General features: G+C 43.6%; 1 long non-coding RNA gene across 1 annotated transcript; it reads left to right on the top strand.

Annotated features, from left to right (window-relative positions):
* Positions 1 to 28,190: 28,190 nt before the first annotated feature.
* Positions 28,191 to 58,034, top strand: LOC310674230. The gene is made up of 4 exons (XR_014509455.1): positions 28,191 to 28,270; positions 44,346 to 44,441; positions 54,461 to 54,540; positions 57,023 to 58,034. It is a non-coding gene; the product is annotated as an uncharacterized lncRNA (long non-coding RNA).
* The last annotated feature ends 14,055 nt before the right edge of the window (positions 58,035 to 72,089 follow it).

Genomic DNA, 72,089 nt, shown 5'->3' with positions numbered 1-72,089 from the left:
GATTCTCATTTCCCCCCAATCTTAAATTCAGTTCTTCACACTGCTGCAGCAAATTGTGATTTAAAAAACAACATCTTTATGGGGAAAAACTTCCAGCATTTATTGGGAATTTCTCCTACTATGACCAATGCACATATTTCTGCAAGTAATTTATTTTAATATAATGCACCGCTGTACATAATTTTCACTAATATATTCATCCATGTTCCCTGGAGAACCACAACCACATCACAAAATCTGGTTGAGCGTGAATTTCGAAGACTGGCTGTGTTCGAGTTTGAATATTGTTTCAGAAAGTGCAAATTTGATAGATTTCATAGAATCATAGAGTTGGAAGAGACCACAAGGTCCATCGAGTCCAACCCCCTGCCAAGCAGGAAACACCATCAGAGCACTCCTGACATATGGTTGTCAAGCCTCTGCTTAAAGACCTCCGTGTCCGCTTCTCTGGAGCAGCGGAAAACAACCTTTCTCCCTCCTCTATGTGACATCCTTTTATATATATATATATATATATATATATATATATATATATATATATATATATAATTATATTTTATATATTTGAACATGGCTATCATATCACCCCTTTGCATTCAAACTGAATCAAATTTCTCCCCCCTTCTCTAGTTGGAGCCGTGATATGGCGTGTTTCCCTGACTGTATTCCACATCAGCGATGGAGAGGAGAACTCACAGCTTCCTAGGTGTTAAATTCCATTGGTTCTAGGAGTGGGGCACCATTATCAGCCTGAAGGCTGCATTACCTCATGGGCAATCTTCTGGGAGTTGTATGTCCATGGCCAGAGCAATATATGTGGGTCTTACATTTTGCCAGTAGGTAATGTTCCAGTCATGCTAAAGTCAGAGGTGCCTACACACACCTCTCTTCATGCAAGCAAGCAGCACTGTCACCATTCAAGGATCCTTCCAACCAGGCAAAAGCAGTCAAGGAGCTTATGGAGCAGGACTGATGAGGAGTGAGGTCTGGGAACAAGGGGCTAGATAGAAAAGCCTAGAGGGCCAACTCATTCACCGCCCTAAGACTCAAATGCTTCAAAGATCATTTCTCGGACCTTGCAATTTAACTAAGAGGCTTTATACCTCTGACACCTTTCAACGGATTTCAGTGACAAATCCAAACACAATGATCATTTAATTACTGTTTTCCTGTGCACCAGCACTTAAAAGTTATTATCGTTCTTGCAACATACTTGCCCAGTATCTGTTTATATGTATTAACTTCCTGCTCCAAATCACTATGTACAATTCCGCTTTGGTGCATCTGTAATTTCGCACCTCCTGGAGTTTGTGACTATCTGGCTATAATTGAGTCCAATCGCCGTTTAATTAATGGGAACAGTGGCTTCCACATGTCATGGGATGCTGCTTTCTTCTCTGTTTTTAAATGCATTCTTGTGGCTTTGCCCAAATCTGTGCCAAATAACCTGCAATAATTTGTGGTTTTGAAGTACTCTGGTCTGTGATGTGGAAAGTGCATTGTTCTTTTGGATTCTGCTGGTGTTTTTCTTTTTCCACAGGATGAGACATAACTGATCTTTAACAATAGCGCGTTGTGAACGTGGTCTCTGGGGTGAGTCAGCTGGGCACTGGATTTCTCCCAGGTGGGCAATAAAAAAGATCTTTTTGTTTTGTTTCGTTTTCCTGGAACACGCACTGTGTTTTTGTTTGTTTTTGTTTTTTACAGACACATTCATAGTACGTAAGAACATTTCAAACTGGGAAGACTGCCTTTTTCCTTATATTTGTGAAACCACCAGCATTCCTATTAACCTATTCCTGATGGTAGACAGAACGAGTTCCAGAGTAGAGGGTCTAAATTCCAGGAAGGTTGTGTGTGGGCATCTCTCGTTTTAAAAGACTAATGCACATACCCTCCAACATTTCTCCGCTGAAAATAGGCACGTCTCATTCCATCATGATAATTTTACTATTTATACCTCACACATCTTATTGGGTTGCCCCAATCACTCTGCGCAGCTTCCAACATATATAAAAATGTTTAAAACATTTTTAAAATCCCTATACAGGATTGCCTTCAGGTGGCTCAGGGGTCTGATAACTCCATACCCTCCAACATTTCTCCATTGAAAATAGGGACATCCTAAGGAAAAGTGGGACATTCCAGGATCAAATCAGAAACTGGGACAGCTTCTGTAAATCAAGGACCTGTCCCTGGAAAATACAGATACTTGGAGGGTCTGGATGCAGCGAGTCTTATTCTCTGGCGAACACTCATAGCCGAGTAAGAGTGTCTTCCATGAACACGGTCTTAACAGTGAGTCCGTAAGTGGCTGCGGAGGCCAATTCTGGATCCACACATCCTTCCACAGTGGGGACATAGGTTTCTGGTTGAGAGTTGATCTTGGGTTTGCCAAACGTACCTTCCTCTTAGCACTTTTCTCCCTTTCATTCTGAGTTTGGTAAAGGCTGTTCTTCAATTGGAGCACTTGCTCCAATTGTGTGTAAATCAGTGCACGCTGACCAACCAACGCACAGTCCTCACAAGAAAGGCTCTATTCTGATGGCATGTGTATCACGACAACTGGTAGATTCTTATCTGCTGCAACCTTCATCCGCCTTTGCAGCCACTGTAATATATCACTGGTTATCTTCCACCCGTTCTGCTGCTGAGGACATCTTGGATCATTCTTTGTCTAGCTCCTCCCTTTGGATCTTACCGCCTTGGGTGACCCTGCTGGGAGAATGAGACTCCCAATGGCTTCACTCACAAGGGTCAAAGGAACATGCAAACCCACTCACCACAACAATGTGATCATCCGGCGAGTGAGATGCAGCAAGTAGTTTTGGGATAACAACTGTGGGCCTTTGGTACAACAGGTACAGGGTTGATTATGATGCAGCTTGTCAGTATAACCTGAACAGCACTTTTTACTTGGACTCAGGTAGAAAGGTATGCTATAAGTTCAAAGGAACCTGCCATTTGAGAGTACTTCGGCCTGAAGTGAGATGAGTGTCACACCCCATAGTTGTCTTTGACTGGACTTAACCATCCAGGCGTCCTTTACCTTTACCTTTTTTACCAAGTGCCAAGTCCTCTATGTCAGTATATAGCAGTGTTTTTTTTTCAGATGGAAACTGGAGAAAACCTGTTGAATTTTGTAGCTTTTACAGGACTCCCAATTGTGTGGGAAAATCCTACTCAGTGCATGAGTAGAGGTGCTTCTCACTTTCAGACAAACCCACACAGGTGAGTTCCAGAGCCTGCTACCACACTGATAGTCCTACGCCATGCACATTCATCCCAACCTATAAAATTCTGCTTCTTTCTTTGGGGAAGGTCTCAGTGAGACAGCATTTGCTCTGCATGCAGAAGGTCTCAAGACAAGTCCCTGGCATCTCCAGGTAGGACTATGGGAGACCACGATATGAAGCCCTGGAAAACCACTGCCAATCAGTATGGACAATACTGAGCTTGATAGACCAGTGGTCTGTTGCAGTATAAGACAGCTTCTTATATTCCACTTTTAAAATATTTCTCTTGATGTTGTGTCTCAAAGGAGCAAGGTTGACTATTCAGTTCAAAGGGCTGGTCAACATACCTAGGGCAAACTCAAGACTGTGTGATACTATTCATACTATGAAAATAGGCATAGGCTGCCTATATAAGGTAAAGGGACCCCTAACCATTAGGTCCAATCATGGCCGAATCTGGGGTTGCAGCGCTCATCTCGCTTTATTGGCCGAGGGAGCCGGCGTACAGCTTCCGGGTCATGTGGCCAGCATGACTAAGCCTCTTCTGGTGAACCAGAACAGCGAATGGAAAGGCCGTTTACCTTCCCTCCGGAGTGGTACCTATTTATCTACTTGCACTTTGACATGCTTTCGAACTGCTAGGTTGGCAGGAGCAGGGACCGAGCAACAAGAGCTCACCCTGTTGCGGGGATTCGAACTGCCGACCTTCTGATCGGCAAGCCCTAGGCTCTGTGGTTTAACCCACAGCGCCACCCGTGTCCCTTGGCTGCCTATATACCTTGCATTTAAAGCACATAACTTTCTCCAAAGAGTCCTGGGAAGTGTGGTTTGTTAAGAGTGCTGGAAATCACATAGTTCTGGGAGGAGTAAACTACAATTCCCAGGATTCTTGGATGGGGGAGCCATGTGACTAACAGGTATGGTGTGCATGCTGCCATAATATGGGGAAGCGGTGTTGGTATATCATTAGCACTTTGCCAGGTCTCCATATTCCATTCAGTTCATGCCTTGAACAAGCCTAAACTAAGTCAGTGTATGCATAAAGAAAAGGATAGCTGACTATACAAAAAAAGGAAGAGTATCTTGTCTTCTTTGATCATGAGCGTATTTTTAAAGGAAATGTTGGTATCTCCAGGTTTCTGCCCAAGAGGCTTAGAACTGTGAGGTCAGCTTGCCTGTGCTCTTTTGAATTACAGATGGTGTGAAAGTTACCAAGTTTCAGGTTCAATTTAATTTGAGAATTGCTTCAAATTGGGGGGGGGGGGGATTGCTACAAGAGATCCTGTCGCCGATCTTCACACTCTGGTATCAATCGCAGCTGCGTTTCCTTTGGAATATACAGCCTACCATTCACCGCTTTTCAAAATTAACTGGCAAAACACTGCTATTATGTCAAACCATTTACCAAAAAATAAATACCCATAGGAAGTATCCATTTTACCAGAGTGAATACCATTCCTATATACTTGTCAATCCTTTGGCCAAACAGCCTTTACGCAGTCAGCAAGTTAAGATGTAAACGAAGAAGCCAATCAGGGCCTCTCCAGGTATTCCCTTTTCACAAACAATATACAATGCTTAATTTCCTCGCAGGAAATTATAGCCTCTGCTGAGATTTCAAAATCTGATTAGTTTCAGAGGCCTGGGGTTTTTAAAAACCTGTAATTCAAAATAAAGATATAAACATTACAACCACCACCCCCTGCCCTCAAGTCTAAAGAAACCTGCTTAGTGGATTCCCTCGAGGGGGAAAAGAACGGGACCCTCAAGATTCTTACTGATAAGGTATGAATAACATTCTCATAAAGCTCAAAGATTGCCCAGATAGACACATTTAAAATAATTACAGTGATTAAATAGAGTTGCAAGCGGCTATAGCTCCAGGCAACACCACCGAGGCCTAAAGAGAAAAACAACTTGGGCATATGTTTGTGATTTATGATCTTACGCATGCTTGTACAAGCAACACACCATTCATTGGCAAATAGCCACCTCTGACTTTGCGGTAGCGATGCTTTACGGTTATCAACTCGCTGTGTTGGCTTGACAAGCTGACTTTGCCCTAAAATGAAGGTTTACTTTTGAAAATACAGTTTTCAAAATTAGTATTCCCCCCATCCCGTGGAATATCAATGCAATGGCCTCGGTTTTTTTTTCTTTGTATAATTCATTTGATGCCATTCATTCCTTCTCGCTCCTTATTTCTTACACATTATTGAATTATAGGATTATAATCAAATAACTAATTTTTAAAAGGATTTGTGGAGATCCAAGTTATTCCCAGCTACATTTTTGGAAGAAAGCAGTGAAATGAGAGCTAAAATGAAGGAGTTGTCGCCTACACATTTTTTAGGAGTGGGGACAGGACAAAATGTAAAGCAGTGAAGAGGGAAGAAATATCAAAATTTTATGGGGATTTGGGGAGACTCACCAGTAGCAGTAGTGGCAACAATTTTTCCTAAAGGGCCACAAATGTCATTACCTTTCTTCACATGGTAGTTGCTGCAACCCCTTGATTATTTTGGTTGCCCTTTTCTGAACCTTTTCCAGCTTGACCCAGGAAAAGAAATTTGCAAAAGTGTGAAATTGCATTCAAAGGTGTGTCTAATAGGAAAACTTTGCACCAACATGTTGATGAATTGTTGAAGGGACTTAAAAATATTACATATGTGAAAATGCAGAGAACTGAACTGAAGGCTGCAAAAGTTGGGGGCTGAGAGAAACCAAAATTGACAGATTTGCACATTCCTAATAGTATCCAAGACTGGTCAACTTATTTTGTTACCTGAGACAGAAATCCCACAAGATCTCCTCCTCATTCCTGACAGTAAAAATACAGTCATAGTGTGAAAGTCCTTCCAGGATGGAATTATTATTATTATTATTATTATTATTATTATTATTTCTATACCGCTTTGTGCTTTTAAGAAAAAATCTCAAAGCGGTTTACAACCTACGTTGAAACTTCAGATAAAACAATCTGAAATAAAACATTACAGAAGAAAATCAAATATAAAGTATATATTCAAAGCTACATAGTTAACAGGAAACTAAAATATTATCTTCATCATTTCAAACTAAGACTTGACAAAGGAGGTCAAGAATACACATTTAATGCAACAAAGTTAACAAAAAAATCTTAAACATTTCAAAATTAAACATTGCTAAAGGAAGTCCGCTTTAAAATACACTTTTAGAACAGCATAATCAGCAAGTTAATAAAATATTATCTTAAACATAGAATATACCTGCTCTGTTTCTGCCACTGCTGCCAATGTATCTGTGTATATTATCTTTCAGCTGACGGAGTGCAATTCTGAATAGAAAAATTGACAGAAGGAAGGGTTAAGCACACCTCTGCTACCTATTCATCACTCTTAAGTTTTCAACCTCCTGCAGCTGCATTGCATTTTTTAAAAAAATCAGGATATTACCACATGCATGTGCCATATAATGTTGTCTTTTGGATTCCGTCCAATCCTATGAAATTGTCTTCCAAATAAGTCCCTCTTGGGCTGCAATCTTGGGCTGCAATCCTATACAGTGGTACCTCAGGTTAAGTACTTAATTCCTTCCAGAGGTCTGTTCTTAACCTGAAACTGTTCTTAACCTGAAACACCACTTTAGCTAGTGGGGGCCTCCTGCTGCCGCCGCGCCGCCGGAGCCCGATTTCTGTTCTCATCCTGAAGCAAAGTTCTTAACCTGAAGCACTATTCCTGGGTTAGCGGAGTCTGTAACCTGAAGCGCATGTAACCTGAAGTGTATGTAACCTGAGATACCACTGTACACACTAATCTGGGAGTTAGTCCCATTGAACTCAATGTGGATTGCTTCCACCCAGGAATGCACTGTACAATAGGACTTATTCCCAATTAAGCATTCCTAGAATTGTACCCACAGTATGATATGTTTTTATAGTGGTACATCATATATTTGATTAGGGTTGCCATACTTCAAAAAGTAAAAACCAGGACACCCTGGGTTGTTGTTTTTAGGAGGACCCCAAGATTGGCGAGGAGAACCCCAGAGTTGTTGAACTTTTTTTTATCAACAAAGCGCCACCTTTCAGAAATCCCCCCCCCACGTCAATTCTGCCTTATAAATTATCCACCTGAAATCTTTTAAACATTTTTTATCCCTCCTGAGTCATTGGGAGATAAAGAGCAACGAATATAAACACAGCAATGAATTGGGAGGGAGGTGTGTTTTATGAAATGATTTGGTGAGTGGTTCATCCACTGAAAAGATCAACGATTTGGGAGTTTTCTGTTGCTATGCTTTGCAGTGGAGCACCTTCATTCCTCATTCTAGCAAGCTGAAGCAAACCCAAAGGAAAGGTATTTCCCTCCCCTCCTGTCTCCGTGAGAGCAGGTGTTTGGCTCTGAGGGACTTGTGTCTTGATTGTTCTGTGTTGTGGTGGTGAGGGGTGTTAGTGTGTCCCCTAAAGCAAAGCACACAAACACAAATAGCACTTAGAATGCAGAACCTGTGAGACCCCCTGAAGTCAACTAGGTGTCCACCCTCTTGATCTGATTTATGACAACAGAGACAGAGCGGAGCAAGCCGAATTCAAGAATGGCTCAAAGGTGGAAAAGGCTTAGCGGAGCTTTTACCAGGCCTAGCCTGAGGGGTGTTGTCTTTTTGATAGAACTGATTGGGTGGAAGAAGGAAAATCTTGACGGAGTGAACTGTCACGTAGGCAGGTGGAAGGCCCAGTGACCCTTGGCTCCAATTTTAAAGATCTGGGGGGCAAAGCGGGAGCAATACATGAAACTCTGCCTCTCCTCCTAGGCTCCTCCGCTGGTGGAAATGCCGATTAATCTCGCAATAGGCAGAATTAAAGCCTGCGTTTTTAACCTGCTTTTTCAAACTCAAAAGTCTACACGATGGGTGGGCTATTAATATCTGTGAAATGTTTTAATCCACTCTTCAGGCGGGTCATATTTCTGTTGCGGAATGTATGTAGGGGGCTGGTAATGCATGCTGCTGAGAAATCCACTTTGAGCCTGTGCAAAGTTGCACCAATTTTGAGGGGGGGGGGGATAGACTAAATCAGGAGCATTTAATTTACATTGTTTAAAAAAAACTTGTGCCTTATGGCATCTCCATAAAGCTGTAGGGAGATGTTTTCTGAACATTGCCGGCGATACATAACACTGCTCTTTTACACCAACAAACTTTGGGGGTGCTGTGGAAATCCTGAATAAGTGTTTGAGGTTGTTTTCAGATACATAAGTCCAAGCAAGCTTAAACTTAACCCTGATTGAATTGAGGTGCTGTGTTATCTTGGATGTGTCTAATGCTGACATTATGCATCCATTCTGGTCCTGTATTAAAACAGCAAAAATTGGGGTTACTGTTATTGAGGAAATTGAAACTGTTATTGGAAATTTCTTACCAAATGACCCCCTAGTTCTTCTTTAGGGGTATATATATTTAAAAAAATAGTTCCAACAAGTGATAGGGATATGATTTTTTATTTGTTTGTTAAGTGCTGCTTGTATTACTATTGCCTATAAATGGGGAGAAACTCAAATCACCGAGCGTGAAAGACAGGCTGATTAAAGTTTGGGACACAGCTACTGTGGCGTTTCCTTGCACTCTGACACTCATCATTGTGTCTCATTGCACCAGAAGCAGTTTGATAATAATAATAATAAATAATAATAAATTTTTATTTATATCCTGCCCTCCCCAGCCGAAGCCGGGCTCAGGGCGGCTAACAACAATAAAACAGTACAACAGTACAAGAGTTTAGTCATGCTAACAGTACAACAGTTTAGTCATGCTGGCCGCATAACCTGGGAAAGCTGTCTGTGGTGAAATGCCAGCTTCCTTGGCCTGAAAGTGGAGATGAGCGACACAGCCCATAGTCAATTTCAACTGGACTTAACTGTCCAGGGCTCCTTTACCTTTTTACCTGTTGTTGTTTTTAATTACTTTTAGAAGTTAATGACTCCTTAACTTGTTTCTCTCGAGTTTCCTATTTCTCTGAGCATAATTTGGCTTGAAGCAACCACTTGGCACCCACAGAAAGGGAAATGTACCCTTTGACCTCAGGAATCCAAGGCTCAGATTCTCTGGTTTCATAAGGTGTGTGAACCTTCGCACAACTTTGATTGTCAGTGCCCTGGACAAGGAAGCTCTGCTTTCATGGAACTTGGCAGGTGCAACCATCTTGCAAAGTTGTTCCCAGTCACCTTTCCTCTCCCTTAAACCCAACTATTCAACCATCAAGGGAGCCTTTGGGGAGTAATTTCCAGACACACAAAGGGCTATGAGGAACTTGCCTTCTCCAAAAGGTCAACAGGCATCAAGTGCTTAACTCCAATTGGTGCTTTCTGAAACCCTTACTCAAAAGCTACGAAAATATCTGAAGACAATGAAACATAGCAATGGTTGGGAAAAACATTTCAATTGCACCGTACATTGCCAAGGGAGGGCAGGGAGTAGCTAATTTTCTTTTCTATTCAGGCCTAATCCTGCACAGATTACAGTGGCATGTGAGCAACTACAATTCCAACTAATCAAATACACTGAAGAGTTTCATTTCCAACATCTGATATTGCCACAAAAGGCAAGAGGTTTCGGTCCAATGTCCTCTCCGATGGTATCCCATTTATTTCAGTCATCTTCCTTCTTCTGACAAGTCAAAGTGAAATCTAAGCTTTAGTCAATCAGTTCATTGGGTTGCATTTAATTTATACAATTACACCCTGTTTTTAGCCCAAGGAGGTCACTTTGGAGTAACACCACAGGTGGTCTCCCATCCAAAGCACAGACCAGGCTGAGACCTGCTTAGCAATGTATTTTTGCTGTTGGACCACGTTCTATGTCCAGAGAAAAGGATTGTAGCGATGGAAGGAAGCAAAAGACCATGCAGTCCAAAGTTGGCAACGGATTGTCAACTTTTTTAGCTATGAAGATCTCTGTAATTCCAGCTACTGCATATGTATCCAGAGTTGCAAACAGGGCAAAAAAAAAAAATGTCCCAGTCTGGCCAGTTTCTTGGTTTGTTCTTTTGGTAGGCAGTTGCCAGAACAACAAATATTCTTTAAAAACTATATGATTTAGATAAGAAGTGGGGAACGGCCTAGTGGGATCCTTGCATCCCCCAGCCCCTATGAGTCAATTTTGACAGGTGGGCTAGTCTGCTTACCTTTAAGTCACCTGGTGATGACTTTCAATCATCAGGGGATGACTTCAAAGGTGCTCTCTCCTGAGCATCTTTGAAGATGTGCATATGTTAAAGAAGCTTTGTCTAAGGTGGAGATGCAATTCAGATGCTGAAGACACACCTCCTTTTGACACCTGTGTTTTTAGGACTCACCTATTTCTGTGATTGCAAGTTGTTTTATATTGGAGTCTTGCACTTCTTCCCCAAAGTCCTGCTCTGAATACATATCTTGGCATCATGGGAAAGTTGATTTGGCTTCTCTGCAAATCTTTTTTTTTTTTTAAGAAACTACTTTATGATAAAAGGATGATAAGCACATTAAAGTATGAATTGGCCTTAATACCAAGCCAGACCATTGGATGCATCTAGCGCAGTACTGTCCACACTGACAGTGGCTCTCCTGGGTTCCAGACATGACATTCTCAGCCCCACCTGACAATGCCGGTGATTGACATTGGGACCTTCTGCATGCAAAGCAGATGCTCTTGTTGCTGAGCCACAGCCTTTCCCCAAAATGAATAATAATAACCAAGAAATGACATGGGCTGGGCAATAATTGGTTTTCAATATTGCAATATATCACCAGCTAAACATCGCAATATATTGATAGATGAATTAAGGAAGGACTTACGCAGAGGCAAACAGGACAGTGTCCTGGCAACTGCTACCACTTAAGGGTCTAAGACTGATAATCACCTCATGGTCACTTTCAACAGCAGGCAAGCCAAAATGCATTCAAATGAGACTTTTGGTTTGAGACTTGGCTACCAAATGGTGGCATTCAGTACAATCCAAAGTATGGTGATGAGTCATAGTGAATACAAATAGTCTGGGACTGTCAGACTGCCAGCTGGCCTGCTAGGAGGCAGAAGCAGCAGCAACCTGGCAGCAGTGGTGCAATAGTCAGCAGCCTGAAAAGCCTTGCCATGGCAGGGAGCAGCGGCAACAGAAGCTGTGGCAGCCTGCAAGGCCTTGTTGTGGTGGCAGCAGGAGTGGTGGCCTGCCAGGCCTTGCGGCAGTGGCAAAGGCCGCGATGCCTGCAAGGCATTGACATGGTGGTTGCAGTAGTGGCGGCCTGTGAGCCCTTGCAGTGGCAGCAGGAGATGGTGACAGAAGCAGAGGTGGCCTGCAAGGCCTTGCTAAGGCAGGTTGCCACAACTTCTGCCACCGCCTCCCACTACTGCCACTTCTTGCCACCATGGCAAGGCCTCGCAAGCCCCACTGCTTGGGTCACCATGAGGCCTCGCAGGCTGCCACTACTATTGCCACCATCTCGTCGCCGCCACAAGGCCTTGCAGGATGCGGCTACTGCCGTCACCTTATGTCACTGCCGTGAGTCCCCACAGGCCTCTGCTGCGAGGACTCACAGACCACCACCGCTTCTGCTGCCAAATCCTGTTGCCATGGCAAGGCCTCACAGGCCAGTGCCGTTACTACTGCCATTCCCCCTCCCCCTTCCACTGCAGGAAACGGTAGCTGTAACAGCCTTGCAACGTTAGCTGGTGAAATTATGAGGTTTAGCTACGGGTAACATTGCAGTGTTTAGCTGGGAGTTATCGTGATGTTGAAAACCAGATATCGCCTAGCCCTTACACACATTGTGATCTGCGATATATTGCTAGCTACTGTGAAACAATTATCACAATGTGAACCCGTTTTTTACAATATATCAATATTTTACAATATATCAATATACAGTGGTACCTCTGGTTGCAAACAGGATCCATTCCAGAGGCCCGTTCGCAACATGAAAAGAACGCAACCCGCAGCGGCGCATCTGCGCATGCATGGGTTGCGATTTGCCACTTCTGCACATGTGCGTGACGTCATTTTGTACGTCTGCACATGCGTGAGCGGCGAAACCCAGAAGTAACCCTTTCCAGTACTTCCGAGTCGCCGCGGGACGCAACCTGAAAGAAACGTAACATGAACCAAACGTAACATGAGGTATGACTGTACCGCCAATCCCTAGCAATGCTTAATAACAGAACGCAGAATGGGAGCAGTTTGGCTATATTCATGAAGGCAGCTGTTATTTGCTTACAATACACAGTTAACTCTCTCACACACCCTGCTCTCTTGCAGGAAACCAGTTTTCTATAAAACAAAACCAGGGAGTGGGAGAGAAGGCCATTGCTTGCAGCCCCGGAAAGCTTATGGCACAAGTAATGTGCTAAATGTAGCATTATTGGTCAGGTCATGCAGGCCAACACTGTACTCGTTTTCCCACAATCTCAGCTCATTAACATCTAGTTTCCCCATTGTGAGGGGGTTTTTTTGGCTGAGTTCCACCAGAGAGAGAAAAGAAGAATGTTTATAATATGCAAACATGACAGGATTTCTTTAAAAAAAAAAAAAAAAAAGCTTTCCCAATAATAGGTCTTGGAAATTGGATGAAAATATGAAGGTTTCATAAATTAGAAGTTGATCATCAGGCAGGGTGAGGGGCAGGACTACAGCACCTGCTTTTAGGGGCTGTTTAAGTAAATGAACATACTGTATTTGAGTTAGCTCAGCTCAAAGAAGAACATCAAAACACATCTATGTTTGACCTTAATGTGGAAAGAAAGATAAATATGACTATATGTGAGAACTATTAGACAACTCTTTAGTCCTCAGGATTATGGAACCAAACTTCTAAATGCGGCAGGCGTTTGTAGCAAAGAGGCAAAATCAATAAGGATCAGCCTGTGCAAATATACTTATTTACTCTAATTCCCTTCCCACTTCACAGTTGTTATTCATCTGTACCATCCATACTTGTAGGTTACTAATTTTATTTCATAGATGGGAGAAAGAAACAGTGATTAGTTACAGAAAAAGAGAAGGGACCAGGATCAAGGCCCTACCTGGAATCTTTGCCCTCTGATCTCCACTATATTTTGGTGTGCTGTGGTTTGAGGAAGTGCCCTAGGTCAGTGGTTGAGCATTTCAGAGGACTCTGAAATCTTGTAGAGCTACTGCCATTTAGTGTAGACAGTATGGAGCTTGGTGGACCAATGCTCTGACTGAGAACAAGGTTGCTTCCCATGTTTCTATAGAGATGGATGAGGGTATTTAAATGGAAAGACTCAAAATGACTTACTCTGGATTACTGGTACAACAAGGTATGAGACATAGCCTTGGCAGAAAAGCTGAGTGACTCTGCCTAGCAAGAAGACAGATTTATTTTTATTTTGCTGCAGTTTAGTGAATATGATTGCCAGGTCCCATACCCTGAGATTTCAGAACCCAACCCTGAGACCTAGATGCAGTCACTGATGATGTCACAGGGGTTGGCCCCCAGTGATGTCGTTAAGCATGACACATTGATCAATAGCCACAGTTGCTGAGAGCACATTGTTCAGATTTTAAAAACCCAATTAAATTAAAACAGAAACCTTACCTACTGGGGGTGTTCCTTAGATGATATGAGAGGACCGTTCCTTCTCATCTGCTTAGGAAGCCTGGTAAAGAAGGCGTTCTCACTCACCTGGAGATTCGAGCCTCTCCCCTGCCACCAAAGCAAACCTGGAGACTTTAGGTCATCCGAGTGGTAAGACATTCCCAAAGTCTCCAGCTATGGCTTCCTTCCAGTAAAGATGACTTGAGACTCTGGTTTCTTTGTAATATGTGGTTTTATGGTCCCACATATGTGCAGTCTGAGCATTAGATGGGAGAACTTACAGCATTAATGCTCCAACAGATATGGCTCCCTCAGGGTTTTTATTATTTTATTTGGGGGGGGTGATAGCAAAGCCGTGGCACATGGACAGCAAAACCAGGCCTCTCTCTTTCTGACCTCAGTCCAAGGCAAGACTAGCTAGTCTTCTTCTTTCACACTTATCCCTAGCCAGAAAAGAAGTGGGAAACTGATTAACTGCTCTGCCAGAGCTGTCAAAGTTACTGCTGCAGCTTATTCCATTAGGCCGCTCTTGACCAAACCTCAGCCTTACAACCAAGAATCACAGGGCTATTTTTTTCACAACAGTGCTGGATAGTTGGCCATGCATATTTCTAGGGTGGGCAGATCTGTATATTTCCTGCCAAGTGGTAAGGAAGATCACTACTGCTTCTCCATATTTCTGATCAGGTGGCAAGAATCCCCTTAGCATTTGCTAGGACAATATGGACAATCAGCTTACCAGATGCTTTTATGAACTGTTGTAAGATAGCCCTTCTTAAATTATTGTATCTGGCCCACCAAGAGAAGAGCCAAGTCCTGCAAGTTTAGTAGCACAGTCAGTCTGGATCCACAGTAAACTCATTTGAAGGAGTCTTTGATCAATCCAGGAAAGAAGTTTGTTGAAGGGGCAGCAGGATGACTCTTCAGGATGACTCAAAGTGGGCTCAAGCAAAAATCCCATAAAGATGAGGCTGTGTGCTCCCGACCCAAACAGACACATGAGATTTCACATCAACCTGTTCCCATGGACCCAAAACGGCAGAACGACTGTTGCTCTGGATGTGAGTCATTGTATACTAAAGAAGGTAAAATTCAATCCCCCAGAGAAGGCCACTAACCTTTGGCAGACACTCTGAAATTCAAGTTGGTCCCTTTCTATAACAACTCACACTAAAACAAATTTGGGATAAAATGGATAAAAGGCGCAGGGGCTGTGTAATTACTTTTAGCATTTCAATGTCTGCGGCTTCCTGATTAGGACTAGGGGAGAGGGGGGGTGGGGACAAAGATCCATGCCAATGTATCTGCAATCATTGCCCTTAATTTAATATTAAACAACGGGCTTGTTAAGTAAAAGTCATTTTCATTATTCCTTGGTTGCTGGAGTCTAATTCGTTTAGGAGGAAAGACCAGGAAAGAGCACTTAAGTTGTAAAGCTGAAGAAAGCCGCTGTTTATGGTGCGTTTTCAATCTCCTTCCTTCAAAGCCCCATGCAATCAAACAACAATAGGGCCATTATGTCTAAAGCTGTCAGGATGTTCTTCTCAACCTCCCCGCCCCCACCCCTGCCCCGCAAATATAATTTGTCAACTGTTAGTTACTTCATACTGAAAATGCCAAAGCAGAAAAGAAAAAGAGCCTTTCAAGTATAGAGAGCTAGCACTTTTCAGATGCTAGAACTAGGCATAATGAATGCATGAGGATTGGTGGGGCAGGGAACGGGACTTAATGGTGGGCCTTACCCCTGACCTGACTTATTTGTGTCCCATTGGACAGACCCCAAACATCAGGCTAGGGGACCTTTGGTCTTCCGTATGTTGTTGGACTGCTACTCCCATTAACTCTAGACAACATGACCTGTTTCTGGGGTTTAATTATTATCAACGCTTTTTTCTGCAGGGATGCAGGGGTACGCATACCCCTAAACATTCTGTGAATCTAACGGAAGGAGAAACTATTTATTTTTTAAAAAAATAGTTTTTTCTCTAGCACGGTGAATCATCAGTTCCGTCGCTATGTTGATTTTCTTGAGTCAAAATGAGAGTACCCTAAACATTTTTTTTTAGTAAAAAAAGCACTGATTATTATTATTTATTAAATTCGTATACCACCCTTCATCTGTAGATCTCAGGATGGTTCACAACATAATAATACAATATAAGAAACCCACAAGTACATCATTAAAATAAGAACAAGTACATCATTAAAATAAGAACAAAAACAAACCAATAAAGTAGCTGAGCCACCGCTCCCTTTATATATCACAAGGATTCCAAATTTAAGTTTTGTCGGATAATGGTTTTCAATACAGCATTATTTTGAATGATGTAAAGCAGCCACTCAGATACGCAGATACCAGGCAAGGTCCAGCCAACTTTTCCCTTTTCTTGCGCGGAATCCTATTCAGAATAAGGGAATTTCCCTTTAAAAAAGGGGAAAGTTGACAGCTATGGACTAGATGACCCTTGGGGTGTCTTCCAACTCAAGTATTCTATCTGTTAAGAAGATGGAGTACAAGATCCATTGCCCCTCCTGTGGTTTCCATCATCATCAAACCTTTTATTGGCATCACATACAAACATCCAAAGCAAATTGTGGTTTCCAGCAACTAGCAGTCCTTGATTATGACTCATTAATTCTAAGTGAATGGCAACCATTGTAGTCTCTCGCCAACCTATTAACATAACAATGGGCATTTTGCTGACAATGCTTACAAGAAACAACTGTACTCAACAAACACATCCCTCCCTAGTAGGAGGAGACCTGCAAAAGTGTCCCTTTCACAGACTGATGAGTTTGCAGCTGTATAAGCCAGTTCTAACCACCCAGTAAGTATTCTTAAAGTTAGCATTTAATCTGCTTTAAGGCTACGAAAGGTAATTAATGAGATAGACAGGGAGGCATGGCTTAAATCTTTGCCTGACTAAACCCACCAAGCTGAAGAGGACACAAGTCCTGCCTGAGTATCCCTGCATTCGGAAACGTGACTTCTCCGTAGATTCTGTAGCAGCAAAGCCCCATTTTCCTGCACAGATTAATCTGGTGCGCTCGAACCAAACTGTTTAATGTTGTAGGAGACAGATTATTTGTACAGACCTGAGTGAGAGAGAGGAAAATAAGAATATAAATGATCATAATAATGAATGTGATACTTAACGGATAAGCTGTTTCAGGACACCAAATCCCTTGCTGATCTAATCGTACAGGTTGTTCGCTTTTTTTGTTTTAAAAAGGGGGGTTTGAGCTTTTTAAAGTTCTCCTCACAGGAGTGAAGGGACTGGAAACATCAGATGGATCATCTTTAACTTTCCACGCACTGGACTCAGGTAAAGTAGCATTTCAAACAGGGGGCAAGTCCTGCTAGATCAGAGTAAGAATCTACCTAATGCAGCACCCTGTTTTCTCAGAGGGGCCAGCTAGATGCCTCCAAGGAAGCCAGCAGGCAGGGCTTGAGGCAAACATGATGTCCATGCCATTGTCTATCCAACAACCACAACCCACCACCATAACCTAAAAATAAGGATAAGCTCTGCTGTCAAATGCCTTACAATAGTTAATGGGATTCACTCTCAGAAGATGCAGTGATGGCCACCAACTTCAGATGGCTTTGAAACCAGATTAGTCAAATTCATGGCAGTAAAGGCTATCAATCTCCCTCCATATAGCTGTTGGTGTGAGTCACAAGAGTGCTGTTGCACTAGGTTCTCCCAGAGGGGTTGGCCCATGTGAGAATCCTGGATCCTGTTCAGGGCTCTCCTTATGTTTTTAATGTATTAGTACTTGTGGCTGGCACAGTGGAGAACATTTGATCCTCCACCTACAAGCTTTCCAGGGGGGTGCTCCAGCAACAGATGGTTTGTGTAAACCACAGAGCCTAGGGCTTGCTGATCAGAAGGTCAGCGGTTCGAATCCCCACGACGGGGTTTGCTCCTGTTGCTCAGTCCCTGCTCTTGCCAACCTAGCAGTTCGAAAGCACATCAAAAAGCAGTGCAAGTAAATAGGTGTCGCTCCAGCGGGAAGGTAAACGGTGTTTCCGTGCACTGCTCTGGTTCGCCAGAAGCAGCTTAGTCATGCTGGCCACATGACCCAGAAGCTGTACGCCGGCTCCCTCAGCCAATAAAGCGAGATGAGTGCTGCAACCCCAGAGTTGTCCGCGACTGGACCTAATGGTCAGGGGTCCCTTTACCTTTTAAGCACATATAGCCTTCAATGTGTAAACTAACTGCTATGGGAAGCATTGAGCCTGAGGACATATGAACATTTTATCTGCAGTGTTTTATCTGAGATGGTTCATTCACATTGCACATTCTCTCTTGATGATGATGATGATGATGATGATGATATTGATCATCATGTTGTTGTTGCTGTTGTTCCTTCACCATAAAGTCCGAGGGCAAATAGGGTGTGTCCTAAAAGATCTCAAATACAGCCATCAAGTGAAGAACATGGAGGTGTGATCACTTTGTTGGAGAATGGTGTGGTTTTATTACATATATTAATAAACAAGAGGACAACATCTCTCTCCCATTCCATTATATAAGACTGTGAAAATTGCCTAAGTGGGGAGCACCCTCTTAAACACCTTTTAAATGCCCTCTCGGCTACTCTTTCTCTCCAATCCAGGTCAAAAATTCTGTATTCAAAAATATCCACAACTAGAATTGATGCTCTGGGGCTGGCAGGAGGCTGGAGGATGCATGGGAAAGAGGTGGCCACTGCTGTGATACCATGCACATCAGCTGTTAAGTAGGGAGGCTGAGGAGCCTAAACCAAGCCCCACTATGTCTCCAGTTTTTCTCCGCATTCACTGAAGTCCTTTTTGGGCTCCACGGAGGGTCTCCTCACAAGCCACGGGGACTCTCCAGCTCTTTCTCTGCATTTCCGGGTATGAATTAAATTATTTTCATGTACGCAGTCGTGTGCAAGTTGATCGTGCATGATTGGGGGGGGGGGCTGTGCCTGCATTCCGAAGTATTATTTTCTCCAGCTGTGGAAGCAGAGCAGAGCCATCATGGCTAGTGAGAACAGCAGCTACCCCTTGTTTTTAAGATGAGTGGCACATAAGTTAACTACTTTTCCTTGTCCTTAGACATTGAAAAGGGTAGGATGAACTAACAGGAAGATGTTTAAGCACCCCACAAGCAAATCAGGATGAGTGTCCATTGTCACATAACTGCCCTGGAAACATATCACAATGAAAGCTCAATATTAACCACCGCATAAGCTTTGTGCAAGGCGACTCAGGGTAAATGCCAAATAAAAATAAGTTTTTTAAAAAAAAGAAAGAAAGAAAAATACTTGTTCTCTCATTATTACATTTATTAGCTTTGTTGCCTTCCCATCATTAGCTCAACCCCAGCTAATCACCTTCTTTGCAAGGCCTTCATCTGGGGGAACAGTCCATTAATGATCAATGCAAAAGAAGGTGTTGGGAGTCAGCTATTTCCCCCCCCCCCTTTCATCATTTTATTACTTCCTCTTTTATGTTGCTTTAAGTGCAAAACTCCCCCATAAAGCCAGGAAGAATGCCCCTAATAACTGTACCAGCAAACATTTAACATTAAGTTGACAGGAACAATCCATTTTTAATAACAGCCTGCCTTGGTAACCTTGTATTCTGACCCAAGGTGAAAGGTGAAGATTATATCTCCTTCACCTTCTTCTGAATGCAGCTGCTCCGCACACAGGGATTTAATTGATGGGAGAGACCCAAGCTTTGTAACCCAAGCCCAGCCCCTGCCTGCAGCTCTGAAAACGTGCAATTCAAGGCTCAGTTTCAACTGATAGCTGGTCCCACTCAGCGGATGGCCTGGACAGGAGAATAAAGTCTTTGTCGTTATCTGTCCTCCATCAGGGTATACCTCCCCCCTTCCCTAATGCCTCTCGCATTCAGGGCAGCCTCTAATAATGGCCTCACCACAAGAAACATGATGAAGTGAAACGTAACTGAATTGGGAGGGGGGGCACACAGAGGAGATTAATCCACGGATAAACAAAGCTGGAGGAGCTGAGCAAAGATCCATCTTGTTTTAGCTGAATGGAATATTTGTTGTCATAGCATGTGTATGTGCAAAAGTAGGTAGGCACAATTCCTAAACAAAGTAAGTTTTCCTCAGCGCTCCCCCCCCCCCCCAAATACAGACACCCAGTTTCAGGACTCAAGCAATTCACCATTTGCTCTACTTCAGTTTTTACTCGGTTAGGATGTGGGATATTGGAGTTGTGCAGTACCAGGGCAATATTCCAGGTATCCTGCTTTGCTCCAAGTGTGGCCTTGCGACTAAATGGGGATGCTGATGGTCGAAAGTTGGGTTTGGTTTGCCATTTTTTAGCCCAGAGCAGAGGCTAATGTTCTTTCCAACTGGTCTGGCCCCTTTAGCCTTGCAGAATGATTTCCAGTCAGCCTGGAGACAATATTGGACTGCAAAGCTGCCGTGTTATGGATTTTCCATGTGTTACTTTATCTCTGTGGGATATGAATCCACCAGAGCAAAACTCAAGCAATGGATTGCAAAATGATCTCGGCTTAACCTCAGACAGCATGCTAATTGACAGAGCACTTCAGCCCTGTAAACCAGTGGACTATCTTTATGTGCTCTCTGTTCAAAAACATCACAAATGGCGTGTTCAAATGTTCCTTCATCAGCAGTTCTGGAGGGCAGGTTAAAAAAAAAAATCCCTACTGTCAATGTAAGTGTCACTGAGAATCTGAAGGCACAGAACTGATAATCAATGTTCTTATGTATTGTTCCTTTCCTCCTGATATTGAACCCACCTTACAGAAATTTCCAGGACAAGTCAGATGCATTTTATTAATCTTTTTACTCCTTTCAGACCAGAAAGCATCCACTTTTTCCAGGATGGCTAAATATTGTGCTGTTGCAGGCAAAAACTTGCCCAGTACTTATTTTTATCAAATTGTGCTTTCTGTGCCTGGTGGTCTATAGTATGATGCAGATACTATAAAGTCCATTGTTATGGTTCTCTCATTTGGTTTTGTTTGCTATTATTTTATATATTTGTCAGTTTTTTTCTGAATACTGGCCATCGACCATGATAAAGAAATTGATTGACTGACATATAGGTATTACAATAGTTAAAGTATTACAACTATTTAATGAATAATGATTAACAAACAGAGACAGGCTCAACAGGTAAAAGCAGAAATCACCACCTGAAAATGTTATTTGCCCAACAGGGCAAAAGGCCACTGGAATAAAACAGTCTTCACCAAACAGCTAATGATAGCAAGGGAAGGGGCTGGCCAAACTTCCTGAGGCAAACCATTCCATTACCTGTGTGATAATATGAACACATTTTGTTCACACACACAGACAGCCTTAAAATAAAGGTTTTTTGAAATATGATTCCCCCCCCCAAAAAAATCTGCATTGTTGTATCCTTTTCTTGGGACGTGGGTGGCGCTGTCGGTTAAACCACAGAGCCTAGGACTTGCTGATCAGAAGGTTGGCAGTCTGAATCCCCACGACGAGGTGAGCTCCTGTTTCTCTGTCCCAGCTCCTGCCAACCTAGCAGTTCAAAAGCATGTCAAAGTGCAAGTAGATAAATAGGTACCACTCCGGCGGGAAGGTAAATGGCGTTTCTGTGCGCTGCCCTGGTTTGCCAGAAGCGGCTTAGTCATGCTGGCCACATGACCCGGAAGCTGTATGCCGGCTCCCTTGGCCAGTAAAGCGAGATGAGCGCTGCAACCCCAGAGTCGGTCACGACTGGACCTAATGGTCAGGGGTTTCTTTACCTTTACCTTTTATCATTTTCTTAAAATGAAAAAAAACTTATCACAGAATTTTGAGAAGGGTGTAATTTGATTGTAACGTGCTTTCTGATTGGCATAAGGAAGTATGTGGGTTACAAATAAAGCTGGTTTGCTTTAAAACAAAGTCCAAACAAAATTCTCCACCATCCCTAAATGTCATCCCCATATGCACACATCCGAGGGCTGGACAGCTATTTGTGGCATCTACAAATAGCTCAAGAAGAGTTATGGGGCTAAGACATTGCTGCAGGCAAAGCTGACTCCACAGAGAAAAGTGTTGGAGACAAAGAATAAAGGTGACCCAAAAAATATCCTCTACTTTGCCCTTGCCATTTTTCTCATCGTCCCCATTTTGTTGTGGTTCCACACTTGTAATGGGAACTTCACCCACACAATGTGGTTTTTTTTAAAACTGAAAGGTAAAGTTACCTTTTGATCCAGAGGTTTGATATGTGCTCAGTGGATATCAAACTGTTCATTTATCTTTTTTTTAAAAGGCCCCAGAAAATAAAACACAATGAAGATTGACTGCTTTATGAAGAAACCATGAAACGTTGGCATGAAACCACATCTCTATAAGAGGATTAACAGAATTCCTTTCTTTTAATCACTGACTAGATGCACTTACTACTTGCTCTCCTTGGCAGGCACTATTATTTTATCAGTATAAAAACCTCCTCAGGAAATCTGATGAAACCAACCAAAGAAATGTATAAGCAATTCTCAAGATGCCAGAGCTTTCCTTCCACACTCCTGCCACAAAATGATGGAGCTGTCAAACTCTGTCTGCAGGGATATGTCGGATTACACAGCATAATTTCATGGAACTGGAACAAAAATACTCTGTGGCCAAGCTTAGACACTTACCTATGCCTTGGACCCTGTTTTGATGGTCTTGAGAATGTGTCCAACACATCCTTTCCTGCACCCAGCACAATGTAACATCTGACCCAACATGCAAGGCTCTTTTTTCAGGAGAAAGGATCGAGTCAATCAAAGCTGAGGTGGAGAACCTTTTTGCAACCTAAGGGCTACATTTCCTTCTGGGCAACCTCCTGAGGGCCATACGCAGTAGGGTTAAAGGCAATCAAGGACAGAGCTATGAATGTAAGTTTTATCTTTGTACTGTAGGCTACTTTCTACAAACACATACCCATAGATGCTGGCTCCTAGGGGCCAAGACACTTTGAGCCCCAAATGGTTTTTTTTAGGTGGCTGAGGTGTCAGGAGCTCGTCCTACACTTGAGTAGGACCCTGGTATAGACACATGCCTGACTGACATGCTTCCTCCCTCCTGGACGATCGTTCGAGAGCTTCAAAAGCTTTCTTCAGCCTGAACATCACAGCGACCGATGCCAACAGACATTGGCACACTTAGGGATCCACAGAGTCTTCGCAGCTTGTGTGACAGACCTCAGCAACTCAGCATTTTTGCTAATCTACTTTATTTACACATAAACACACACTGGACACTGCAACATGGCTCCCTCTCTCTCTAGCATCAGACAGCAAAGAGAAAGAACAAAGGACAATCGTCCCACTTCACGGAGCACAGTAACACAAACACCCTGTCTCCATCACTTCCCACTCTGTGGAGTCAAAACATACACCATCATGTGATAGACAACAATCCCATGACTGCAATCATGGAGCAGGAATTCCCGTATTTTTCAGAGAGCAAACGTGGAGCCTAGTGCAATACAGCTCAGTGGTTGGCAGCTCCTGTTGCTGCTGCCACCACCACCACTGGCTGTGGGTGGCTTCCCCCATCTTTCCCTTGTGTGGCAGACAGAGTAGGAGGATGGGGTCATTGGCCGCTGGGGCTCTGCTGCCACTGCAATCAGCTCCGCCCCCTGGCTCCATGCAACATTGCATGTGTGGCATCGGGATGTCATGTTGGGCCCCTGCAAGGTTTTTGAGAAGTTGGCATACACTCCTCCCTATCCTCCATCCAGGGAAGCAAGAGGCATGATCAGAGTCCAAAGACATGGACCAGTTAGATGAAAACACTCCAGGTATGACAAAAAGGTCAGTGAGGGGTGTGGCCTGGGGAGAGTCCAGGGGACCACAAAGAAAGACATGGAAGGCTGCATTCCTGGGGCTCTCCACCTCGGCTGCGCTTGCCCATTCATGAAGTTTCCACTTCCATTTAGCTTGCCCATACACACATCAAATGAACAGGTACAGGTGGGACTGCTGATAGGCTTCACAGCAACCTACATTCATTCATTGGAAGAGAGACTCCACCACCACCATGTAGAGCTCTGCATTTGGAGTGAGCTCTCGTCCTCTGTAGTGTACATGTAGTGACCCTCTTCAGGCTTTCAAAATGATTATTCAAAATGAGCATGCCATGCTCCTTTGCCCTCTCCATGCCTTCCTTTGAATGTCTGAAAAGGTTTGAGATACGTGGTGAAATCGAGGCATCTACCACTCCTCCGCCATGCAAGGTGGATTCCCAAACCAGGTGAGTTTATGAACCAGGACTACTTCTCAGTAGCTCTGAGGTTTCTTCATGGTTCTGACATCCTCCAGTCGTTCAGCCAAAGCTCTATATGATCTTCTCTCTGTGTGTGTTTTAACATGTACTAAAAAAAAAGACCTCTGTAACCTATCAAAGTAACCTAGTTAAACTCAAAGAGCTGCTTCTACATAATCACCACTACAGTCAGTGCTTTTTCCTGGGGGGACGCATACCCCTAAACATTTTGTGAATCGAAGTTTGGCATCATTGAGGGGCAGTATTTCAATATGAGTAGGAAAATGAGAGTAGCCCTAAACATTTTTTTTAGAAAAAAAGCACTGACTACAGTTCTATCCTACCTTTCCTCTAATGAATAATAAAAAAATAATAAATTGTCCAGTAGCACCTTAGAGACCAACTAAGTTTGTTCTGGGTATAAGCTTTCGTGTGTTTGCACACTTCTTCAGATACACTGAAACAGAAGTCACCAGACCCTTATATATAGTGGGAGGGTGGGGTTGGTTTCCCCCCTCTAATGAGATCAAGGAGGCATAAATGGTTCATGCCATATCATCTTATCCTCACCACAATCCTACAATATAGTTTCAGAGGAGAAATGGGCAGTGAGCTTCATGGTTGAGTGGGGATTTGAACCCTGGCCTCCCAGGTCCTAGTCCCACACTCCTAACAATTGCACCAAGCTGACTCTGGGTAGTCATGATGAAAATTGAAACAGGATTGTCAGACTTTTTTCTCTGGCTCCACCCATCATTGCCTTTGGCTCCGCCTACCACTAGCATGCGGCCTCAAGAGAATACACAACTTGCACCCCTAAGCTACAGTTATATTGGTAGGGTTAACAAAAAAAGGTGAGAAAAATCCTTATAGCAGGAATGTCCGGTTTCTGCCAGAATGTTTTCATTCCGGGGGAAATGAGAGTGGGGAGGGCTGGGGGCTACAGCTAAAAGGAAGGCATTACCTTGAAAAAAATCATGTAACAAAAACACATTTAAATCTCTTAGTATAGCACTTTGCCTCGCTGAAGCTATTGTTTTCACCCAACTGTAGATGGAGGAGATAGGTTTATCCACAGGTCTATTCAGGAATCAACAGAAAGCACTCAGGGTCTTCCTGACACAGGTGTTTAACATCGACAGGTGCATTTACCTGTTAAACTGTGAACCTCTCGAATTACAATGAGTTACATGGTGTCAGGTCACATCTTTACAAAGGTGAAGAAGGCGAGTAAACAGAAGAGATGTACTGAGCATTCACAAAAGATTTGGGCCTTTAACATGAGAAGCTTCAAGGGGTTTTGCTATTGTTTATCAGAGGGGGGGTGAAGTACTGCAGAATTTTCAGGTCTCCCCATTTGGAATAACAATCCTCTATTAAGGATATGGGTGGAACTCCTTATCAATGTAGAAACTGGAGAGCACTGCTTATGGGCATCCCATAGGCATTTGTTTGGCCACTGTGAGAGAAGGAAGCTGGACTAGGTGGGCCTAAAGCCTGACCTAGCAAGGCTCTTCTTATGTTCTTGCTCTGGTAGGCCTACATATGCATGATATTGGGGTGCCACTAGTGATGAGAAAATCCAGTTTCTCTGAGTTTCTCATTTTTCCAATCTTAAGTTCAGTTCTTCACATTTCCACATCCATTTGAGCAGGGCATTTTTTTAAAAAAAAAAGTTCTCGTGGAAAAGTGTCAGCTTTAGAGTGCAAATTTCACCTAATTGTGTTGGTATACAATTTTGCCTAACAGACAAAGGCCACTTTAATGATAAAGTACCATGAGAAGGGGACACAGGTGGCGCTGTGGGTTAAACCACAGAGCCTAGGACTTGCCAATCAGAAGGTCGGCGGTTCGAATCCCTGCAACGGAGTGAGCTCCCGTTGCTCAGTCCCAGCTCCTGCCAACCTAGCGGTTCGAAAGCACATCAAAGTGCAAGTAGATAAATAGGTACCATTCCAGCGGGAAGGTAAACGGCGTTTCCATGCGCTGGTTCGCCAGAAGCGGCTTAGTCATGCTGGCCGCATGACCCGGAAGCTGTATGCCGGCTCCCAAGGCCAGTAAAGCGAGATGAGTGCCGCAACCCCAGAGTCGGTCACGACTGGCCCTAATGGACAGTGGTCCCTTTACCTTTACCAAGAGAAGGGAGAAACTTCAGTTGCCCTTCAGCAGTTAGAGCCTGGACAAGAGACTGAGCAACACAGGGTACCTGGTCACAGTCTTCGCCAATATGGTGAAACGTACTGCATCTCTATATAAATTTTAGTAATTCTTTCTAAATGTGCATCTATACATATAAATTGCCATATGCAAAATTTTATTGCCATATGCCAAATTTTATGTAAAAAAGAGAGGATTGCTTCTTCTCTTGGTACGAAATACCACAGTGTTGCTTTCCCTTTCACTTCACGATCAGAAATGTTGCAGCAGTTGAATGTCTCACTGTTCCTCTGTTTTTGAAAGGCTACATCTTAAATGTGCTCACAACACAGTCACATATACAGTGGTACCTCAGGTTACATATGCTTCAGGTTACAGACGTTTCAGGTTACAGACTCCGCTAACCCAGAAATAGTACCTTGGGTTAAGAACGTTGCTTCAGGATGAGAACAGAAATCGTGCTCCAGTGGCGCGGCAGCAGCAGGAGGCCCCATTAGTTAAAGTGGTGCTTCAGGTTAAGAACAGTTTCAGGTTAAGGATGGACCTCCAGAAAGAATTAAGTACTTAACCCGAGGTACCACTGTATGCCATGTGTCTGTTGTTCTAACTCTGGTTTATAGCCACCATTTTAGCAGGGCTCCCATGCCTTTAATATCTTTCTGAGGGATAAATCAAGCTGCTGATATCCCTCAGTGCATCTCAAGCAGAATTTGAAATTCTAGGAGCGTTGAAGTGTTCCTATAGTTAAGGTGAGTAGCAAGAAGATTCTGTCCTTTTAAACAAAATTCTGTCTTTAAATTTGTTTAAAACTATATCTTTGGTAAAAGAAAATTTAAAGATGTGGATTGTTTTGATTTTTGACAGGGTCGAACAATAAATCTTAATACTTAACACATCTGCCTGTTGCCTTACGACTACTGTCAGAACCAAACACATTGTGTGTGTTCCCTCAAATACTGTCAAAATTCTGAAATCAATGTCAAAAACTGATACCCAACATTCTGAGAACATCCGGTGAATGCTCAATACCAGATTCCTAAAAAGGGAATCCTGAGGAGCAAACTCACTTCAGTTTGTGCCACTCGAAATTAAGGATGACTCCTCAGGAAGAGAATGAAGTTAATTGTAGACAATACAACGCATGCAATACGTGCTGCTCATCAAACGTTGTCACAATGTTTAAGAAACAGTGTGTAATTCCATATGGCTACACTGCTTGCTGACAATTTCTTGGCCAGGGAGCTCTAATGATGATTGGAGCAGCCTGCCTCAACCGTCAGGAACAAATAACATAGGAGCAGATGCCGCAGCATGTCTGATATGCTGAGAAAATGAGCAGGTGGGATGAAGGTCCGATTGGCTCAGCCTGAAGACCAAAACAAATGAAAAGCAACTCCAGATAGCTTGACGTGTGTAAAGGGCAAGAGGCTATATACTGTTGACATCTCCGCCAGAAGGTCTGACTAGACTGAGTGACGTTACACAGCCATAGTTGCCATATTGCTCAAATAAACACGTCCTCATTAAAATACTGCTGGTTGTTTTTGGGTTTTGTTTTTTTAGGGCAGAGGATGACTGATATGCACACCCAGGTCCACTGTTTAGTTTAGTACTGGAACAAGATAAACATTTGATGTAGTGTATGAGAGGCCTTATTTAGTGCTGAGCCAATAACACAACAGTTGCAGCTCTTTGGCTTGTCATAAGTGGCTATCCATTAAAATCCCATACGATACCCTACAAGGGTCACTGCCTCTTCCCTCTAAATAGAGGCCAAGGATGGGTCATTCTTGGGCAGTTTCCAGAGTCCAAGCACTCTGCCAGGGTCTACCAGCCTGATATCCCCCCCCCCCCCATCTTAAAAACAAACACGCACACACACAAAACAGCTGGGTGTGGGAGCAGGCGTTATATTCTGCCATGATCCCACCTAGCACTCTGGAACTCTCTGGGAGATTCAAACAGCAACTCCTAGTCTACCAGAACTGGTCAGAACAACACTGAAACCTGCTGCTGTTGCCCCTACTTCCACCATCAGTTGCACCCACTAGGCCTCATCAAAGTAGGAAAGGATCTACCATGTCTCTTCTGCAACCCAACTTGGGGCATCCAGTTGCCAACGGTGCCAAAGCTCACACTGAAAAGTTGTTCTTTGGTAACGTAAGAGAGGAGCTGGCTGTTGGCTTCCCTGTTGTAAGGAAAGAGGATCCACTGATTAGGTATAAATATTTGCTGAGATCAAATGGATCTGGACTACCAGTAGACTTGGGGACTGTAACTCAATGGTAGAACACCTGCTTTGAATGCAGAAGTGCCCAAGTTCATTCCCCTGCCATGTTTTGCTATCCATTTGCAGGCTTGCCATAAGCATCTGGTTGGCCACTTTAGGATTCTGGAGCAGATGGGCCTTTGACTCTTTTTATGTTCTTTGCTTCTCTAGGCAGGGCTGGGAACATCCCCTGCCCCCCAGCTGAGGAGACCAGCCATCAGTCCATGTCAACAATACTGAGCTGGATGGACCAATGTTCTGATTCAGTATAAGGGGGCTTCCGATATTCCTCTGAGCAATTGTGGGAGGGAAAGCTGCACTCTGCACTTCTTTTGCAGGGTTCAGGGCTGTAACGAAAGCGCATCGGCTAAAATATTTCAATGCTTTTGTGGGGTAGGGTTTACTTTCAGCTAGACCTGTGCCAAAGACTCTGCCCTGATTACTCACAAGTTCTTCCCCTGCAAAAGAGGCCTCAACATTTCTGCCTTTTTCTTGGGGCACTTTGAACTTTCTGAAATTGCACTTTGATGTCTGTGGGACAGCCTCCCCAGGTGTCTGCACTTCCTGGTCTGAAAAAGCCCCTGGGAGAAAGTTGCTTCATGACACCTTTCTGTCCGTTTAAGTGAAGCACAAGAAGCCACAAAGGCTGGCTTCCAAGTGCCTGAGATGAGTGCAGTCACAGATATTTTTCTTCTTTCCTTTTTGAAAAGAGAAGTCCTTTTCACATTTTTGATGATTTCTTAAGAAGTAAAAACACTTTAAAACAAACAACTGCCGAACACATGGTAGGCAGGACCCCCCTTCCCAAACTTACAGGAAGGACAAGCTGGGGAAGCCATTGTGTTTACAGGAAATGCAGGCAGTCAGAGTGCATATCTCTGGAGAGATACCCTCTCCTGGACTTTGATTGAATTGTGGGCACCTGGGAAGGCTGCACAGACCAGACAATGGTGAGATGATTTGTAGAATGAAATATGAAATACCCTTTCTCAATGACCTCAGAAGTAAGGTAAGTGCAACAAAACTCTGCACACAAGAATTTCAGTGATGTTTTCTCTCCCCTTTGATAACTTTTGGATGCGGTTTCTTTTCTTATAATTGGAGAATTGTCAGCAAAAAAAGAAAGGATAATTTCCAGCACTTTCAACAAATTTCTCAAGGATTTATGCCAGCTTTTGCCTACAGACATTGTATGCAGTTGACAGAACCCTGTGCTTGTTTGTAGGCCACAAAAGGTGATTTGGGAGGGGCCAGCTTCTTTCAAAGTATACTTTGCTCCACTAGAAAGGAAAACAAAGGCAAACCATACTTTTTAACTAGTAGCTTAAATTGTTATTATGGTTACATCCAAGCTGAAAGAAATCCAGTTATCCCTGTTGAGTTCTTTAAAAAAAGAGCAACATAATTATTATTGTCTTATTGCAACAAAACAGATAATTACGCCCTGCAATTCTGCCACTGGTAATTCTACATAATTTGTTCCAAATCTGCCTTTTGACATGTGTAAGAAAAGTGAAGAAGAGGGAGTTGTTTTCAGGGAACGTCCTGGGAACCACTATAAAGTAAATAAATGCTGGTGAATCCCCTGTTCCATACACTTTTGAAATACAGGAAGTAGGCAGTATGAAACCGTGTGTGTGTGTGTGTGTGTGTGTGTGTATTCAGCAGCCAAAAAAAAAAAAACAAAAAACAACCCTATAAAGTGCAGAGTTGAGGCTAGATCAATTTAAATGCCAAAAAAGAAAAAAGACTGCAAATGTTTTGCCTTCAGTGGTCACTGCAGCAATGGTAATTCTGGGCTGAAACATATGCCGTTCATTAATTGGACTTCACATGCATGCAAATTTCATAGGTGACTGGATAAAGGAAAGGCAGAAGATCTCAAGAAAGATTTCACTAAAGTTAACTTCTTCTAAAAAGGGACGTGGGTGGCGCTGTGGGTTAAACCACAGAGCCTAGGACTTGCCGCTCAGAAGGTTGGCGGTTCGAATCCCCGCAATGGGGTGAGCTCCCATTGCTCAGTCCCTGCTCCTGCCAACCTAGCAGTTCAAAAGCACGTCAAAGTGCAAGTAGATAAATAGGTATCGCTCCGGCGGGAAGGTAAACGGCGTTTCCATGCGCTGCTCTGGTTCGCCAGAAGTGGCTTAGTCATGCTGGCCATATGACCCGGAAGCTGTACGCTGGCTCCCTCAGCCAATAAAGCGAAATGAGCGCCACAACCCCAGAGTCGGCCACGACTGGACCTAATGGTCAGTGGTCCCGTTACCTTTACCTTTAACTTCTTCTAAGAGTCTTTTGCCACAATCTGTGCACACCGGCATTTAACACAGAGGCACATTCTTTTCTGCACCATGATGCTCACCCCAGCTCTGCTGAGCTGCCTGGAAGAGTCTTCCAGCAAACAACGCCGAGCGACTCTGCCTGGGCCACTTCATTGCTGGTTTGGGTTTTCATCAGTATGCAGATGATAAGCAGCTCAACCTCTCTTTCAAATCAGAACCAGTGAAGGCAGTGAAGGTCCTGTGTGAGTGTCTGGAAGTGGTAGGAGGATGGATGGTGGCTAACAGATTGAGGTTGAATCCTGACAGGATAGAAGTACTGTTTTTGGGGGACAGGAGGCGGGCACGTGTGGAGGACTCCCTGGTCCTGAATGGGGTAACTGTGCCCCTGAAGGACCAGGTGCGTAGCCTGGGAGTCATTTTGGACTCACAGCTGTCCATGGAGGCGCAGGTCAATTCTGTGTCCAGGGCAGCTGTTTACCAGCTCCATCTGATATGCAGGCTGAGGCCCTATCTGCTCACAGGCTGTCTCGCCAGAGTGGTGCATGCTCTAGTTATCTCTCGCTTGGATTACTGCAATGCGCTCTACGTGGGGCTACCTTTGGAAGTGACCTGGAAACTACAACTAATCCAGAATGTGGCAGCTAGACTGGTGACTGGGAGCAGCCGCCGAGACCACATAAAACCGGTCTTGAAAGATCTACATTGGTTCCCAGTACGTTTCCAAGCACAATTCAAAGTGTTGGGGCAGACCTTTAAAGCCCTAAATGGCCTCAGTGCAGTATACCTGAAGGAGCGTCTCCACCCCCATCATTTTGCCCAGACACTGAAGTCCAGTGCCGAGGTTCCCTCACTGCGAGAAGCCAAGTTACAGGGAACCAGGCAGAGGGCCTTCTCAATAGTGGCACCCGCCCTGTTGAACGCCCTCCCACCAGATGTCAAAGAGAACAACAACTATCAACTAACAGACTTTTAGAAGATATCTGAAAGCAGCCCTCTTTAAGGAAGCTTTTAATGTTTGACGGACCACTGTATTTTAATACTTTGTTGGAAGCCACCCAGAGTGGCTGGGGAAACAATAAATTATTATTATTATTATTATTATTATTATTATTATTATTATTATTATTATTACATGTACAATAGCTACATACGTACAACTACAGCTGGATCAAGGCCAGAGATTTCAATGGGAGGGTTGGTTGTGTGCCCAGCCTTTCCCAACTGAGCCGACGTTTACAGCCAGATCCTATGCATATTGACTTGGGAGTATATCCCTTTTTGAAAGAATTAACGAAATCCCAATAACTGCTAAGAATGTTACCGTCATAATCTGTGCCCCTTTTCATTTTTTATTCTCTTCAAGTCTCAAAAATATCCATTGTAGCTCATTTTAGCATGCTTCCCATATTTCCACATTTTTCATTCATTGTGCACCATTTTTATTTTCTTTTTGTCCATTTGACATGAGGAGGGAACCACCATAGTCAGATTTGGAGAATAGGGGATAGTGCCATTTAGTAGCTGATACTTCCAAGGGGCCTTTCATGTCTTTCTTGCTCTTTCTATTATAGATTACTGTATTTTTTCCTGTTTTCAGTATAGTTCTCTTGTGCAATACATTTATTCACAGTTAGTAAAATACTAAGCAGGCAGAGCCATCCAGCATGACCAAAGGCCAAGGATGAAGTTCACCTTTTAGTTATGGAGAACATTGTCAGGAATGTTCATTCTTGGAATTAGATTCAGTGTTCACTTTATGTGAATATAATTTTAGAAGCTCCATGACAGTTACTTAGCTGGGCAATATTTATGACGGAACCAGCAGTTCAAGTAATTCCAATCCCTTCTTCCCTCCCCCAAACACAACATTAGTAAACTCTTAAATACTCCCCAAAGATCTTCTTCTCTTTTCTTGGCAGGGACATGAAACTCTCATCAGTGTCAGCAAGGGTCGTGGTCATATATTAGGAGCTGAAGAACTCTAAATAAATTAATTGGATTCCTCACATCACTCACCCTCTTCAGTGAATGGGGGCTATTCAGATTCATGCATATTTTGATTTCAAAGCTAAGGCACCCAGTGTTGTTTCATGGAAGATGTAGGATGGATGGGCCACTAGCTTGGATGGTTTTGAAAGGCATTTCAACAAAGTCGTGGTGGATGAGCCTGTCGGTGGTTATTGTGCTGGGAAACACAAGTGGGCAGAAACTGTGATGTTTCTGGTTCCAGCAAACTATACCAAGGATGAGGAATACTTTTATGGAAGAAGCTGTATTCAGCGGTGCTTCAAATACCCCCTGCTAGAACTGAAAATCAAAGCCTAAGGGACTCTTTGCTCTCCTGCTTTTAAGACTCAAAGGGTTTTTCTAATGAAAGCATGTCAGCTGAGTGTTGCTCTGGCTCTCCCATGATTTTCCAACTTTCCCCCTCATCTGCCTTTGAGCTGCTACCTCCCTCAAACCCTTGTTGTTAAATCTAGACCTATAACTTCCGCTACCTGCTCTCACTCACTAAACCACCTCTCAGATATTTACTTGTCCTCCTAGCTCCTAACTGTTCCTGACTCAGCTTATTTTGCTACACTAACTCAACCTCCCCACAGACTCTATCCCCATTCACTCCCACTCCAACCAACCACCCAACTCCCAACGAACTCCCCCCTTTGCCCCTCCCAGAGCTGGTTTTATAGTCCCTCTGACTCCACCCCCCTGGGTCCTGATTGGGTAACCTGTTTAATTATCTCTCCTCCAGCACTCTCATATGTGAGGGGACGTGGGTGGCGCTGTGGGTAAAAGCCTCAGCGCCTAGGGCTTGCCGATCGAAAGGTCGGCGGTTCGAATCCCCGCGGCGGGGTGCGCTCCCGTTGTTCGGTCCCAGCGCCTGCCAACCTAGCAGTTCAAAAGCACCCTCAGGTGCAAGTAGATAAATAGGGACCGCTTACTAGCGGGAAGGTAAACGGCACTTCCCGCCAGAGCAGCGATGTCACGCTGGCCACGTGACCCGGAAGTGTCTCCGGACAGCGCTGGCCCCCAGCCTCTTAAGTGAGATGGGCGCACAACCCTAGAGTCTGTCAAGACTGGCCCGTACGGGCAGGGGCACCTTTACCTTTACCTTACTCTCATATGTACGTCACAGTCACCAGGGCATTCATGCTGCCTGCAGTGGGGGCCCCAGCACGAACAACCGTCTCTCCCATTTCTGCTAGCATTTGGGGGGCATGAGTGGCTGTGAGTTCCGGGGAGGGGGAAGCCAGGCAAGTCATCAAATCTGCTGAGCTCCCCTGGGTGTATAAAAGGTAAAGGTACACCTGCCCGTACGGGCCAGTCATGTCCGACTCTAAGGTTACGCGCTCATCTTGTTTAAGAGGCCGGGAGCCAGCGCTGTCCGAAGACACTTCCGGGTCATGTGGCCAGCGTGATGAAGCTGCTCTGGTGAGCCAGCACCAGCGCAGCACACGGAAACGCTGTTTACCTTCCTGCTATAAAGCGGTACCTATTTATCTACTTGCACTTAGGGGTGCTTTCGAACTGCTAGGTGGGCAGGAGCTGGGACCGAAAGACGGGAGCTCATCCCGCCGCGGGGATTGCAAATGCCCCAGTAGGCCAAGTGCAGATTCCAGGCCTGGTGTCCAGGGTATGGACAGAAGGCATGCTGAAGCTAAGCAGGCCCAGATCTAGTCAGTACCTTGATTGGGTGACCATCTTTGGACCACTTGTACAACACCTGGAGTCCGTAATTTATTTTTTTAAAAAGCAGGATATAAACCTAAGAGAATAAATAACTTAAACGCATATTAAATTAACATATACAATCGGTGCAGATTTTTGCACATTCCCTAAGGCAACTGATTCGTGAAGACAGGCTTGCAAAAACACAGGTACAAAGAAAGAGGGAGGGATATGTATGTCTGAGAGAGAAAGCGAGAGAGATTTAAAGATGATTTTGGATGTCATATTGGAACCGAAACCCTCCTTGAACTGGCTGTGGAGCTCTTTTAATCTCAGCTACTTGAGCGTTTTTCTGACCCGCTAGAGCAAATAGCTTCTAAGGTTACCCGAGGATCGGATTTTGTTTTGTTTCTTTTAAGTGGGAGAGCATTACAGGTCTTCTCCATGGTACAGTGATCATTGTTCTGCACAATCGAGGTTCACTGCTGTGAAAGCTAAGCTCCTGTTTCAAATCTACTGTGGTCTGAGAAAGCCACCACTTTAATAATGCCCTGGCTGTGATGCTAGCAAAACATTATCAATTTAGGCCTTAAATTTTGAAGTACCAGGAGGCTATATTGACAGAGGGGGGGGGGGAGTAGTCCTGTCTGTGATCTTATTTAAACAGTGAGCAACGGACTTGATGCCAAGGCCAGCTTCAGATTTCAGGGGTTATGATGCTGCCAGGGGGCACCCATTCGTCAGCTCACCCAATGCAACAACATCCTTTTCCTCTGTTGTTGCTGCCATTGGGGAGGCAGCAACACAAGTGCAGCTGGCTCCTCCAGCTTGACCAGCCATCGTGGAGATGAGTTTGGCTCTCATTCACAAGTAGCAGTGCCTGTTGGGATATTCCATTCCACCTTAAGGGACAGGCATGATTGTTGTGTGTCACATGTCTGTTTACACTCCAGCACAGCTCGCTGGGAACTTCCGTTTGTGTATAGCTTTTGCTTATGCTGCTTGCTTGAACACGAAGGAGAGAAGACATGTTTTCCTCTTGTCCCGATGTATGCTGAATAAACTGCTTGTAAATATGCTCAACACAGCCTCTCCCCACCACTTCTGTTGCGCAGCGCTATTTACTCTGCTGAGTTGTGTGCTCCAGTTTCTGAAGGTGTCTGAAGCTGGGGTCGCAGTTTCATGCTGATCCATGGACTGGAGATCGCCCGGCTCACCAGCCGGTGGGCTGGGGTCAGCTGGGGGCCTGCCAATTGCCCCCGATTCCTTGGCTGCATCCCAACAGTGCTGCCCGCCCACCACAATCTGAATATTATGTTTGACCTGGTTTATCATTAGTTCGACCTCGAGAGTGCCTGTCTCTCGAGTGTATATGAAAGTTTTTAATGTCTGATGATTCATTACGCTTTTATATTTCTTGAAGCTGCCCAGAGTGGCTGGGCAGAGTACAAATAAAAAAATCATCATCATCATCTGAGTGAGTTCAACATGGCCGGATAAACTTCATGCAAATATATGCAAATAATTTGTTGTATTCATGGAAATATATGCAAAATATTTATAAGTTACTTATATCCAGCTTGATAGCCTGAGAGCAGTTTTCAAAGCAGCTTACTCAAGATTTCCATAATATAATCATAGTCCATTGTAGTATCAGGAGTAGAAATAGTTTGGTCCACCTGGTAATGCCAGGAGCACTACCCAATTTAATTGTAATGCTTCAGGGACAGGGCGTCTTCTATCACCTCGGGGAAGAACCACAGTTTAGTGATTGAGCATCTGCCTTAGAAGCAAGAGGTCCCAGGTTCAAAGAGACCTGCCTGAAATCTTGGAGATTGGCTGCCAGTCAGTGTAGACAGTAGAGGAGACTTAGAGGAGATGTGACAGCCATTTTCAAATATTTCACATGGAGGATAGAGCAAGTTTGTTTTCTCCTGCTCTGGAGGGTAGGACTCAAACCAATGGCTTCAAGTTACAAGAAAGGTGATTCTGCCTAAACATCAGGAAGAACTTTCAGGTGGTAAGAGCTGTTCTCAGTGGAATGGTCTCCCTCGGGAAGTTGTGGACTCTCCTTCCATAGAGGTTTTTAAGCAGAGGTTACAGGGCTATCTGTCATGGATGTTTTAGTTGAGATTTCTGCATTATCCCTTGTGACTCCTTCCAACTCTACAGTTCTATGACTCGGTATAAGGCAGCATCCTACGTTACTCCCCACATTTGTGGAACTCCCAGCCAAGAAATATTAATACTTGATCCCATCTTTGTTAGTTTGATATGGCCCTTGAAGAGCTTTTCATTATCTCAGACCAGTCTTCCCCAAACTGGTTCTTTCCAGATGTTTCAGACCCCAACTCCCATCAGCCCCAATGGTAAAGAAGGATGTATGGCATTACTGGGATCTCAAAGGAGGAAATGACGTCTGGGGAATTTTTCCAAAAGGCAGCACTCTGTCCTGGATCTTAGGCAAAAAAAAAAAAAAAAAAAAAGCCCAACAAGTCTTTTCCCCCCGAAAAAGCTCAACATCTTCTTTTTTTCAGGGCAACCCTAAAGGATGGGAGTTGTAGTCCAAAACATCTGGATAGCACCAAGCTGCCATCAATTGAATCCTGGTGGGGATTTTTCACTTTTGTTTTTTTAGCCTTTGTTGTTTTAATCATGTCACTGCTGCTGTGAGGATCGTCACTTTATGAATTGCTGCTGTTTCAATGAATTGTTTGCAGAGACATCACCTTGCCAACAAAGGTCCATATAGTTAAAGCTATGGTTTTCCCAGTAGTGATATATGGAAGTGAGAACTGGACCATAAAGAAGGCTGATCACCGAAGAATTGATGCATTTGAATTATGGTGCTGGAGAAGACTCTTGAGAGTCCCATGGACTGGAAGGACCCATCCTGAAGCTGAGGCTCCCATACTTTAAACCTGATGAGAAGAGAAGACTCCCTGGAAAAGACCCTGATGTTGGGAAAGATTGAGGCCTCAAGGAGAAGGGGACGACTGAGGACGAAATGGTTGGACAGTGTTCTCAAAGCTACCAGTATGAGTTTGACCAAACTGCGGAAGGCAGTGGAAGACAGGAGTGCCTGGCGTGCTCTGGTCCAGGGGGTCACAAAGAGTCAGACACGACTAAATGACTAAACAACAACAACAACATCAGATTTTTCTTTTCTTGGCTTGTTATTTTAACATTGATGCTCTGCGGTTGTTATTTCTTCAATTTTTGTTTGTTGCTCTGGTTCTGCACCCTTTTATACATTGTATGATGTTTAAATCTGCAAACCATTGTGCATTCAGGTTGCTGCTGTTTCTAAGAAGGTGGAATAGAATTTATTTTGCAATAGTCTTAGTTGCTTCTATTGTTAGCCCTGAGAGTATGATATTGCAGAGAGTATCGTGTAAGTGTGTAAACAGATAAAGATCCTCACTCTTTTGCGTGAGGGATTCCAGTGCATAATGGAAATGGAGGGTTCTGCAATTAAAGTTTATTCAAGCGCTCTTTCACCCTGGTACAGCAAAGCCGATTATGTGTTTTTTAAAAATAAAAAATTACAGGCTTATTGCAGTTATAACAATGATGGGGCAATACACTGAAAAGCATGGGATGAATGAATGATTGGCAAGAAGATGCATGAACAGCCCGCAAGCAAACAGAGATGAATGTTTACTGCCATACAACCTCCACCAGACCACATAATAGTCTAACCTCCCTGCCGGTTTTCTGCAAGGGTGAAAGTTCAATAAACAGGTTGTCCGGAGGACTCTAAATAAATGAAAATGAAAGGCACAGGGGCAGACCAGCCTATTTCCTCCCCAGTTCAGCTGGCACTCTTGGTCCCTCTCTGCAAAGGTAACAGGAGAAGAGAGCCTTGGTGTTATTTCCATTTTAGCCCGCTAAATTGGGTTTCCCCTTTTTGAAATGCCCGCCTGCCCACAAAGCAACACAAATTCCACACAATGAGATAAGACACTGTGAAACCATTCAGCAAGTCGCTGGGGTCCGTGTGCCAATGGCAAAGTGTAGCTGAACAATGGCTTGCTAAACAGCAGCACAGTATTAATTGCTAATTATTTCACCAGCCTGTCTGAAATGCAACTCCCCTCCCCAGCCTCCTAAATCAATTTTTAATCCATTTAAACAGCCAAGGAATGCTCAATCACAAAACATGTAATTACAGGGGATTATATCACACCTCCAGCATTTTGGCAACGGGACTCGGTGGCAAAAGATAAAAAAAAGAAAAAGAAAGAAAGAAGGTAGCACCAGATTGTTTTATTCATGAATTTTTCTACTTAACAGCAAAATTGCTAGTTATCGCTACAATGCATTCTTTGTTCAGACTTTTGGCTCCCATTCTTCAGGTTTAGAAATAAGACTTTAAAGTAAATAGAGACATACAAAAAGGACCCCCGCCCATACCCTACTCATATCAGCACCATGATAGGGAAGCAAGTAAAGCTAATATTAATTCTAAAAAGGAATTGCAAACATTAGTAAAGTAAATTCCCCCAGGGTATGGCATGGTAGATAGCAATGCTACCTGTATTGCTATCATAGCATTTTTTTTCATGAATATGGTTTTTTAATGATGTGGTCTTTGCATAGAATTGAATGAGGTTTTTAAATATATTAAAGAATGAAACCAAGGGATGTAAGATTTATGGCTGATTTCTGCAACCTGTTACATTTTGGACTACAACTCCCATCATCCCCAGCCAGCAGTCTAAAACACCTGGAGGTGATAAGGTTGGAGAAGGCTGATTTAGGGAGTGGAGGTGTCCTGGGGTAATTGTGTTTGGTGTGGACCTCAACTTCCAAATTCATGGCCCCACTTGAAATAGTGGGGTGTTGGGGGAGTAGTAGTACCTTTGGAGGGGGACATGTTGTGCTCCATCTGGGGTAGTTTGTCCACCTTTGGTCCCCACCCTGCACTTGGCTCTCACCTGTGGCTCCTAGCTGTTGTCAGCATGCAACAGTGGCTACAGCCCAGGAAATGGCCTTGACTGGTCGACTAAACCAGGTGAGGTTAGGGACTAAGGGGCTTCCCCTGCATGCAAAGACAGACTCTAGTGGATTGAGCAGACAAGACCCATAGTGGTGTTGGGAATTCCATTCCTCCCGTGCAGCAGATGTGTGGGATTGTTACATGTCACATGTCTGTGCTTACATTCCAGCACTGATTGTTGGAGTCTTGTAAGCAGAAATTGAGATACAGTGGTACCTCGGGTTACAGACGCTTCAGGTTACAGATGCTTCAGGTTACAGACTCTGCTAACCCAGAAGTAGTACCTCGGGTTAAGAACTTTGTTTCAGAATGAGAACAGAAATTGTGTGGCGGCGGCGCTGCAGCAGCATGAGGAGGCCCCATTAACTAAAGTGGTACCTCAGGTTAAGAACAGCTTCAGGTTAAGAACGGACCCACAGAACGAATTAAGTTCTTAACCCGAGGCATCACTGTACGCTGTTCCGTTCTGTATAGCTATTGCTTTTGCAGTTCCTTTTCCAAGGAAGAAAGACAGAGAGAGAAGCCATGTTTTCTTTGTTCTGTTACATTTGATTTTGTGCACAATAATTTAGGCTTAGATGTTACACCTCAAGGTACAGCTTCCATTTGGACTCTGCTAGTCATGTGCTCATGTCCTTGGATATGAAAAAGAAGAGTTTGGATTTGATATCCCGCTTTATCACTACCCGAAGGAGTCTCAAAGAGGCTAACAGTCTCCTTTCCCTTCCTCCCCCACAACAAACACTCTGTGAGGTGAGTGGGGCTGGGAGACTTCAAAGAAGTGTGACTGGCCCAAGGTCACCCAGCAGCTGCATGTGGTGGAGTGGAGACGTGAACCCGGTTCACCAGATTACGAGTCTACCACCCTTAAGCACTACACCACACTGACTCTGAGTCACATCAGCGGGATGAGACACCGGAGTGATGCTGCATTAGGGTGGAAAGGCACCGGCCTCAGCATTATCACCCAACAAGTGGATCCAATGGTCAAGAGGGCACATGCTGTAGAGGGAAGTGAGGGGCAGATGGGGCTTGTCAACATAGGAAGGTAGCACATCTAGAAGAAGAAAAACTCCTAAACCTTCACTGCCTTGCTGGATATCTTCAGGAGAAGAAAAGGCTAAAGAGTAAACCCTACACAAATCTGTAGTCCCTAAGATGGCTGGATGGCACCTCTTACAGTTCCTTCTAGCAACTCCTGTAGCCAAGCTGGTGCCAAATGTCTTGCTCTGCTTTCCTTTGGACCACATCTTGTCCTTTGGACAAGACCCGAGAAGAATCATAGAATCATAGAATCATAGAGTTGGAAGAGACCACAAGGGCCATCGAGTCCAACCCCCTGCCAAGCAGGAAACACCATCAGAGCACTCCTGACATATGGTTGTCAAGCCTCTGCTTAAAGACCTCCAAAGAAGGAGACTCCACCACACTCCTTGGCAGCAAATTCCACTGTCGAACAGCTCTTACTGTCAGGAAGTTCTTCCTAATGTTTAGGTGGAATCTTCTTTCTTGTAGTTTGGATCCATTGCTCCGTGTCCACTTGTCTGGAGCAGCAGAAAACAAGCTTTCTCCCTCCTCGAAGGAGGTCTTGTCGTCTGGGAATCCCAGAACACACTGCCCAGGCTTGTGTCTTGGGGAGGTCACTTCAGTGCTGCTAATGCAGCAGTTTGGCTCCTCCCCAAGGCGTACCCCATTTTCTCTTGAGACAGACAGATGGCAACAATTTGCAAGCAGTGAATTTGGGGGTGACTTTTCAGCACAAAAAAGATGGGGGACTTTGTGTAAGAGGTTTGGACAGTGTTATTTTTCAGATCTTTTAGGTGGGAATCTTCTTGGCAGTTGCTGTCTAGTGGCCACCATTCTCCCCCCCCCCCCAAAAAAAAGAGTTGGGGTGCAGGGAGAGTTGGGGCAAGAAAGAGCTCTCCAGCTGTGTTGGACAGCCACTCCCCCAGCTGGTGACACCCCAAAATATACTCTTTAAAAAAAGGCTCACAGTTGCAGCCTACTCAAATGTTAACCTCCCTCAATCCCTTAGAAATGGTCTTCCTTTCCAAATTGCCTCCAGGTTTCCTTCCAACTCCCCCCCCCCCATTCAAACCTTCTCTGTTGCTGCACCCAGATTTTGAACTCCCTAGCATCTAGTCCATCAACCTGTTCTCACAATGGCCTGAAAGAGAATCACAAATTTGGAGGGCCCTGTGACACTCAGGTCCTCCTTCTCTGGTTCCTATAAGCATCCAGTTGGCCACTGTAAGAATAGGATGCTGGGAAACCCAGCAAGGCTCTATTTATGATCTTGTGCTTCATGGTTTCCTTGACTTGAAGAAGAGTAAAAACACAGACTTTCCCTTTTCTTTTGTGGCATTTGAAATGCTGATTTTAGGTCTGATTCAGAAAACACTGGAAAGATTCTTGATCATATATGCCATGTGGGAAAAGAAAAGGGGCCAAAGTGGTCAGTAATTGGCATAAGAGATAGGAATTATTAAACACACATATACTTGTTTTTAAAAACAATCGGTGCAGACAGATATCTTTGCAAGCCACAGAGTGGCTTCCAGATTTATAACAGATAATATTATGTAATATATAGCTTTCCAGGCTGCTACAGGAACACTAATCAAATAAACCATATAGGCTCCATTCCTATATCCACTTACTTTGGAGTAAGCCACATTGAACTCAGTGTGTCTTACTTCTTAGTAGACATGTGCAGGATTGTGTTGTAAAACATATTTTTTGCCAATGAACAGTATCTCTGTGTGTGTATTCCAGCAAGAAAAAAATGTTTTTCTTGGCTAATCGAGACTCTGCAGCTACTTATGTTTAGGGGAAATGATAATTTAATGCATTCATGGGAGTTGTAGCCTGGCCTTCTCCCTCATTCCGAGTTACAGGAAATGTTCTTACTGAATGGGATTCTGAATACCAAGGAATCAAACGGAAAGGCAGATACTGAAATGTTGTGATCTGATTTATACAACCACAACCATGCAAAAGAGAACTGCAACCCAAAAACTCGGTGCATGCAAGTGCTTGATCTAGTTATATACACCAATACAGACTAATCCATTGCCTTTAAATAAAACTCATCAACTTGGGGATTCTTTAGCTGCAATTCCTGCATTCTGCTCAGTGAACACAGGAATATAGGAACATGCCTTCTACGTAGTCAGACCATTGGACGATCTAGTTCAACTTTGCCTACACTGGCTGGCAGCAGCTCCCCAGGTTACAGGCAGGGAATCTTTTCCAACCCTACCTGGATTGAACCCAGGACTTTCTGCATGCAAACAGGTGCTGTACTACTGAGCCATGGCCCAATGGTGCTTCTTCTCATGTACGGTGGTTATAGGATTGTATCTCAGTCTTGGAAACTGGTCCAGTGAAAACTGCCATCACCTAGCCTAATAGCACAACTCCCAGGGCCACAGAAAGGCTCGTGAGTGCCAAGACCTGTCCTGGGCCCTCCAAGCTGAGGGACTAGAGAGTGATTGGTCATAGCTGTGAGTCTCCAGTTGGATTTCCCATAATGCCGTGGGTGGCACTGTGCTTGGCACTTCAAGGCATTGTGGGGAATAAATTGGCAGGTCTCAGTCCCCTTTGAAATGCTCTTGCTACCACCTGCGCCAGGTAAGCCCAAAGGAGAGAGCATCAACATCAGAGGAGGGCACTGGAAGAAACTTTTTAGTAAAATATTACTGTTAGGACTCAGCTACATTATTATTTTTAAAGTGTTTTAAATGTGTTATAACACTGTGACACCAGATGGAGCTGTAGAGTTCTGTCTTACGGCAATATGTTTACAATGCGTTTTCCTGAAACACGTTTGTTTGTTTTTTATGTGTCTAGATCTAGCCTAAGTCTTGCTGGTACAGTGGTACCTTGGGTTACATACGCTTCAGGTTACATACGCTTCAGGTTACACACTCCGCTAACCCAGAAATAGTGCTTCAGGTTAAGAACTTTGCTTCATGATAAGAACAGAAATCGTGCTCCGGCGGAGCGGTGGCAGCAGGAGGCCCCATTAGCTAAAGTGGTGCTTCAGGTTAAGAACAGTTTCAGGTTAAGAACGGACCTCCGGAACGAATTAAGTACTTAACCCGAGGTACCACTGTACTTCCCAACTTGTTGTTGTTGTTTAGTCGTTTAGTCGTGTCTGACTCTTCGTGACCCCCTGGACCAGAGCACGCCAGGCACTCCTGTCTTCCACTGCCTCCCATAGTTTGGTCAAACTCATACTTCCCAACTGGTGCCCTTCAAAACCAGCCTAACTTTTACATGAATAAATGAAGAAAATGCAGGCTTTCCTAGAAAGAAAGAGGTGCTAGCCTGAGGTTAAGCCTGAAGAAAACTGACTTGCAATGTTCCCATGCTTAACCCTATTGAAATCAGTGTGGCTTTCCTGAGTTCAGTCTTGGTTGGACCATGTTGTGTATTCTTCAAATGCAAGCACTTTCATCTCATTGGTATTCACATCAATATACAAAGAATGAGAAATTCTTTCTTTTCTTTTTCTTCTTCTGACATCACTCATGTACCCAGGTGCTAAAGTCTCCCCTCCACCTGTTTTTGCAACTTACTGACACGCTCCTTTCATTCAGGAACATGAGCATGCTACCTACCTGCCACCTGATCCCTTAACACCCTTTGATGTCCTTCTGCCCTGCGCCCGAGGTCGAAGCCGACAGCGGACATGCCTTTGGTATGAATGATTTAAGGCAACAGGTGAAAGTCTTTACATGCGAATACTTACAACGGCCTTTCAAGGTCTCGGTATCAGTTACGATCATATTCCCCAAGTGGTCCCTTGCGTATTCCCAATTGTGTTGCTGTTTATACAACTTGCTGCCCTGCCACATTTCATGGCTTTTTATTTTTTTAATTTTATTTTTTTAATGAATTGTGCATGCAGATCCTCTGCGTCTTGCCTGGGGGAGCATCTCTCAAGCAGTCATCCTGCATTAAGGGGAGCTGCCATTCACTGTTGAGACAACAGCAGATCACGGATGTAAGTTTCCTGTTAACTTCTTTGAGTCCCACCTTCTCTCTGCATCCAACGATTCTAAACTTCTGAGGGAGTCAGCCAAAAACGGCTGTAGTTTTGCTGATGCTGTATGTTTGAGAGTTTGGTGCTCTTTCTGGGTTTTTGCTTTTACAGCTTGGATTTTAACGATGCTTTAAGACCATTTTCGATTGCGTCTGAATTAAATTTTATGCGAGCAGCTCCGAAGGTTCATTTGAGGTCTGATAGAACAGGATATAAATGTAAAACCTATAGCTCCCTTGTTCCTTTTATTCTCCTCTCCCTTTGTTTCCACTCTACCTTGACAGCTCTTAATTTTATGAGGTATAAAATACGACAACCTGCCCCACCCTTGTGGTTTCTAGATGATTTGAACTTCAGCTTCCATCACCCCTTACCATTGGCTATGCTGTCTGGGGCTGATGGGAATTAGGGCCCAAAACATCGGAAAAGCACCAATTTGGGGGAGACTGGCCTGGGGTTTAAAACAAAAAACAACAACACCTTCTTCTCTTGATGCTGAAAGGACATAAGAAGAGGGGCTAGGTAAGTCTTCCTAGGAAGGATGTACCCAAAAAAGGTACAACAGGTGAACAGGCCAACTGAGTCACCCACCTAACTTGGTATGCTCACAATGCTACTGCAGATACAGTACATAGAATCATAGAATCATAGAGTTGGAAGAGACCACAAGGGCCATCGAGTCCAACCCCCTGCCAAGCAGGAAACACAATCAGAGCATTCCTGACATATGGTTGTCAAGCCTCTGCTTAAAGACCTCCAAAGAAGGAGACTCCACCACACTCCTTGGCAGCAAATTCCACTGTCGAACAGCTCTTACTGTCAGGAAGTTCTTCCTAATGTTTAGGTGGAATCTTCTTTCTTGTAGTTTGGATCCATTGCTCCGTGTCCGCTTCTCTGGAGCAGCAGAAAACAACCTTTCTCCCTCCTCTATGTGACATCCTTTTATATATTTGAACACAAATAGTACACAATAAATTTAACTCTCCAAACATCAGCAAATAATAATTAAACAGAAATTTACTCTTAACAATTACAATAAATAATTACTGAATTATGATCAGTAAAAATAACTTCAGGTTGGGGAAGGCTGAGGTAAGGCATCACTAATCGGTTCAGTTTTTGTTGAAGAAGGTATCAGCCTTTCAGTTAAGTAAGAGACGGGCAGAATAGAAAGGTTGTCCAACTATTTGTGATGACAGATACTATCCAATCACATGAGCCAGCAGTCTCCAACCTTTTTCGGCCTTTAGGAACATTTGGATTTTTGAGTGAGTGGCATGGGCCCCAGCCCCTCTGGCCATTTCTTTCCCCACTTCCCTAGATCAGCTGCCCCCTGGGAGGCAGAAGGAGAGAAAGCACACACACACACACACACACACACACACACACACTTCCTCAGGGAATGGGGCAAAAGTTGAGTCCAGCATAATTAATCTGTGCCTTAAAAAGTACATAGAGCTGAAAACAGGAAGCCTTCAGCTCTATGTACTTTCATACCCTCCAACATTTCTGCGATGAAAACAGGGACATCCCATTCCATAATGATAATTTTACTATTTATATCCCACACATCTCACTGGGTTGCCTCAGCCACTCTGAACAGCTTCCAACATATAAGAATAATAATAAAACATTAAACGTTTTTTAAAAAACCTTCCCTATACAGGGTTGCCTTCAGACGGCTTCAAGGTTGGATACCCTCCAACATTTCTCCAATGAAAATAGGGACATCCTGTGACATTCTGAGACCAAATCAGAAAACGGGACGGCATCTCTAAGTCAAGGACGTCCCTGGAAAACAGGGACACTTGGGAGGGTCTGTACTTTTCAAGGGAGAAAAAGATAACCGCCCTCATCACCTCATGACTAAGAGGACCTCAGGAGTGCTACATTGGCATTCCCAGACATTAGCAATGTCACAACTCTCATCCACCGCCATGTGAATTAATGAGAGAACAACTAATACTCAACGTTACATATGCGAATGGCCGTGTTCTGTGCGAGAAGAAGCTCAGAGTAATGCACGTTTTCAACAGTTTTCAATTCGCTCAATAAATTTGTCATTTCACAAGCCAAGCATGCACCAGGGAGGTCCCAGCAACCATTTCCTAAAACTATCAGACAATATCTATAGGTTTAGCAGGTAGGTGCCTTTATTAGGAATGCCTTTTGTAAACAGCAGCAACACCAGGTATTTGAAGAGCGCTCAGCAGCTGATTTCAAAGCACTACATTACCAGGAACTGCTCTTTCCTTTCTCGAGTTTTTCCTTTGGCATAGTATCATAGCAAGCTGCACAACTCAGCCTTTCAGAGAATCCTTTTTGAATTCCATCCTTATGCCCTGTAGCCTCCTCACATTCCTGTAAGGCAGTTTAATATTCATTTAATCATGCTAGAACACCACATGCGGCACTCTGCGATGGCTGTACAGACGCTAATTAAGCCGAGCTGTGCAAACAATCAAGCAATTTAAAATCAAAACAAATCCCCCTGTTTCATCCAAACAATTGATGGGGGCAAAATCAATGAAAACACTCTCGGCGCATGCAGAGTGCAGAAATCATCCCATGATGTATTGATGCAATTACTATAATAAATGTCACATTTACAATCGCAAGTGGTCAGGAACCTCAAGCGCTGGAAAATAGTAATTCGCTGGGTAAGTGGAAGTATGTTTGGTATGTTCACATAACACTTTTTTCTCTTAAAAGTAATAGCACGGAAAATTTTAGTTTGGGGCATCAGCTTTTAACTTTGGGAATCATTTGGGAGCCAAGCTTTTAATTACAGTGTTAACCTCTCTCCAAAAGGTGAGAGGTCTCAGTGATCGTACCCAGGCTCAATTTCCTTTAGAAGTTTATTGGCATTTTTAAATATTGGTGTTTATTTAGAAACATACAGGTTGAGTATAGATGAACACCCAGCATTGAAGACTGGCAGCCAGCCCAAAGTTTGGTGCTTTCACATCTGATATCTAGGAGGGCAGCCAGTACACTGAGACTCTTGATGAGCCAGCTCATCTCTCTGGCCCCCACCTGCCTTCCTTTCTCAATCCCATAAGAATGCTTTTGGTTGGCTCCAGAGTTCCTGGGGCTAGAACCCCACTCAGGAGATGCTCCTACAGGGGATAGGCCATAGCTCGGTGGTAGAGCATCAATCCCTGGTATATCCAAGTGGGGCAGGAAGAGACCTCTGCAATTCTAGGGAGCCACTGCCTGTCTGTGCAGATGTATCAATGGTCTTACTCCCATCCTTTTCCATTACTGAGCGACCCTGTTGGACCAAAAGACCTTCTATGAATGCAAGGGCATCAGCAGGATTCGATCCAATATGTTTATCTGTGATGTGGTAGCTTGGACATCAGTGACTCGGTATTGTGCAATTTTAAAATTTCCATTCCTATAGCAGGCATGTCCAACAGGCAGATCGCGATCCACCGGTAGATCACTGGACATCTGTGGTAGATCACTGGTAGATCACACTGGCTCTTCCCAAAGAAGCTCAACATTTTTGTTCTTCACTCTCCTACCTCTTCTCTAAAACAACTATGACCTGAACTGCAAAAAAGGGGCTAGATCACAGTCCCTTGGGAGTTGGCATGAAACTCTAAATCTCAAGGTCATGGGTTTGAGCCCTGCACTGCAGGGGATTGGACTCGATGATCCCTGTGGTCCCTTCCAACACTACAATTCGATCATTCTATGTGCCCTCTGCAGACTTTCATTCGCACATTCGACAAATGCACCTAGCTCCCCTCACAACCTGTGTGTTCATGGAATGAGCATCACCCTAATGAACATCTCAAAATAGCTGCCATTGTCATTCAGTGAGTGAGGGGGCAGGATCAGACAAAATGAGATTTCAAGAAGTAATGTCTAGAATAACATTTCATCTAGACTACTCCCACTAAGGTTAGGATCCCCAAAGTTGTAGCTGTGGCTGCCATGGCACCCCAGATAACCCCCTGGTACTGGTTGAGACCCCCTGCACCTTCTTAATATTTTTGAGTAGTGGAGGCTCTATTTTATTTTATTTTATTTTACCTTGGTCAGTGTCTGGCTGGATGAAAAGAGAAGGGCAGGTCTCCAACCCATCCCACCCTTTCCCATTCCATTCCCAGAATGCCTTTGGCCCGCGTATAAGCCCAGAGACAGGAGAAGAAAATACCAGGGAGGGACAGCTTGAGGCATGGACTCTTGTCTTGTACCTTCTTCAGAAAAGAAAAATAAATGGGGCCATTTTACTGCTACATTTTGGGGAAATTATGGGAGTGACCTGAGAACGGTGATTTGGTGTGTGCTTATGTTTGTTTGGAGGGTGTTCTGCATGCATTTTTTAGACTGCCTGTCTCTCTTTTTGCTTCCCCATCCCCAGTGTCTGACTTTTCAGGGGGTGACTGCTCTTTGTGGTGTTTTTTATGGTGGGTAGCCTGACGTTTTTGTTTTATGGAGGTATATTGCCTATAGTGTTGTTGTTGCTGCATGTGTTTATGAGCATCACCACTTCCACTGCTGGGCATTTTCTGGTGCCCTCCAACATTCAGATTTCTAGATGTGCTCCAAGAGCCAAAAAGGTTGGGGACACCTGCAACATTTAAGGTGGCTTTTGCAGTAATTGCACAGAGAAGGCTCTGTTTGCCATCACTTAAGGAGTGTGTAACGTTTGCGTACTCCAAATCGGGATATACAATTTACTTTACCTTAAATATAGCGTTTTTGCAGAAACCCTGCATTCTCTAGAAACTCTATCCATCTAAATTGCTGTATTTAGTGTGGCTAAATATGTCCAGGCCAAATTTAGTGCCTGTCCACAAACAGTCCCTGCCAGCTGAATTGTAAGGGTCATTTTGGAAGGTAGTAATGACTAGTGGCACTTGTGCCATTTTATCTGGGAAACTAAAGAGATTTTAGAAAACACCTGGGAAACATTGAATATGAAGCTTTAGATGTGTCAGGAAAGTTGACTTTGGATTCATGCGGGACTTTTTCTTTCAGCAAGACTTACAACCCAGAGCATCCGTAGCAGGAAAACGATCCTCTCAACTTCTGTGAGACCTCTGAGCAGCGGAAGGCCTCATTTGCTAAAGTGGTACCTCAGGTTAAGAACAGTTTCAGGTTAAGAATGGACCTCCAGAACGAATTAAGTTCTTAACCCGAGGTACCACTGTATATTTACAAGGAGGTGTGATTTCACGAAGGTTTGGAAACATGGGCTTCCTTAATGCTCCGGTGGGATTATATGGCATTAATGGACATTGGTTCCATTTTGCTTAAAACAAAATTGCTGCTGATCCTTTTGGAAAGCAAATGCAATTCACAAGGAAGCCGTAACAAGAAAAGTGCCATCTAGCATTATTGTTGACAGCTAAGCAGGTTGGGGGAGGGTGCTGGGGGTGGGGGGCAACAGGCGGGAAGGACACACAAACCAATAACTCAGCTTAATGGTATTTGCAAAACCTGGGCCAAACAGCAAACATTGCTTTTGACAGCCTGTTGGTTCCGTATTGTTCCAAAGCCTGGTACCTTGGTTACGAAATATCTCCAACTCTTCCCCCCCCCCCCCCAATGATCAAAAAGGCTTACTGTGGCATGTTGGATACGGAGAAAGAGAAACAATGGGTAACTAATGAGGAGAGGGGTAGTTAGTAAGTTCTGTGGAAAGAAAATGGCTCCATGGCAGCTTTATTCATTCAGACAAATGCTTACAGGTCCCCTGCCAAAATGGATTCCCGAGACTACAAGAGAAACAACTAAGGCACATTGGTTTCTGTTATCTCTGTTTGGACATTTGTCTGTCTTCACTAGATCTTTGAAAGCTTGTTTACAAGGAAGACAGGTTGCCCCAAAGCAGAAGGGATGAATCTGTTGACGGATAGGATGCAGTCTGGGTTTTTTTTCTTTCCTTTTTTTAATTGGAAGCTGATGTTCGCTGCAATGAGCCTGTAAGGCTTGCTGTGGAACAATATGACCTACCACCAGCGGCTTATATTTCAGCAGGGTTAAAGCAAGGGGTCTTTGAAACTTGGAGTGGCGTGGAATTCTTCATTTTAATGCAGAGATTGCATCTGATTCGATACATTTTTTTTATTCTTATTTTTAAAGGTCCCTTGTCCTAGCAAACTGAATTCTGATAGGCTTTTGGGAGGGGGTTGTTTTTGTTTTATTCCCTTTGCAAAAGAATGCTTTTCAAATGCAATCATACAGAATATGTCTACTGAGACCAATGAATATTAGTCACAGTTAAGACAGCAACCATTGCAAATTCTATAGGAAATGAACGCTATTTTGTCATGGCAGGATTTTATTTTTTTATGCTAGTCCAGATAAATAAATAAATAAAACCCCAATTTCCTCTGTCTTTATTTAAAACTTCAACCAGATACAAAACTCAGAAAAGAATATATATAATGCCTACATTTATGCTCAGTATAAAGGTAAAGGGACCCCTGACCGTTAGGTCCAGTCGCGGACGACTCTGGGGTTGCGGCGCTCATCTCACTTTATTGGCCAAGGGAGCCAGCGTACAGCTTCCGAGTCATGTGGCCAGCATGACTAAGCCGCTTCTGGCGAACCAGAGCAGTGCACGGAAACACCGTTTACCTTCCCGCCGGAGCGGTACCTATTTATCTACTTGCACATGTTTTCGAACTGCTAGGTTGGCAGGAGCACGGACCAAGCAACGTTGTGGGGATTCGAACCGCCGACCTTCTGATCGGCAAGTCCTAGGCTCTGTGGTTTAACCCATAGCGCCACCCGCGTCCCAAACCAATAAATACATGTTGGTAAATAAACCACTGAGCCTCTTGGGCTTGCCAATCAGAAGGTCAGCAGTTCGAATCCCCACAACAGGGTGAGCTCCTGTTGCTCGGTCCCAACTCCTGCCAACCTAGCAGTTCGAAAGCACACCAAAAAAAAGTGCAAGTAGATAAATAGCTACCGCTCCGGCCTGAAGGTAAACGGTGTTTCTGTGCGCTGCTCTAGTTTCGGTGTTCTGTTGCGCCAGAAACGGCTTAGTCATGCTGACCACATGACCCGGAAAAACTGTCTGTGGACAAACACCGGCTCCCTTGGCCTGTAAAGTGAGATGAGTGCTGCAACCCCAAAGCCGTATGTGACTGGACTTAACTGTCAGAGGTCCTTTACCTTTTAAAAAAATAAATCCCATAACTATTTTCTAACTAGCCCAAAACAATATTGGGTTGTATTCCTTTCAGTTTTATTGAGAGTGGACCCGCTGAAATGAACGAACTTAAGTTGCCATGGGCAATAAATTCAATGGGTCTACTCTGAGTATGACGAACATTGGCTGCAACCCATTATTTGTTTCATTTGCAGTTGTGTGATTTGTAAAGCTGTCACCAGATTAAAATAAATAGTTAATTAACTATATGAGCGTCAGTCTATGAGCCAATAAATTTTGCATAAATTCGCATATGAGTTAAAATTATTATTCTTATTATTTATTGAATTTATATACCGCCCTATACTGGGGGGCCTCAGGGCGGTTCACAGAATAATAGCCCCAAGGCAAGAAACACCATACTTTAGACTTTAAAAAGAAATTAAATATAATCTCGGATCTTTCCACTCTGTTCCATCTCTCTCTGTTGGGACCCACAGACTGGAACATGACTCTTTCATTCTCCCACAGGTCCCAATGTCCATGTCGTCACTGTCCTTCCTCTGCCTCCCACTTTCATTACACTCTGCTCACCTTCCAGAGACACCTACTGACACTCCCATTCCTCACACGGGGTTCTGACTGAATGTTGTCAGTTCAACAGTGTGTGAACACACAAGGTCATGTCCTCCTCTTCTCACATGCTTGACATCAAAGAAGGCTTCCCATGATTTGATCCTGGTTTGTATGGAGCTGAAGTCGGTTTGTCAAAACGTTTCAAAGTCAGGGCGAAACTGTGCTTTATTAACAAACCAGGAAGTTTATTGGGCACATGAGAAAAGGAGGGAAGGAGATGAAGAGGAGAGGATGTTTGAGTTTATTGCTCATTCCCACTTCCACACCCACTCAGGGTTCCTGTTCACTTGGATCAGGCCACACTAAACGTGTGGCAAGGCAGCATGGCTTGCGGACGCATTCCCACTGCCTTCACACATTCACTGAATGCTTATAAGAGGGTCATCTGTACATGGGTTCATCCTTTTAGCCAACAGCTTGCAGGTACGCCTAGCCTAGCTTCTTTGCTTTCCATTGTTCTGTGAGTCCACATCATTTATGGATTTTATTTTATTTTTAATCACAGAAAACGAGGGGAATTATTAACTCTGACTTGCATTTTATACGATAAAATGGTGATGCGCCTAAATATGACAGCCCTTAAACAATAGTTTTCATAGCTCCCTTTGCATTCTTAGCTATTTCATAAGCCAAATGTTGACAAATAGGCAACTAAGGCCATAGCGAGGGGGCTGCCAACCAAACAGGCCCTGACATAAGTAAGAACAAATGGTGTATTATTTTCCAAACGTCTTATACCAGGACAATAAAAATTGTTGCATATGATTCTCATATTTGCTGCTTGCTGTTAGGTTATGCAATTCCCCCCCCCCTCTTTTCTGACAATAGAGACGCCCAAAGCTGCTTTATACCAAGCCAATCCATTGGTCCATCTGCCTTCTTATTGTCTACATCAAGGATGGAGAAATATTTTTAGCCCAAGGACAACATTTCTGCATGAATGACTTTCCAGGGCCCACACACCAGTGGTGGGATGGACCAGATGCAAAAAGGACAATTGGAAACAATACGCAGGTCCTAAACAAGTATTGAGGAGTCTTAGTGGTTGTTCTGCTCTTCACACAGCTGGAGAGAAAGGTTAACTTCTCCAGGAATTTCCAATCTGTACTTGGGTTTTTTTATATATATTTTCATGCACCCAACTGGTGTTCTCCAGATGTGGCTGGCCTTCCAGTTCGCCTCCAGCCCAGGCAAGCATGCCCAATTGTCAGAAATCTGCTCCAGAAGGTTGAGGGACCCTCCAGATCAGATCTGGAGGGGATAGTACAAGAGGAGAGGAACATGGACCAATGGAGCCCCGCTTTCTGCAACATTGGATGCAACCTTATAAAAGGCAAGCATGCTGATAAATTGTTTCTGGTTCATCACAAGGGTGCCTCAATATGTTCTGCAGCTCTCACCGCACGGTACTATAATCTTTGGATCAGGCCCCAAGGAGGAAGCTTGACACAGAAGGATCAGTGTACATTCTCAGATTACTGACTGAATGGGGTCACAGTATGCATGGGTACTTAGCAAAGAAGCCACAGCATTTTCCACTGGCTGCGACTTCCAAACAGAACACAACTTGCACACTGTGCTGCGGACTCTGCAGCAAAACACTCCTGTGACCACTTTAAATGCAGAGGTGTCTTTTTGCGTGAGGAAAAGGGAAAGTGTGGGCACAAACTACTCTGGACTTCAAAGAGTCAGCTTTGACTGAAGCAGAGACGGCAAGGCCCGGCGGTTAGGTCCCTGACTGCATATCAACAACAGTACCATAAATCACATTTACTTCCAAACCTAATACCTAGCATTTAGAGTCAAGAGACGTTTAGAGAGCTGCCTTCAAGACATTGCATAATTTATTGTTCCCTGATTTATTCTCCATATGACAAGTAAAAAAGTTGAAGTACTGTCGGTAGCTATTTTGATTTCTCTTCAGATCCATTTGACATCTGTTATCCAAGTAATGTTATCTTGGTGGATAACAAGATTTGCTCCGATTTCTTGCATCGTTCCCTCCCCCTTTATTTTTTAGGGAATGACAATTAAATAGAATTAAATTGCAACGTTCTGCTGTACATTTAAATGTAAACAGGGCAGGACTGCAGTATAAAGATGTATTACTGATGAGGTACACAAAGCTCTGTAACAGAAACTAGTTTTGATCTACTGTTTATAGTAGAGCAGTGAGATGTCTACCAAATGAGGACAACGTCTGAAATGTGTTTGCCATTTACAGCTTGAACTTTCAAACATGCGAAGAGGAGGGAGAGAATTGGCCCCTTTGCTGCTGATGACACAGTCATTCCTAATTTTATGGTGAGAATGCCTTTTCCTTGCTATTGTTCATAAGGTGAGCAAAACCAATTCAGAACATTTTCTGAATTCAAGATGGCGCCCTCTACCTCCATTTCACATGCTAAAGCCAACCAGACTCACCGTTGACTCTTACTTCATCACTGCACTGCACTGCACTACACTTCATCACTGCATACCCCCCAATATTCCTCAGATGAAAACAGATTGAAAAATGCAATTCTGGGCTGCATCAATAGGAGTATAGCATCTAGATCAAGGGAAGTAATAGTGCCACTGTATTCTGCTCTGGTCAGACCTCACCTGGAGTACTGTGTCCAGTTCTGGGCACCACAGTTCAAGAAGGACACTGACAAACTGGAACATGTCCAGAGGAGGGCAACCAAAATGGTCAAAGGTCTGGAAACGATGCCTTATGAGGAACGGCTAAGGGAGCTGGGCATGTTTAGCCTGGAGAAGAGGAGGTTAAGGGGTGATATGATAGCCATGTTCAAATATATAAAAGGATGTCATATGGAGGAGGGAGAAAGGTTGTTTTCTGCTGCTCCAGAGAAGTGGACACGGAGCAATGGATCCAAACTACAAGAAAGAAGATTCCACCTAAACATTAGGAAGAACTTCCTGACAGTAAGAGCTGTTCGACAGTGGAATTTGCTGCCAAGGAGTGTGGTGGAGTCTCCTTCTTTGGAGGTCTTTAAGCAGAGGCTTGACAACCATATGTCAGGAGTGCTCTGATGGTGTTTCCTGCTTGGCAGGGGGTTGGACTCGATGGCCCTTGTGGTCTCTTCCAACTCTATGATTCTATGAAAACAGGGCCATTCTATTCTACATCAGAATCACTGCTGGGGGGTGAGGGCTTTAAAAAAAATTTTTAAAGATATTTATTAAAGTGTTTATGATACGGACAAGTCCCCTTGCCGAAGTCCAGCTAGCTCCAGCACCCACCCTTGACCCCCATAACCTCCTTGCCCCACCACCCTTCAAACTCCAGTCCTCCAGAGACCTGTCTGCACCCTGCCAGCTACACCCTTCCCCACTCCCACCCCCCAGGGCCTGCTTCTCCAGCCGCCACCTTCTCCTGAAGCCTGACTTGGCTCATTTTCTCCTCCTTGTTCTTATTTAGCACAACCAACTGGCTGGGGGCCTGCCAGGCTGGAGAGTTGCAGCCTCCAAAGGTGGGAATGGTAACCCTGTTGCCTAATTCCCTCTTCCTTCTCCTCCTCTTCCTGCTACTCCTCCTGCTGCTATGCCCATAGCTGTCAACTTTTCCCTTTTCTTGCGAGGAATCCTATTTGGAATAAGGGAATTTCCCTTAAAAAAGGGAATTGTAGACAGCTATGGCTATGCCACCAGCTGACCAGCCCACCAGCCTGCCTGCCTGGCTCCCTCCCTCAGACCCAGCCCAAGACTCTTCCCTCAGTCAGCAATTATCTCCTCTCCCTGCTTCTACCAGTGTGCAGCCATTTCCGGTTACCATGCCTTAACAAAGATGGGAATTCAAGACTCTGCATGAGAAGCCATGATGGTTTAAGGGTTTCCGTGATGTTCCCAGCATTTTCAGGGCAGTTGAAGACTATGTCACTGCACTAGGGGACACAGTGCAGGCTATATTAGAGCTTTTGGGGGGAAAGTTGTTGAGAGATGTTTTTTGAGTTATTTTAAAGGAAATTCACCAAAACCTGCACTTAGAGCAATTTCTGCCCAGACACTGTTTCTGACATCCGAATCCTGGAAATTTCCAGACATATGGCAACCATAGGCGATATGGCACTCTTCTCTGTCTTACAACTCCTCCCCACTGCAGCCATCTCTGTCTAATGGTAGGGCCAGCCCTTGAGGTAAGACATGGGTGGGGGGAGGCTTCTCTCAAGGTGAGAGGTCCTCCCAAATGTTTACTACATTCCCCTTCTTAACTGGTTGTTTTCTTGCCTGCGCTGATGAAGGGATCCCGGATCCAAGATAGGACAGGGCCATGCTTCAGCTGGAAGATGCCTGTAACCTTGTTACAGTAATTCTGATCGGAGAAACTCTGTGGGTAGCCTTATTTTCAATTGATTATCAAATCTCTTTTAAAAATCTATCCTGTTCTTGCACTGGCAGTATTCTTACAGATGCATGGCTAGATACAGTTAGCAACAGACTTATTTCAGTACAATAATCAGTGACTAAGAACTTGACTGGTTGTTTGCAGTTTTACAACCTTCCACAGTTTTTAAATTGGGCCAACTTGGAGATACAATCTTTTCCCCTTTGGCTTTATTTCACTTTCCAAGGATTAAAAACTGCTTTTCTGCACTCCCCAAAGTTTCTCTTTTGCCAAGTCATGCTGCACTATTCAGCTTTTTAAAAACAGCATTTTACCTTTTAAAAATAAGGGTGCCATCAAAAAACACCACTATGGTACCCCAGTTGTGGAGTTTCTTCCCAGTAGAGATACAATTGTGCCCTCATGGGTTTATTATTATTATTATTATTTCTTCTTCAGGCCTTTGGAGATTACTGAGCTGGCTGCTGGTTGTTCCCTGTTGAACTATTTACTGCTTAACCGATGGTTTCGTGATTATATGCCGTATTTAATTTTAAATTCTGGAGGTCTTGGAGTTGAAGAATGTTTTTAAAATGCAATGCATTAAATAAATAAAACTTAAGGCATCCAGGGTCCATCTATGGCCCTCTCTCCTCGCTCTCAGTGTTCAGAACACTGGAACCAAAAGGATTTGGTCCCTGTGTAATGTCTATTTTTATTGGAATTGTTGTGAAAAAGCAGTTAATCATATTTGACGTATGGGTGGTTTTTTTCTTCACATCTCAGAAAAATTCTGTTCAGAGACAAATGGGGGGATTGTTGGCTGCCTTTTAGTATCACTCAAAAGAAATCCAAGTGCAAAGGTGTGATTCATAATCAGTGAGAAGGCACCATGAGGTATGGAGGGGAAATACTTTTTTAAAAAGTTTGAGGAGAAAAATTTGACAGAAGAACAAAAGGTCCCTCAGACACTACACAGAAGAAAAGGGTGGAAAGAAAAAGGTCACAGACAGGAGCCAAAGTTAGGCGGACAAGCAGGTTCAGGAAGATACTCAGATGAGGGAAAATAGGCTTCAGTTTCATAATACTGAAAGCCTCGAGGAATAGCAAAGATTAGGGTCTCTCCCTTTTTCTTTTTCTGGTTAAGATTTTATCACCTTTGAAACGCGGTGGGAACCAGAGTAGGTGTTTCCCCAATTGCTCTTCAACTTGAAAATAGCAAGTCAGAACCAGACAAAAGCATGGGTTTCAAATGCCTGACAAGGCCCTCAGAAATTATCCTGTTTTTTAAAAAAATAACACAAATGTTCTTGACGATAACCAAGAGTAGATTTTCTAGGGAGATGACCAACTGGTGTTTACAATACCACACTGTGTTCCCATAGCTTCAGCAAATGCACAATAGATTTTATTTCACGCATGTTTGAAAGGGTCCTGTTTTGCTAACGTAATGATGAGGAGGAGATTATTTACAGTGGGGTATAAGTAAAAATAAAATATTAAGCTGACTCAATGAATGTGTGTGCTTCTATCTTTCACAACTACAGCTCTGTATTTGCAGTGGGAGAAGGTAGGGAAAATATTTACATATGTTTTCCATTAGAGGTCTTCAGAACTAGGTCTACTGATTTTAAAAAAAACTTCAGCATCGTGATTGGCAGAGTGTTTGCTTGATGGAAAAAACAATAAGGCCTTTTCTGTTGTTATATGAATTAATAGATGGAAGGGAATGAGATCGTGTACTTTCAGTGTAATCTAAAATGTCACTGGGTATACAACTGCATGAAGAATCCTCTTCACACAAATTGGAACCCTGAAAGTTCAGGAATTGTTGAAGGGATACATGATCTTGCCTCCTAATGCATTCAGTTCAGATAATTTACAAACAGAGCTCTTCCCCACCTCGAGAACACTGAGGTGTCAGGATGAAATTGTTGTGCATGTTCAGGGCGCAGATGTGTGCTGCAAGTTCAGTCATGGTGCACCACTCCTGAACCGTCTTCCCATGGAACCACCAATGTGTTTTCAAGCCTTAGGAGTGAGGTTATTTCCCCCTGCCTTGAATGTCAAGATGCCCTTAGAACAGGCATAGGCAAACTCAGCCCTCCAGATGTTTTAGGACTACAACTCCCATCATCCCTGGCCACTGGTCCCTGTTAGCTAGGGGTGATGGGAGTTGTAGTCCCAAAACATCTGGAGGACCAAGTTTGCCTATGCCTGTCTTATAAACTCCAGAAGCTCTTGGCACTACCGACAAGGAGGGAGAGAGAAAGAGAGCAACAGCTTGCATATAATATTTTTAATGTATAGATGTTATTTTTGGAAACAAATGTCATTACGAATAACTCTCTCCAAAATGGGGAATATCCAACCAGAGATTGGTGTGTCTGCTGCTCAGATGCTAACTTTGGATGGGGAACTTCAGGGCCTGAGATGTCACTTTTTATAATATAATAATAATTTTTTGTGGTTCTTTCTCTTTAAACCAGACTTGGGCCAGTTTCAGTTTCAGACAGAGGACTGTCCTCCAAGACTGCCCTTCATACAAAGGATTCCTTCAAGTACAGTAGAAGACTGTTTTCTGTAAAGTAAGGCATGTGACCGACCATGTTTCCATTCTTTATGGATAAAATTTTTCCCTGTGTCCCTTGTAAGAGCAAATATGTAGAAGACCAGAAAGAGTGGCCACTTGCACAGATAGAGCCCCATTTAATTAAGCCCGTGCAAGTGACCACTGAATCACCTCGCTGGGATTTTTGAGCATGGGAGAACATCGTGCAGTTGATGGAGCAGCAGCGATAATAGAACTCCGAACAACAATGTGATCCATTTGCCTAAGCCCTGGGAGAGAGGAAGGAAGCCAATTTATTATAGCCACTTGCTTTATACTGTGTCAGTTCATGTGAATGTTTCATTTGCTTTTTCACATGAACTGCCACAGCATGGGTTAAATAGAGAGCTCCGTAGCCATGGTGTTAAGGATTCTCATTAGCATCATTTTGGGAGTCATTAGGGCAAAACAAATCCCTGTGAATAAAGTGCAGTTACACCAAAGATCCTTTTGGTCTATTGTCTGCACTGAGCTCTCTTGTTCCTGTCGCTTCTGCTTGGAGTATTTTAAGTCAAGCTTTTTTTAAAGCTGCAAATGAAATTTACCATAGCACTCTCCAAACTCAGCAGGAGAACACTGTGCATACATAGATGTGTTGCTAGTCAATGGGCTTCATCCAGGTACTCTCAAGCACAGCTGGATGTGGACTTTATATCCCTATTCAGCATTCTTGGGTGCATGCAGGGTCTCATCCAGAAGGAGAATCTACACATGGCAGCTTGTACTTGTGTGCAGATGGGCCTTGCTGGATAAGTGAGATGATGATGATGATCATCATGATGATGATGATATAATACAACCCTTCATCTGCAGATCTCAGGGCGGTCCACAACATAAAATTATGAAAGCAAGAACTCAAAGCCTTTGTTGTTCCTTATTCTCTTACAGTCACATTTTAGATAAGATTGGATCCAGGGTTAGTCAAACTCGTGGAATTAAGTTAAAATTCAGTTCTACGGCTCAGTACCAGAGTCTAAACCTCAATGAGAAATTCTGAGCAGACTGCATAGGACAGCACTGTTAGGCATCTAACTTTATGGCTAAAAAGTCGCACTGAAATAAACTGCAATGAAACATATAGTATGGATAGCTCAGTTGGTGAGAGCATGGTGCTGAAAAAACTGAGGTTGCAGGTTCAGTCCCTATATGATATTCCTGCATATTCCCGCATTGCAGGGCATTGGACAAGATGATCCTCCGGTCCCTTCAAACTCTACGATTCTAGGGAATGTATAGCCCTCCAAATGTTCTTAAAATCCTATCACCCCTTCGATAGCATAGCCCATGGTCAGGGGTAATGGGAGATGGAGTTCATCAGCATATACTAGACACACCAACAATACTGTAATTGCAATATTAAATAGTAAAAAAGGTAAAGGTAAAGGACCCCTGACAGTTAAGTCCAGTCATGAATGACTCTGGGGTTGTGGTGCTCATCTTGCTTTACCAGCCAAGGGAGCCAACGTTTGTCCACAGAGGGTTTTTCTGGGTCATGTGGCCAACATGACTAAGCCGCTTCTGGTGAAACCAGAGCAGCACACAGAAACACCGTTTCTTCTTCTTTGGCAATCACTCGTAGCTGAGTAAGATTGTCTTCCATTAACACGGTTTTAACAATGAGTCCCTATTTATCTATTTGCACTTTGACATGCTTTCGAACTGCTAGGTTGACAGGAGCAGGGATCCAGCAATGGGAGCTCACCCCGTCACGGGGATTCGAACCGCCAACCTTCCGATCGGCAAGTCCTGGGCTCAGTGGTTTAGACCATAGCGCCACCCACGTCCCATTTTTTTAAAATAGTAAGCCATGGCTTATTTTTCCAAACACCCTAAAATCTACACTAGATTTTAGCAGCAAGCAAATATAAATGTCAGGCAACAAGCAGAAGCCTCTCTAGAAGACATATTTTAAGTATTTTAGTCCCAAGCTGATGTCAAGTTTGGCTGTGCTGACTCTGGCTGGGAAGAAGAAATATGAAGAGAAGCAGGTTTTGGCGATCAATGGTGTCATGCTGGGCATCTCCCCCACGTCCACAGAGCACCCTTTTGCTCATGCAAGACCACATGCAAATGAGCCATCCCATGTGCAGAGGCCGGTTTGTTCCCATGAACTAATCCTCACTGCTGCACAGGGAGACACCAGCATTTTTCGCAGAATAACAGCCTACAGTTACATAAACAGCCGCTGGAATTTATGCACTGCTGCTTCTTTGATGTGCAAAAGGCGTTCTGCTGCCAAGCGACACCCAAAGCCATGCAAGTCTGACCAAAACGGATTCTGAGTTTGCTGCTGGCAACCAAGATACCCATCAAACGTGCAATCACTTCTGTGGGATTGTTAGTTAAATCCCAAAGCTAATTGCCACATGTGAGGGGGTGAGAGAATATTGTTTTTTCCTCTGAGCTGTCTCAGAAACAGGAAAGTTTTGCCCAAGAATATGGTTGAAAAGGAAAAAGAGAAGGCAGGGTGGAGGAGGAATGTATGAACTTGTACTCTGTATTCGACTCTGTCAGCTTTGTCATCCTGACGGCGTAACACAATATTCCATGAAAGTGGTCCATTTCCACTTGCTCTGGTACTTGCATGCATATTTTGTATAGTTTTAGTGACTATAGAGGAGAAAAATGAAGCAAAGCACACACAGAATTACACAGCAACAGGAAACTCCATATACAATTGGAAACTCCATATACAATCAGGGCTTTCCCCTCCAAAGAATAATGGGAACTGCAGTTTGTTAAGTGTGCTGAGAGTTATTGGACCTTGACCGCCCTCACAGGCAGTTCCTCTTCCCAGGGAATTCAGTGAATTGTAGCTCTGTGAGGGGAACAGCTCTCAACATCCTTAATAAACTATAGTTCCTAGAGTACTTTGGGGGAAGCCATGACTGTTTAAAGTGGCATGACACTGCTTTGAAGACAGGATTCAACAAACGAGTCCCATCACCAGAAGCTCTGTGCAAGGACTTCTGTTTGCGCAATGGGCTTTCCATCTTCTTCCTCCTGTCTGTCCCCTACACACACCCAAAACTGGCTTAGAGGGGCTGGGAGAAGTACTGGAACAGGGCACAGGGGGATGGGACACATTATCATTCTGCCCGTCAAGCCGAAATGCTTGCCATGATGGAATGATTGCCTTAGCACAATGTGGAATCCCTCCTTTTATGTATAGTGCAGATGGAGCTCAAGTCCCATGCCACCTGATGACTAAACCATATACTAGTCATACAAAACCCAACACAAAAAGTGCCCAGGATAGAATGTCCTTCAAAGCAGATGCCAATATTTAGTAGTAGTAGTAGTAGTAGTAGTAGTAGTAGTAGTAGCAGCAGCAGCAGCAGCAGCAGCAGCAGCAGCAGAAATTTTCCTTTCTCAAAAAGAGACCAACAGACACTGAGGTTCAGTTCTGACGGCCTTCTGGCGGTTCCCTCAGTGCAAGAGGTGAGGTTGCAGGGAACCAGACAGAGGACCTTTTTGGTAGTGGCGCCTGCCCTGTGGAATGCCTTCCCATCAGATGTCAAGGAAATAAAAAACTATCTGACTTTTAGAAGACATCTGAAGGCAACCCTGTTTAGGGAAGTTTTTAATGTTTGATGTGTTGTTGTTGTTGTTGTTGTTGTTGTTGTTGTTGTTGTTGTTGTTGTTAATTCTGTTGGGAGCCACCCAGAGTGGCTGGGGAAACCCAGCCAGATGGGTAGGGTATTAATAATAATAATAATAATAATAATAATAATAATAATAATAATAAACAGGTTATATGAACAAAACACCCTTACATACTAGGGAGGAAATGGTAACAGAGATCAATGAAAATACATTGCTGGTGAGGAATATGAGGTTGAGACAGAAAAATCTGCCTATGTCCCCTTTCTGAATCCTAAGAGAGAGTATTCAGCTTAGCACAGTCCCTCACATTTTTCATCACCAGCAAACTTTAATTGCAACAACAATCTGGCTGCATTATCACCTCAGGATGTTGGAACAGTACGGGAAGCCAGCCTGACCAGGCCAAACAGCAGGGAGATGCGACCGGTTTCATTCAGGGTTGATCTTACCATTAGACAAACTGAAGCAGCTCCCTCAGGCAACTGATTTGTGGGAGTCAGGAAATGGCAACAAAGTGTTAGTTATTTTGTTTGAAAATACAATAATAATTCTGTCAGGGAGAAGGGCTTGTGGAATTTTGTGCCTCAGGTGCCAAAATAATCTGTTTGGCTTTGGTCTCTGTGTGTCTTGGTTGGGGTATTTGCTGCTCCATCTCAGCCAGCAAAATGTCTTGGACTGGTCCTGGTCAGGTTGCAATAAGGGAAAGGAACAGGGGTGTGAACTTGAATAAAATATGGGGGGGGGGGTAAGCCCTGACCCACATAATCAATCGCATGATGCAACATACACACACTATTTGAATGGCAATGTCCATCAACTTTGGGGGGGGGGACCCAGCACCCTCAAATATTTTATTGGAGGAACCAAAGAGATCTCAGCCCCTTGGAGTTGGCTTCCATGGGTAGAAGGATAGATGAAGGCAGATACAGTATAGGTGTCAGAATGGTACAGCAAAAGTTCTTAAAGTAGGGACTCTAGCTCAGAGAGGTACAAAGGATTTGGATTCCGCTTTAGGCAGCAAAATGTTTTCAGGCAGCACTGACAGAAAAGCTTCGTTCTCTGTGGCTTAGCACAGAGAAGCAAGCATGCTGGTCCAGTGGGAGAAACCTGTGGCAACTTTGCTCCTTCTGCTGCTGCACTGCTGGGAGTGAAAAATGGTTCAGTTTTATTATTATTATTATTATTCATTTTTAACGCAAATTTATTACAGGAAAGAAAACAAGAAAGAAGATGAAACCCATCAGCTCACATCAAAAATATGATTAGCATCAGTTGGTATTGGCATCTGTCTGTCTTGGGAGACGATAGAGGAGTGCAACTTTGGGGCTGAAGTCAAACAAACAGAGCCTGTTGAGGCAGGAGAGACATGTTTTGTTGCCGCTGGGGCAGATGGAGACATCTGGTTCTGCTGCTGCAGATGCACACGGTGTTTCTTCTCTCTGCACTCTTCCCAGTGGTCATTCCTCCTCTGGTCACTGCTGTGGATACACAACCTGGCTGTCTATCTCTGGACACTACGGTTGTCTGCAGTGGATTCCCACACGGCACAGTAATGTTGCCAGCCTCCATGTCACATTTGCAGGCATCTTTGTAATGCATTGATGCCAAAATCCAGCATCACCTGAGCTCTGCGAATGTGGCTTTCTCACAATTGAAGTGCAGAGTGTTTGAGGAGCGGGACATTCGCAGGGAAACCAAAATGCTTGTTTACAAGGCTATTGTACTACCAACCATACTGTATGCTTGTGAAACATGGACCACTTATAAACACCATCTCCAGCTCCTTGAAAGATTCCATCAACGGTGTCTCCGAAAAATTTTGCAAATCACTTGGGAAGACAGGCGACCTAATTTCAGTGTACTGGAAGAAGCAAAGATCACCAGTGTCGAAGCAATGATTCTTCAACATCAACTTCATTAGACTGGTCATGTTGTGTGGATGTCTGATTATCGTCTTCCAAAACAACTACTCTATTCTGATTTTAAAATTGGAAAGTGTAATGCTGGAGGTCAACAAAAGAGGTTTAAAGACTCTCTCAAGGCAAATCCTTAAAAATGTAATATAAACACCGACAACTGGGAAACAGCTCTGCTCTTCCTCTTGCCCTCAAGGCAGAGGCTACTTGTGACTCCAGTAAGAGAAGCCTATATACCATGAACCTTGATCTTTACACCCGTTCATCCATTTTTTCAACCTTTACTGTAATCACTGCAGCATTTCACCACCTGGACTTTAAGCCTGATGAATGAAAGGTCAGGCCATTTTAGTTTTGGGGGTGTGATTGTTTTCCCAGCCTTTTTTTCAGACTGCGATGCCATCAGTCTTTGTGAAACATTTCAAACATAAGGAAACTGAAACTGCTGTCGTTTTTATCCATTGGTCTAAGATTTTAGCTGTTTTTGCTCCTTTTTCTTTTCTCCAGAAATACAAGAAAGAAAGAAATGTGAACTCTGTTGACTACTTCCAGCCACCACTCGATGAGTTTTAGTGTTCTGTGCATTTAATCTTTACAAGTCCATCATTTAACTGCAATGCTCAATTCTTTCTGATGGCTCATATAATTGGCTTCAACAGCTAATGGATTTGTTTATATGAGCAGCTGACTTTTAAGATTAGCATGCCACACTGCTGTCTCGTGTAGTGATATATTACTCATGCAAGCAGAGTGAAAGGGAAGGGAAGGGCTTTCAGATTTTTAAAAACTTCTGCCTAGTTCACACCATCAGGAATGAAAAGCCCCCAGAAAGAATTGATGGAAGTCTAGTGAAAATCACAGGATCTGTGCAGCAAGATTAAGATTTCAGATTCTTCTCATCGTGAGTTTTACTGCTGGGATTTTAAGTTCTAAATTATCTGCCATGTTTCCAAAGTAAAACGTATACATAAGCAATTCCCCATTATTCCAACTTTTCATTTCTGCATTTTGTACACAGTTTGACACAGCGTTCTGTTCCTTCTTTCATACTTTCTCCTATGCACGCATGCCCACATTGATAAAATACTACAATAAATGCAATCTTGATGCAACCATGTGTGTATTGATAAAACCAGTACCATTTTTCTAGAGAAAAAGGTGCCGGAACTCAGTTTGAATACTTCCCTTGATCTCTTATAATGGCAACAGCACCCAGCTGAGAGGTGCTGGAACTAAGTTCCAGTGTGATGCAGCTGAAAAAAATATCCCTGAATAAAACATCACATAAAGGCAATGCAGATGTGATTGTGCACGTGGCTGTATCAACTCTTCGGTGTGTGTGGCATTTACCAAGGTACGAAAGTGTGTGTGTGTGCACACCAGTAAAGCACTGCACAAACTGTTGATGAAATTATACTTATGATCAGATGACAGTTGTCTTTTGTTGCATTTTATCCTGGGTGTGTATATACATTTTTAAAAAATAGTATTTTGCACAGACGTATGCATCAGTAACATAGTGGGGGAAACAAACTGGAAGTACAATTCTATGATTCTATGAAGTTGCGGCAATGTGAACATGCTGCTGATGGTTTGTATGAAAACCAATATCCCGGCGACTTTGGAGTAAAAAAAAAGACACTAGAATCACTACACACAGACCCCCGCTCTTTGATGTGGTATAGCTAAGGAGCAGTTTTATGGCATGAGGAGTGGTTAGCCTAAAGACCCTCTGGTGTGCCCCACCAAGCTATACTTCATTTCTAAACTAGGAGGTGAGAATAAGACAAGGCAGATTGTACCACCTGAAAGCATGTTGTGCAGATCTGTGAATTATGGCTGCAGTAGAAAACACAGCTCAAGCTATTCAACCAAAATGACAAAGCAATATAATACACTTTTAAAACGGATAACCTTCATATATTGCATAACCTTAGTACAGTATATGCATTTTTGCACAAAATGCCGGACTGCATTGCAAAATTTCCAGAAGTGCAAATTTAATTATATATGTATTTTTTCAGGTTTACACATTTCAATAATTTTACAGTCATTTTAACATTTCAAAACTTGACTTCCTCCTCCCCTCTTTCTGCAGTTCCTTAAATTTATTTTTAATATCTTCTGCATATCCAAATTAACTTAATTTGCTCATTTATTCATCTACATTAAATATATACTCTTATGAAACTGCAGGTTATTACAATAATACTGCCAGTGTTCTTCTCTGTTTACAATTTGTTTTTAAATATTCATTAAACCATTTCCATTCTTTTATAAAAAGGTTTGTTATCTTGATTCCCCCCCCCCCCCGGTAAGTTTCACCATTTCTGCATATTCCATAAGTTTTTGCATCCTTTATTCTTTTGCTGGGACTGCTTCCTCTTTCAATTTTTGGGCAAGTAACATTCTTGCCGCTGTAGTAGCATACATGAATAAGTTTCAGTGCAGTTTGGGTCATTCTGTCCCTAGACAGTGGTACCACGGGTTAAGTACTTAATTCGTTCCGGAGGTCCATTCTTAACCTGAAACTGTTCTTAACCTGAAGCACCACTTTAGCTAATGGGGCCTCCTGCTGCCGCTGGGCCACCGGAGCATGATTCCTGTTCTCATCCTGAAGCAAAGTTCTTAACCCGAGGTGCTATTTCTGGGTTAGTGGAGTCTGTAACCTGAAGCGTATGTAACCCAAGGTACCACTGTAATTCCCAAAAGGAAGTGTGAATTTCAAAGGGTATCCCTTGTTTCGCTTCCAGTGTTGTTTTGCAGATTAGGTAGGTTTGGCTCAAAGCACGAACTGAATTGCATTTTTCACCATCCCTACACAGTAGCAACAGTTCTGCCTCTTGCAGCAGCCTGTGTACAGGCTGGTGAGCAGTGGCTGCTGTGCTCAGTGTAGGGCTCTGTGGTCTGGCCAGGCTGTACCACACACCCCGTACCACTTGACTCAGAATAGGCTAGGAGTGGACCCAAAAGGGAACTTCCATCTCTGGTTCACTAAGACACCAGCCAGTGGCTTTCTGGCCAGCCTGCCCTGCATTTCTAGTGAACTTATCCAATGCTACTTTATTTTTATGTGATTCATATTGTTCAGGAAAGTTTTTAATGTGTGACATTTTAATGTATTTTTAATCTTTGTTGGAAGCCACCCAGAGTGGCTGGGGAAACCCAGCCAGATGGGCGGGGTATAAATAAATAAATAAATATAATTATAATTATTATGCTTTTCAGGTTTATACATTTCACTAATTTTACAGTCATTTTAACATTTCAAAACTTGACTTCCTCCTCCCCTCTTTCTGCAGCTCCTTAAATTTATTTTTAATATCTTCTGCATATCCAAATTAACTTAATTTGCTCATTTATTCATCTACATTAAATATATATTCTTATCAAACTGCAGGTTATGATAGTAATCCTGCCAATGTGCTTATCTGTTTACAATTTATCTGTAAATATTCAATTAACCATTTCCATTATTTTATAAAAAGTTTGTTATCTTGATTTCTTATTCTTATTTATTTGATTCCATTTCCATTTCCATCTCAAAGTGATTTCACAGTTTGGGCATTAATAATAATAATAGACAATTCCTTATGTAAAAACGATGAAAGACAATTCCAGATAGACAGACAAGTCCATGCAAACAAAAGTAATTCCATATATTAAAGACAATTTCGTATGTAAAAGCAGGTGCTTGTCATAGTTTACTTGTCAGTTGCTGATTGATGGGGCTGGGAAGGAATTTAGCTTGCATTCTTGATTTTACCCACATTCCTCACAAAGCTAGATTTGCTTTGGGTTTTTGTTTCGTTTTTTGCCTTATTTTACAGCAAACCCAGACTGTTCACTCGATTTACATTTAAAGTGCACACACACCCTTAAAGTTTGTTAAGTGTGCTGGGCATTGCAGCTCTTTGGGGATAAACAACAGTTCCTAGAATTCTTTGGGGGTGCTTTAACTGTGTGGTGTGTACGGAGACACACCCATGGGTCACAACTGGCTATTGATTAGGTGCTGGGGCTGTGGAAAAGTAGAAAAATGCATTCCTTCCGGTGAGGTCCTTGAAGGTAAGGGCTCTGGGGCCACCCTCTCTTCTTCATGGCAGTGGGCAGCATGGGTAGCACATACCCAAGGCGGGGAACCTTTTTCGGGCCGGAGAGATGCATCCTCTTCTGAGACCATGCGCCACCAGCTTGTGAGGCCGGAGGCAAAGGTGGGCTGAGCAACAGGTGTAAATGTTACCTTTGTACAGCAGGCTAGTTTCCCTTTTCCAGTCTCCATCCAGACAAGCAAGAGGCATCAAGAGTTCCACATTCTAGACAGACCAAAACACTCAAGGAGGATGCAAAGCGAGACAGATGGAGGTGTGGCCAGGGGAGGGGGTGTGGCTGGGAAGTGGGTGTGACCTAGAGAGAGCCCAAAGGGAGAGGCCTAGGGGACACATTTAGCCCCTGAGTTTGACATACACTACTCTTGGAATATGCTGGGACCCCTAAGCTAGTTTCCTTTCTCCAGTTGATGGACTGTGAACACCACTGTTAGCAGTCAGGGTGATAGAAACATTGGGAGTACCACTTTATTCCGCCTTGGTCAGACCACACCTGGAATACGGTGTCCAGTTCTGGGTGCCACAATTTAAGAAGGATATGGACAAGCTGGAATGTGTGCAGAGGAGGGTGACCAAGATGATCAAGGGTCTGGAAACCAAGCCTTACGAGGAACACTTGTGTTTAGCCTGGAAAAGAGGAGACCGGGAGGAGATGTGATAGCCATATTCAAATATCTCAAGGGCTATCATGTGGAAGATGGAGCAAGCTTGTTTTCTCCTGCTCTGGAGGGTAGGACCCAAACCAATTGCTCCAAGTTACAAGAATGAGATTCTGACAAAACATCAGGAAGAAATTTCTGAGAGTAAGAGTTGTTCAACAGTGGATCTGTCTCCCTCTGGAGGTGGTGGACTCTCCTTCCTTGGAGGTATTTAAGCAGAGGTTGGAGGGTCATTTGTCATGGATTATTAATAGGAGGTTGGACTAGATGATCCTTGGAGTCCCTTCTAACTCTACAATTCTATGATTCCTAACCTTGCAAATAAAATGTACGTTTGAAACATTCTAGTGTCAGTTCTTGTATACGTTCTCTCTCTGTCCCTTTAACCTCAATTCAAGCACAAAGAATCTAGTCCCTGCTTCTTTGTATTTTGAGGGGGAAACTCACAGCCACCCTTCACAAACGATAGGGCAATTTCATGATTAGAGAAATATGAAAGGCCTAAATTAATATGCTGTTCTCTATAATTAGATCGGCATTTGGACGATATCCTTTTGGCTCGTGTTTCAGCACTGGAGTATAGCAATCCTGCATGTTTGACAATGAACCTTCCACAATGATCCTTAACTACGTTTGATCATAAAAGAAATGTGTAATCTGCCCTGAATATAATTGCAGTTCTCAGTTTGTCAACCCGGTTGACACTCTGGTTCCGAAACCACTTTCTTTTTAGCAATGCTTTTCAAGAAAGAAATTGCAACAAGGAACGGGAATGGGAATCTGAATACCTTCTTGCTGAACAGGAATTCAGATGAAAATATTTCTCCCCTACGGTGTGGCGAACTTTGAAGTCACCAGATGGGGGATCCCAGGATACATGAAAGTGACTCAGCAGGAGCTATGTTTTCAGCAAGTTAGACTTGGGGAGCTTTGATTGTAAATGGATGTGAATATCAGCAGAAGCAAGCCCAGGGAGGCTAAGAGAGAGAGAGGAGACTCTAGCAATGGCTTCTTAAATTGGCTAAACAATAGATATGTTAGCACAGTTCCATTGAGCAAGGCTCGGAAAGCAACTTTCAGGGGTCTGTAAAACCCTGCCTAAAAAAAAGAAAGAAAAGAAGCGATAACCAAATCTGAGCCATGGAAGAATTCACAGCTTCACCCTCTTCATCTCAACCACCTGACACTGCTCTGAAAAATCATCCCCACCTGTCTGCACCCTGCAAAAAAAAAAACACACCCATGCATTCCCTTTCCCTTAACCAGTGGCATGAGCAACAGCAGAGAGAGAAAGAGGCAGTTCCCCCTCCTCTTCTTTCCCATCTGACACACTGAAGCACAACATGCTGGGCTGTGGGGAACCCTGGGATTGTAGTTTTAAAGGCTGCTGCAGCAACCCCTAGAAGAACTACATCTCCCAGGGCCTTCCTCCCCCCTGTAACCATAGGAGACAACTCCCAAGGTCCGAGGTTGTAAACCACGTTGAGATTTTCTCTCCCTTATAAATAACAATAATGACACTAATAATAATTGCATAATAATACAGTGGTACCTCGGGTTACATACGTTTCAGGTTACATACATTTCAGGTTACATATGTTTCAGGTTACAGACTCCGCTAACCCAGAAATAGTGCTTCAGGTTAAGAACTTTACTTCAGGATGAGAACAGAAATTGTGCTCCGGCGGTGCAGCAGCAGCAGGAGGCCCCATTAGCTAAAGTGGTGCTTCAGGTTAAGAACAGTTTCAGATTAAGTACGGACCTCTGGAACGAATTAAGTACTTAACCCGAGGTACCACTGTAATAATTAATTGCACAAGTTACCTAATTATGTCATGATGTTATTCCACCCTATTCACTTCAATGCAAACAACAATAACAACTCAATGCAAATAGGAATAAATGTATGCATTGTTTGCATACTGCAAGCAAGAAAAACAATGGCAAATACCAACTGTATTTACTGGATCAATTTCCATTGTGCACATGGGACGAATAACTGAATGTTGGCAAGGAACTCATATATGGTTTTGATCAGAAAAGCAGTGCATTTAATGCAGGGTGTCTTCTTTGTTTTCTGCTTTGCAAATCCTGGCGGCTTCATTGCCTCACCACCATCTCACAGAGCATCTCTCTCTTGCCAACCAGCAAATTGCAGCCCAGAGGCCCTCTCTAAAAATAAAAGTCTTTACATTTCTACCGTGACACATCACAGAGCAATGCCAGAACTGGGTCAAGTTACACAGCACTGTAATGTGCCAGAGGTCTTGTGACATGACGTAAGGGGTCTGCGGAGGAATGGAAGGGCTTTCAATGTAAAGAAAGGCAGCTTGAAAAAGTTTGCCTGGAAGCAAACGATTGTTGCTGCGCATGAGGGGTGGCGGGTGGGGGCAGGAACTGGGGAGTGAGTCAGTCTTGTGATACTCTGCCTCTTCTCTCCCTTGCGAGTTCCAGACAAAGAAGCCTTCTGATTTTTAATAAAAAGCATCCTGCCCACTTAGTATCTGTGCTTGAGGCCACAAAGCCATTACGGTTCCAGGTTTTCAACTTGCAGAGTGGTATTTCAGCACTAGGGGTGTGTGGGTGTGGGTGTGGGTGCGCACACACACACAGGTATGTTGCCCA

The sequence above is a fragment of the Podarcis tiliguerta genome, assembly GCF_965153285.1.
Source record: "Podarcis tiliguerta genome assembly, chromosome: 3".
NCBI lineage: Eukaryota > Metazoa > Chordata > Lepidosauria > Squamata > Lacertidae > Podarcis > Podarcis tiliguerta.
Note: the sequence above shows the minus strand (reverse complement) of the source record. Positions and strands in the feature narration are given on the sequence as shown.